We start from the raw sequence: 60,948 nt of genomic DNA, 5'->3' as shown, positions 1-60,948 counted from the left end.
GTATGTATGAGTGTGGATTGGGTGGCAGGCTGGCAATGGGCCTTATCATTTTGTTTGGGAGTAGATGGAAGTCCTTTTCATCCTTGCTTTCTGTGTTTTGTCAGCTTTTGGGGAATTTATTTCACTTTGCTTCTTGTTCCCCATCTCTTTTATGTCATGCTCATCACATTCATTCGCATCATCACATCATATCCATTCATTTGTTAAATTTATGATTTGTTTTCTTCAGTAATTTTTAACCAACTACTTTCTTTACATAAAAGGTTTTCAAAAATTTATTTGCAACGACCCAGGTCCCATCTATTATATATGTCCGTTTTGATACATAATTTTAATAGTAGGACGTGTCTAATTAGTTGTTAAATACTTTCCTGTTAACTTACTTTAGGAAGTCTAAATTGTGGTACAAGTATTAAATATAAGGTTTTCTTTGACTGAATAATAAAAATTCAAATTGTTGTATGGGTATGACAATGATATAAATACTTGTCGATAAGTTATAGAGCTTTCATTATCAGAATTGAAGTCAAATACGATACTTTTTTAATATATAAACTCGATATTCAAAAAAGAGGTAAGGTCTAAATTTGACCTCATTCAAATAAAATAAATTGGATAAGGTAGATATTCCTCTACGTAGGTTCATAGGACCACAAGTGACATAGGATAAGAAAAATTATCGTCAAATAAATTTACTTTCAATTCAATGTATTTGACTATTATCAAACTCTTACTTTCTAGAACATTGTATATGCTCTTTCTCGAGTTTCTTATTATAGATTTTCCTTCGAAGAATTATAATCTTATGATAACTAAGTATAGATGAAATTAAACGATCATTAATAAGTATTTTTGGTTGATCGAGTGAGTCGATAGAGACTTTTTAGTTTATTACTTCAGAGGTTATGAGTTTAAGTTCTCTTATCTGTTACTAATAAGGTAGTTACTGAAGCTTTTACTTAATCGGTAGTTATAGAGTTTAGAGGATTAGTTGAGGTATACGTAAATTGGTCTAGATACTCTCAGTCATTAAAAAAAAAAAAAAGGATCATTGATGAGGTTAAGATAATAATCTCGTTTGAAGAATTTATTTTATTTTTTTCATATATAATACTTACTTGTTGATTGAATATATTCTTTGTGTTAGCTTTATGGACTATGGTATATGTTAAAAATAATTAAGAGTTGAAATAATTTATATGGTGTTATGGAGATTCTGTTATGTATGTACACGGGGTATTGAAATGAGAATACGTAGGTGAAAGAAAAAGAAAAACAAGGGCACATGGGTCGAGTTGGATTTTAAAGTCTAAGGACAAAGTGGGGTTGGTGGGGCACACCGAATACCCTCTCCACCAATCAAGCTCTCCACATGCTTTCTTTCTTTGACTTTCTAACCCACCTTCTTCTGTTGATTCTCCAACGTCCACCCCCACCCTTCACCAATTACGTTTTGCCACGTTGTTATCTCCTTCTACTTTAGAGAAATGATGTACGTTACGACTAACACCGGTTACCTCCGCTGCCCCGACATTAATCATACAAAGGGTCAAATACCCAATATACAGTGAACCCTAATTAGAGATTGAGAAGAACAAATTTATAATAATTTGCATTATACTCTACAAATTATGGTTCATATTAACCCAAAGTTGGCATGATGGTCAGAGGTTGCTTTCTTTTAATTTTATAGGTTTAAATTACATTAGAGACACCAAGATATTTGTAATTGCCTGAAATATTAGGCTTGTAGGTATTTATGAGTCTCAAAGATAAGTTTATGTGAGCTCAAACTGATCAAACAACTCTAGTTATAAAAAAAGTATGGTCATATGGGTTTAGAGTTCCTAAGAATACCTCAATGTCAAAAATTGTTATTTGCTCGATTCTCAAGATTTTAGGGTTCGACGAATATTCTAGTTTCGAATTAGGTTTGTAAAGCGAGGTTAGGAGATTTTAAGTTATAAATGTTATTTTATGTTTTCATCTTAGAGTAATATATCATTTATTATTATTATATCAAGAAATAATTTAGAATAAAGAAGCACTTTAGCGTGAATGCTATTGTAATCATACAAATTATGTGATACTCTCTTTAACCATATAGATTTATTATTTTCCAATTTTGATGAACTTAGAAAGATGCAATACTCTTGATATGACACTATTTATTTTTACAAAAACGAATTACATGTTACCAAAAAGAAAAGATTATAATTTATAAAATGTTATCTATATGAGTTGAACATTTTCATCTAATTTTTGGCATTATTGTGTAATGGAACCCATCATTTCATGATTTAGGTGCTTTGATGTTCACCCGACGAAGTGGAGTAAGTGGATACTATAATACCAAACATTTTAAGCGATAAGATTATTATATAAAGTTTAACTATAAATTCATTGATAATAAATACAATTACAAATTATTCTCTTAAATGTAAAGCAAATTAGCTAACTATAAAATTATATTATATGTATATATTAATACTAGAATTAATCTAATATGTTACCTATTTTTTCATTAATAAAATTACTTCATTTTTAAAGTACCTAATTTATTAAAAAATGCCTTTAAAAAAAGATAAGAAAAAAGAACTCACTTTAAGCAATAATAAAAATAAAAATTAAAAAACTTCTTTCTTTTTCTCTAAGCACGCTTGGCATACTTTTTCATAAAAGCACTCATAAAACAATTCATCAAAGAATCCAAAATATCAAATTCTCGTAAATTACATTAAAGTTTTGTCAACCTTATCCAAGTAAGAGAGATTGTTTGCTTTGCTAGAATGGTTCACAATTTATCCCACTTAGGAGTGAATATAGCAGAGTTTGATTCCCCGATTTTTTAATATAGTGATTACGGAGAGATTTTCCAACTGTCTTTTAAGATCTTAAAATTAGTTAAGTATCACAAATTAGTTCGGGACACCCTGATCACCAAAAAAATAAAAAAAATTAAAGTTTGAGTAATTATCTAAAAGTCAATTAATTAATTAAAACCAAATATTAGTAATTATTATGGTGGAGCCAATGAAACAAATAAAAGGCAAACAAGGCCAACTGTCTGTCCACTTACTTCACCACAATCTTCTAAAATGCATCATCCATGACATCACTCCCCCGACAACTGCGGACGCTTAAAACTTAAATCACACCATCCACGCGTCCTCACATCTACCGTCCAAAATCTCTTTTACCCAACAAATCAATACCCATATTACCATATATTATTCCCCGTTTTACCACGCTTGTTCCTCTCTCTTTCTTTCTTTCCTGCTTGTGTTTCTTTCCCCTGTGACAAATTCACCAAACAGACTAACTCTCGAACGACGCCGGCGAATTAAGGAGAGATTGTTAGTGTTTAAAGTTTGGGACGCTAATTACGTTGAGTTGTTAAGTTAAGATGATTAACTTTGAAGAAACGGAGCTCGCTTGGGGTGTACCGGGAGGTGGCGGTGGCGAAAGTGAGATAGCCAGAGCTGTGGAAAGAGAGGCTTTGCGGAGACGGAGGTTGACTTGAAGCTTAATTGTGTCGACTAAAGAGTCGTCGTCGTCATCGTCGGCGACGGTCGTGATTGATGTTGAGCTGTGGAGAAGATGAAGGAGAAGCTAGTGTTTCAAAGCCACCGGCAAAGTAAGTTGTTCTACTAACTAACTATTATATCTTACCGTTAAATCGAAATCAAGAAAAAACTCATCAAATGATCCATGAATTACTTTGATGTGGATGATGAGAGAGTTTTTAGTATTATAATGATGATTTCACTTGAGTTTGGAGTTTAGGAGATTTTTAATGAAGCTTTAGAAGTCAGGACGATGTTGGTGAGCTAAGTGGTTTGTGTTGCGGCCATGAACAAACTAATTTTTTTTTAATTTAATTAAATGTTAATAAAGAAAATAGATATTTATTGATTTTAGTTATAATTTCAAGAGGCTTTGGTTCGTTGTCGGGAGAAAGAGGAAAAGAACAAAACATAAGGAATCTTTTCTTTTTCTCAACCACCAAACAAAATTTCAATGGAGGAGAAAAGTATAGCTACTGTCTACCCATAGCTTTCTACCCATATCATGTTGTACACGAAAACAAAAAATGGTACGGTTTTTCTCTCCACCAAAAAAGTAAAAGTAATGCAGAACACGGCACCATTTTGATGTGCTGTAATATTTGAAAACAGAAACAGAATCATCCTTTTTTATGAATATTTATAATGATGATGGTGATACAGGGCACAAGTGGTTGTTGGCCACCGTTGAGATCATTCAGAAAGAACACTATGGCCGTCCAAAAAGAATAGCAGTGAGGAAAGTGATAAGGCCAGCACTGCTAATGGTAGTGTTGTTGTTGGTGCTGCAGCTTTTGTTAAGTGAGCATGGATGGTGCCCCATATTTACGTAAGGTTGACCTCAATTATACAAGAGTTACCGGAATCTCTGATGCCCTTGGCAAAATGTTTAGCTCCTTCACCATTGGTAAAAAAATTAAACTCAGGGTGGTGTTAAAAATTAAATTAACTTATGTGATTAATAATATAATTTTGACAAAATGGGTTTGGGTTAATTTATGTATAGGTAACTGTGGATCACAAGAATGAAGGATTTCATGAACGAGAGCAAACTGATAGATCTTTGTGTGGTTTCTGAGTATGTACACTACTATGAAGACAAAGATGGAGACTGGATGCTTGTGGGTGATGTGCCATGGGAAGTAAGTTTGTTCATCACCATAATAACAAGTTGATATTAAAATATTAACATTTCTCTTCGAGAGTTTTAACTAATTAGTTGATGATTTAACAGGATGTTGTGTTGATTCATGCAAACGCTTAAGATAATGAAAGGATCCGAGGCCATTGGACTTGGTAAATTACTATTATTTGTATAATCTTTATAGTAATTCTCAACTTTGTTTCTGATATGAACATTTTACTTTTATTTTATTTGCAGCTCCAAGAGCAGTTGAAGTTGAAGAACAGAAGCTGAAAGCAAGTTGTATTTTGTTCCAAGAAGTTGAAAATTCAAACCCAAAGGCGAACCGGCTTGAGAGGGTTCAAGCAGGGAGTTTGAATATGTGATGATGGTCTGTATGATGATGGTTTAGTATAGATGATGATGATGATGATGATGATGTGGAATTAATATGTTAATTTTGTGAGAGATTGTTAAGGGACAAGAAGTAATAATAATATATTAAACATGTTTAAATCTTTTTCCCATCTGTGACTTTGTTTATTGCTATGGCTTTGTCTAATAATACTTTTTTTATATTATTATATTGTTATCGTTTGGTGTAGCTGTCATGACTGTTTTTGTTCCCTTTCATTTTGTATTAATAATGATAAGAATCTCTGCATTATCTGTACTGTAAACTTTCAAGTTAAAAAATATTGCGTGTTTATAAAGTATGTGAATGGTGGAGGGCAAATATAGAACAAGATCTCGCAACAATGAAATATATTTTTTCAATTATTCATATTTTTTATTTAATCTAACAATTAATTGCTAATGTCTCAATTTCATGTATCACCGACACCTCTACACAAACCTACCAATCAGATTGCACCAAATCAGCAAATTCCATGTGACTTTCATGTGTCCGCTTTATTACTTTAATGATGTCTTTTTTTCTTTTTTTTTTTTTAAATAATATTAAAGGTAAGCAAATGAATCAACAACCTAATCTTTGAATGGGCCTACAGACAGACAAGGACCCACTTCTATGGGCCTAAAAAGATGTAGATAGGGCCCATTAATCCTACCGATTTATGACACCTCATTATTACTGTCTGCCTGGGGTCTCTTCTCCAATTATGGCCAGCCAATCTGGCCCCCACACATCACAGTACGGGCCCCATCTCCAGCTATTTTAATCTTATCTACTTTTCCTTTTTTTTTTCAGAATTTGTACTGAAAACTTTATTTTCTTTCATTTGTGTCCCAACATGTTGACATGATTCTTGTTAGTCGTTACTATTATTATTGTGTTTTTTAAAGTTCACAAAATGATGACAGCTTTTTTTTTTTTTTTTTTTTAATTCATATAAAAAATTATTTGTAATTAATTTATTTTGAGAAAAATCATTAGATGAGAATTAGATTTAGGTGATGCCATGCATAAGAAAATATATATACAATATAGTGATATACTATGCCATTGTTTTTGTAACATTCCACTTAATTTTTTTTTAATTTATTAAGTTGACTTTATATAAATTTATCTCTTCATTTTACGTCACATAACTTTGAGGGGTATTTGGTTCAGGGAATGTTAGATTACCGAAAATATTAGATTACTTAAATCTTATTTTACCTTGAAGATTACTAAGAATTTTTAGAAAAATGTGTTTGGTTAATTGATGTGTATGTTATATTAATATATTTGGTTAGGGGGAATAAATTGATAGGTATGTTATTTAAATTATTAAATTGCCCTCTTTTTAAATATTAATATAATATTTTTTTTATTAATTTTTGAATAATTTCTTTTAACACCCAATATTTCAGATTTAGCTAAAACACACCTGCTTATATAAAACTTTATTTTTTGACAAAATCACCCCAACCCCCTGCCGCCACCGCAAACCACCGCCGGAAGTCTCTGAAAGTCGTCGTGAGTAGCTCACCGTGACCACAAGGCTCCGATATGGCCGTTGTTGGCCATATTGATGGCCGAAAACGGCCATATCCAGCCAAATCGATGGGTATGGGCATTAACTGCTAGAACCTTAGCCTTTATCGGCCAGATCTGCTCCTGATATGACCTTTTCGGCCATAAATATGGCTAAAAACAGCCATATTAGGGCCTCCCGGTCACGGTGGACTGCTCACGGCGACTCCAGGTGACTTCCTGCGACTTTTTGCGATGATCGACGGTGGTTTGGCTGGCGGCAAGTGGGTTGGGGGTGGCTTGGGTAAGCTGAAATTTGTTTTGATTTCAAGGGTAATTTTGTCTAAAAAAATTAATTAAATGGGGTGACATGGTAAAAGCAAGATTCATGTAAATAAATTAAATAAGGGCATTATTGTCCTAAAATTTTATTAATAAGGGATAGAATTATAAAAAATAAAAATAAAAATTACCCAATTAATCTTACAATACCTAAAAAAATAGAGATAATCATATTACTTCCAATGTTACCAACAATAGCTACTTTTGGTATTTAAAGATTATCAGAATCTTATATTATTTAACAAACTAAACATAGTAAACAAGTAATATAAGATGATTTAACCCTAGTAATCTCACATAATCCCCAACCAAACACCCGCTGAATGTATATAAATCTTCGAATATGTAATATTTTTTTTTTTTCCTTTTACTAATGTCCTATATTCTTGATAAAAATATGAGGTAAAAACTTATTTTAATTTGTTAGGATTTAGTTTTATCTGTATTTTTAAGAGTAAACGACTTTTTCCCACCCAAGGCTTGGCTTAATAACTTTTTCCACCTAAAAAGATTCAAAATTCTACTTTTCCACCCAAAGTTTATATTTAGTTATTATCCAAAGCTGATTTTAGTGGCAAAAATTCTCTCTGTCGTCATCATTTGAACCTCTGGTCTCCTGTTTATAAAATTTCTCTCATTCTTGCACGCAAAGTTAGGGTTTCCTATTCTTACGTAATTTTTATCTAATTCCAATAATGAATACTCAATCGATCACTACTATTCAATCCACCAGCCTTCACTATACAAAACCCCTCTTACCTTGGCTCCCGGTGACTTATTGAACGTTGATTGAGAAAATAAAATGTATTTTAGGTATTAACAAAATATAAACTTTGGATGAAAGAGTGATATTTTAAAAAATTTTTGCTAGGAAAGTGTCATTAAGGCAAAACGTTAGGCGGGAAAAAGTCGGGTTTACTCTATATTTAACTTTGAATAAGGTGGACGGTGTGTGTGTTAAAATCAAGTAATTCTTCGATTCATAAATGTTTAAAAAGGAAATTCAAATCACTATAGACAAAATTTGAATTATAATATTATTTGTTTTTCTAGTTAAATCACTATAGACATATTTTGATAGTAATAACAAGATGAAAGAGGGGGCTTTTGAGGAGAAGAAAAAAAGAAGATTGGATAGAAAATCTTCAAATTGATTGAAGAGAGAGATATATGAAGAGTTCATTGTACGAGTGTCATTTTCTTGTTTGGGTAGAGGGAGACAGTCCATTCGTGCCTTCAACATTGCCACGTTTACGTTTTATTTGCCAAATATTAATTATTATAATGTTTTCATTATATACATAAATTTCATCCATTTAATCTAAATCAAAATATTTTATTATATTAATTGCTTCCTAAAATCTTTGATTAGGAAAGATAAGATATGATTCAGTTGTGAGATTTAAATCAAGTATAATTTTAGCAAATTAAAGGACCTCTAATCAATTATTATGGCCTTTAGTTTCTTATGTTTAAATTATTAACACCACCAATAATTTTGAAGTGACAAACTAAAATACAAATTTTCAATCATTCATTTCACATCAAAATATATGATTTTATTTTTATATATTTTTAGACATTCTATGATCTTATCCTTTTAAAAGTTTTAAATAGTAATATTATAACTAAATTTAGGGTCCAATTACGTAAACATAAATTATTACATATTTTATATTATAGTTTCTCATGTTTACCTGATACGACTATTAGACAGGTTTTCAATATACCATAAGAGGGTTTTAGTTATTTCACAGAGATTTTTAATCAATTCTTTTATGATATTAAGCAATACCCATCAATTTGCTTAGAAAATTGAGTCTAAAATTGGTGAGTTATAACAATTGATCATTAATATGTAGGTATTTAACCCCAAACGGTCTGTTCGACGGTTAAAAAGGTTTATTCCCTTTATTGATATTTTGAGTTCGAATTTTTGAATCATTTATCATATTGTGATTTATATGATTATTTGGACTTATAAGGTATTCAAATGATTCCATTGATTAGTTAAAATATATGTAAATTGACTCAAACACTCCGATTACCAATATATATATGTGTTTAAAGAGATAAATTGATGACATATATACAAGAATTACGCTACGAACCGGGTAAAACTTTAAATTGATGCCATTCAAATGAGTGAATGTTCATAGAATAAAAATATACCAATTGTACAAATTAGTGGATATATAAGAAAAAAGAGAAGAAAAAGAAATAGTTTTAAACTTTCAAAATAGGACAGTACGGGGGAAAAAAAAAACAAAAGATGAAGCTTAGTAAAATTGACAGATGAGAAGAAGGTATTGAATGTGACACGTGCGGAGCGTGTGGATGGAAGTTGACATATGGAGAGAGTTACGGTGGGCGTACTGTACTGTGGCGGGATGGGAGTGAGGTTGCACACGTGTGGGGTAAGGTTAATTAGTACTAGTTAAGGATAGTGACAGTGGTGGTGGGTCTAAGTGGGGCCCAAATCCACACGAGGGAAAATTAATGTGCATGTATGTATGAGTGTGGATTGGGTGGCAGGCTGGCAATGGGCCTTATCATTTTGATGGCTTTTGTTTGGGAGTAGATGGGAAGTCCTTTTCAATCCTTGCTTTCTGTGTTTTGTCAGCTTTTTGGGGAAATTTATTTCACATTTGCTTCTTGTTCCCCATCTCTTTTATGTCATGCTCATCACATTCATTCCGCATCATCCATCATCACCATCATCCATCATCATATCCATTCATTTGTTAAATATTATGATTTGTTTTTCTTCAGTAATTTTTAACCAACTACTTTCTTTACATAAAAAGGTTTTCAAAAATTTATTTGCAACGACCCCAGGTCCCATCTATTATATATTGTCCGTTTTTAGTACATAATTTTAATAGTTGGACGTGTCTAATTAGTTGTTAAATACTTTCTTGTTAATTTACTTTAGGAAGCCTAAATTGTGGTATAAAGTATTAAATATAAGGTTTTCTTTGACTGAATAAATAAAAATTCAAATTGTTGTATGGGTATGACAATGATATAAATACTTGTCGATAAGTTTATAGAGCTTTCATTATCAGAATTGAAGTCAAAATACGATACTTTTATATAAGATAAAACTCGATATTCAAAAAAGAGGTAAGGTCTAAATTTGACCTCATTCAAATAAAATAAAATTGGATAAGGTAGATATATCCTCTACGTAGGTTCATAGGACCACAAGTGACATAGGATAAGAAAAATTATCGTCAAATAAATTTACTTTCAATTCAAATGTATTTGACTATTATCAAACTCTTACTTTCTAGAACATGTTATATGCTCTTTCTCGAGTTTCTTATTATAGATTTTCCTTCGAAGAATTTATAATACTTTATGATAACGTAAGTATAGATGAAATTAAACGATCATTAATAAGTACTTTTGGTTGACCAAGTGAGTCGATAGAGACTCTTTAGTTTATTACTCAAGAGGTTATGAATTCAAGTCTTTTATCTGTTACTAATAAGAGTAACCACTAAAACTTTTACTTAACCGGTAGTTATAGGGTTTGAAGGATTAGTTGAGGTGTATGTAAGTTGATCTAAACACCCTCGATCATTAAAAAAAAAAAAAAAAAGATCATTGATGAGGTTAAGATAATAACCTCGTTTGAATAATTTATTTTATTTTTTTCAATATAATACTTACATGTTGATATGGGAATAGATTCTTTGTGCTAGCTTTATGGACTATGGTATATGTTAAAAATAATTAAGAGTTGAAATAATTTATACGGTGGTATGGAGATTCTGTTATGTATGTACACGGGGTATTGAGAAATGAGAATACGTAGGTGAAAGAAAAAGAAGAAACAAGGGCACATGGGTCGAGTTGGATTTAAAAGTCTAAGGACAAGAAGTGGGGTTGGTGGGGCACACCGAATATCCTCTCCCCCAATCAAGCTCTCCACATGCTTTCTTTCTTTGACTTTCTTAACCCACCTGTCTTCTGTTGATTCCTCCCAACGTCCACACCCACCCTTCACCAATTACGTTTTGCCACGTGTTATCTCCTTCTACTTTAAGAGAAATGATGTACGTTACGACTAACACCGGTTACCTCCGCTGCCCCGACCATTAAATCATACAAAGGGTCAAAATACCCAATATTACAAGTGAACCCTAATTAGAGATTGAGAGAGAGAACAAATTTATAATAATTTTGCATTATTACTCTACAAAGTATGGTCATATTAACCCAAAAGGTTGGCATGATGGTTTAGAAGGTTTACTCTGTTTATTGATTTTATAGGTTTAAACTATATTAAGGACACCTAACATATTTGTGAATTGTCTGAAATATTGGGTTTGTAAAGTATTTAATAGGTCCCGAGAATAAGTTTAGGTGAGCACAAACTGGCCCGAGCACTCTGGTTATAAAAAAAAAGTATGATCATATGGGTTTAGAGTTCCTAATGAATACCTTATGTAAAAAATTATTATTATTATTGCTTGATTATCAAAGATTTTAGCATTCTATGAATATTCCAATTTCGAATTGGGTTTGTAAAGCGAAGTTAGGGGATTTATGAGTTATAAATACTTATTTTATATTTCTCATCTTAGAGTAATATATCATTTATTATTATTATATCAAGAAAATATAATTTAGAATAAAAGAAGCACTTTAGCGTGAATGCTATTGTAATCATACAAATTATGTGATACTCTCTTTAACCATATAGATTTTCATTTTTCCAATTTTGATGAACTTAGAAAGATGCAATAATACTTGATATGACACTATTTATTTTTTACAAAAACAGAATTACATGTTACCAAAAAGAAAAGATTATAATTTATAAAAATGTTATCTAGATGGAGTTGAACATTTTCATCTAATTTTTGGCATTATTGTGTAATGGAACCCATCATTTCATGATTTAGGTGCTTTGATGTTCACCGCACGAAGTGGAGTAAGTGGATAACTATAATACCAAACATTTATAAGCGATAAGATTATATATATAAAGTTTTAACTATAAATTTCATTGATAAATAAATACAATTACAAATTATTCTCCTTAAATGTAAAGCAAATTAGCTAACTATAAAATTATATTATATTGTATATATTAATACTAGAATTAATCTAATATGTTACCTATTTTTTCATTAATAAAATTACTTCATTTTTTAAAGTACCTAATTTATTAAAAAATGCCTTTAAAAAAAGATAAGAAAAAAGAACTCACTTTAACTCAATAATAATAAATAAAAATTAAAAAAACTTCTTTCTTTTCTTCTAAGCACGCTTGGACATACTTTTTCATAAAAGCACTCATAAAACAATATCCTCAAAGAATCCAAAATATCAAATTCTCGTAAATTAAATTAAAATTTTGTCAAACTTGTCCAAGTAAGAGAGATTGTTTGCTTTGCTAGAATGGTTCACAATTTTATCCCACTTAAGAGTGAGTATATTATGAGTTCGATTCACCCGAGTTATTAATAGTAGTGACTATAGAGAGGATTTATCCAATTGTCAATTTCAAGGTCTTGAGAGATTAGTTGAGATACGTACAAGTTGGCTCGGATACCCTGATCACCAAAAAATATAAAAAAATTAAAGTTTTGAGTAAATGATCTAAAAGTTAATTAATTAATTAAAAACCAAAATATTAGTAATTATTAATTGGTGGAGCCAATGAAACAAATAAAAGGCAAACAAGGCCAACTTGGTCTGTCCACTTACTTCACCACAATCATTCTAAAATATTACATCATCCATGACATCACTCGCCCGACAAACTACGGACGCTTAAAACTTAAATCACACCATCCACGTGTCCTTCACATCCACCGTCCAAAATCTTCCTTTTTTACCCAACAAATCAATACCATATTACCCATATATTATTCCCCCGTTATCCACGCTGTTCTCTCTCTTTCTTTCTTTCCCTGCTTGTGTTTCTTTCCCCTGTGACAAATTCACAAACAGACTAAACTCTCGAACGAGCCGGCGAATTAAGGAGAGATTGTTAGTGTTTAAAGTTGGGACGCTAATTACGTTGAGTTGTTAAGTTAAGATGATTAACTTTGAAGAAACGGAGCTGCGCTGTGGGGTTACGGGAGGTGGCGGTGGCGAAAGTGAGATAGCCAAGAGCTGGAAAGAGCGGCTTGCGGAGACGGAGGTTATTGAAGCTTTTTGTCGACTAAAGAGTCGTCGTCGTCTCGGCGACGGTCGTGATGATGTTGATGCTGTGGAGAAGATGAAGGAGAAGACTAGGGTTTCAAAGCCACCGGCAAAGTAGTTGTTCTACTAACTAACTTATTATAATTACCGTTAAATCGAAATCAAGAAAAAACTTCAAAATGATCCATGAATACTTTGATGTGGATGATGAGAGAAGTTTTTAGTATTATAATGAGATTTCACTTGAGATTTGGAGTTTAGGAGATTTAATGAAGCATTAGAAGTCAGGACGTAGTTGGTGAGCTAAGTGTTTGTGTTGCGGCCATGAACAAACTAATTTTTTTTTAATTTAATTAATGTTAATAAAGAAAATAGATATTTTATTGATTTTAGTTATAATTTCAAGAGGCTTTGGTTCGTTGTCGGAAGAAAGGGAAAAAGACAAAACATAAGGAATCTTTTACTTTTCTCAACCACAACAAAAAATTTCATAGGAGAGAAAAAGTATAGCTACTGTCTAGCCCATAGCTTTCTACCCATATCATGTTGTACACGAAAACAAAAAATGGTACGGTTTTTCTCTCCACCAAAAAAGTAAAAGTAAGCAGAACACGGCACCATTTTGATGTGCTGTAATATTTGAAAACAGAAACAGAATCATCCTTTTTTATGAAATAATTTATAATGATGATGGTGATACAGGCACAAGTGGTTGGTTGGCCACCGTGAGATCATTCAGAAAGAACATCAGGCCGTCCAAAGATAGCAGTGAGGAAAGTGATAAGGCCAGCACTGATAGGTAGTGTGTTGTTGGTGCTGCAGCTTTTGTTAAAGTGAGCATGGATGGTGCCCATATTTACGTAAGGTTGACCTCAAATTATACAAAGTTACCAGGAACTCTCTGATGCCCTTGGCAAATGTTTAGCTCCTTCACCATTGGTAAAAAAATTAAACTCAGGGTGGTGTTAAAAATTAATATAAACTTATGTGATTAATATATAATTTGACAAAATGGGTTTGGGTAATTTATGTATAAGGTAACTGTGGATCACAAGGAATGAAGGATTTCATGAACGAGAGCAAACGATAGATTTTGTGTGGTTCTGAGTATGTACTACTTATGAAGACAAAGATGGAGACTGGATGCTGTGGGGTGAGTGGCCATGGGAGTAAGTTGTTATCACCATAATAACAAGTTGATATTAATATTAACATTTCTCTCGAGAGTTTTAACTAATTAGTTGATGATTTAACAGGATGTTTGTTGATTCATGCAACGCTTAAGGATAATGAAAGGATCCGAGGCCATTGGACTTGGTAATTATCTATTATTTGTATAATCTTTATAGTAATTCTCAACTTTTGTTTCTGATATGAACATTTTACTTTTATTATATTTGCGCTCAAGAGCAGTGAGAAGTGAAGAACAGAAGCTGAAAGCAAGTGTATTTTGTTCCAAGAAGTTGAAAATTCAAACCCAAAGGCGAACCGGCTTGAGAGGGTTCAAGCAGGGAGTTTGAATATGTTGATGAGTGTGTGTATGATGATGGTTTAGTATAGATGATGATGATGATGATGATGATGTGGAATTATATGTTAATTTGTGAGAGATTGTTAAGGGACAAGAAGTAATAATAATAATAATTAGAACATGTTATAAGTCTTTTTCCATCTGTGACTTTGTTTATTGTCTATGGCTTTGTCTAATAATATTTTTTTATTATATATATTGTTATCGTTTGGTGTAGCTGTCATGACTGTTTTGTTCCCTTTCATTTTGATTAATTGATAAGAATCTGCATTATCTGTACTGTAAACTTTCAAGTTAAAAAATATTGCGTGTATAAAGTATGTGAATGGTGGAGGGGGCAAATAGAAGAACAAGATCTCTCAACAATGTGATAGATTGGAGCAAGGCATGTGCAAACTGTGTTGGCGGATATTTATTTTATTTTATTTATTCAAATCCATTATTGACTGTCATGTTTGCTGTGCCTGTGCATGGACCCCTAAATCACTGAAGGAATAAATTCTGAAAACAGAGCTTCAGAGATCATGACAGTTTTTGTGATATGTTCTACCCATTTTGGGGGAAAAAAAAAAGAGGATAAAAGATCAAGCCTTTTTTACGTCAAAAATCATGAAATTTAATTTATGGGTGTTCAGTAATTTGTATACATTTTAATTAATCTCGGATAAAAGTTTCAATGACCATTCCTGTTAAAGTTTGGGGACTTGAATTTAGGAGCTTATAATTTGTTTGTTCTTTTTATTACAGAGCCACTTAGTGATAATTATTATATGTATATTTAGTTAGTATGTTTGTGGATGTTTATATTTTTTAAACAATAGAGATAGAGTAATAAATGATTCTCACAAATTTTTTCACACATATGTGATAACTGATAATAGTTTAACTTGAACAAAAAATTTATAAAAAATCATTATTAACTATTACGCGGAATTCGTAAGTGAAAGTTATAAATTATTTTATACCTTTTAAAAAATACAAACTATTTTCACCATTCTCCTATCAAAATTCTGATAAATTTTTTGTCTCTTACTATTAGCGGCAAAAGCTAATGGCACTCTCAAAAGACGGAAATTATGGACAATGTAGATGCTGTCTTTTAAAAAAAGTTTGGTGGCATATTTTGTTGGTGTCCAAGTCAAAGAAACATCTTTATATGTGGCTTTGTTGAGATTAAAAAATCTTCAAAATTAATCCCAAGCATGGTTTTAGATTTGCATAAATGTGAGAGTTTGGTTGTAATGATTTTCTGCAAGATTTCCAACAAAAGACCAGGGATTTGCCAAAGATTTGCTCTGTCCTTTACAACAATCTTTAATCCCTCCATCATCTTCACCATTTTTTTTTATTCTCTTTGTTTTCCTTTTGCGGGAAATCAACATGAATCATATCTTATCCCTGATCTATCGTGAAAGAAAAATTTTCCCCTTCTGTTTCGGAAACACAAATATCACCCCAATCTTTTAATTAATACGTTAAATTTAATTAAGAAGGAAAATTTCTTCAAATTTGCTCTCTCTATAAAACATTATGAGACACAAAACTAACCTAACTCAAAAGACTAAATTTAGACTAAAATGCAGATAAATCATAAAACTCTGAATAATCCAAAAGCATCAAGAATAAAAAAAACTCATAATCGGATGATAAATTATCATTTTTGAAGAACTTTAAGGATTATTTATTTATTTTTTTATATTTGATGATGTTATTTTTTTTGTTTGACATATTTTTTTTTCATAGTTAATTAACTTTAAAATATTTACTCTTCCTAATAATGAAAACAAGTGTAAATTTAATTTTGATGGTCAAAGCTACTCAAATAAAAACAGAGATGGAATGACTACTTTGAGAGTAACATTGGATGTTTCAAAAACTAAAGGAGAATATGTCGTTTTAAAAAGATGGGGTCAAAATGTGATTCAGCCTATCTTGTTATTTGATCTCGATTCTCGAACAACAACTGGGGACCCTGTAAAAACTTGTCCTTTCCTTTCCAAGATTCTCAAAACCATAACTTGATGAAATACACATTATTATACTCTTTTTTAATCCCTTTATATCAAGTAATTTCTTCTGCTTAAACTAATAAATAAATAATTTTGTTAATCTCTGAAAATGATTCCTGGCTTGTCTTGTGACACCTGTGATTAAATAAATAATATAACAATTTGGGCATCAAATCAAATCTAAGAATATGTGGGTTGTTATTATAGCCCAAAAAATCATGTCTTTGTACTTCAGAAACTCAAGAGTGGGGATTTTACAGACTGTTTTGTGCCAGTTGCCATCTACTTACTACCAAATGAGGATAATTTTGGAGGATTATTTGGGACCCCAAAAAGACGAAAAGACAAAGGAGAAGGAGAAAAGGGCTTCTCATTGGCAGCATTGAAGGATTTACAGATAAACCAAAAATTGCCAATTGGTCTGACAGTAAAAGAGGTTTGCATCCTTGAGGTTTTGGGTTTATAGGGTATTAATGAACCTCAATGATTAGTTGAGGTGCACGCAAATTGGTCTCGACACCTTAGTTACCGATGAAACACGTGAGGTGCTGGTCTATAATAAGAAACGTAGGAAGGGGCAAAGTGGATTAATTGTAATAAATGGGCAACTAATGTGTGAGTGTGAAGAAAAAGTGGAATGAACAGGTGGCAGTAGGAGTATGGTGGATGGTGGAATTCTGTTAGGAGAGGGGAATTGAATAAAAAGGCCAGCAGAAGAATGAGAGGGGATAAAAGAAGAGAATATAGTGAAGGAGAGGTAGTTGGCCCTCGAAGTCTAGCAAACTAGTATTCAATTGTTATCTTGTTGTTCTTAGTGTTGGGATTGAATTATCTTGAATGAGTGTAATGTTCATCATCTCAATACAGTTATACATATGAATATTGATATTTCCTTGAGTTGTGAGTATATTCTTGTGATTACCATTTTGGGGTGTGGTTGAATGAGTGAATCTGGGTAGGTTCGCATCAAATTGGTATCAGAGCAGGTTGGTTGGGTAATTGTTGCAACGAGAATGGAATCAAGACTAGAAAGTAAGGAAAGAGAGGTGACGAAATTGGGAGTTATTATGGGAACTATTCGCGAGTGCATGGTTGAAATACAGAGTTGGATGAGGAGAAAAGACGAAGAAGAAGCTGGACGAGGTGAATAGAACTCATCAAGGAATGTGAGAAATCACAAAGGGGAGAACCAAAACAGAGCAAGTGGATCAGGTAGCTTGGGACAAAACCAGAGTGAGGTAGGAGGACGTAAACTGGAATTACCCATTTTTGTGGGTGAGGATCCTTACGGTTGGATTTTTAGAATTGAACGTTACTTTAGCCTGAACGAAATTTCTGACGAAGGGAAGATGACAACGGCGACAGTCTGTATGGAAGGGGAAGCCATTAATTGGTATCAGTGGATGGAGGTTAGAGCACCTGTGAATTCTTGGCCATCGTTCAAACTCGCATTAATCCAGCGATTCAGTGGATCTCAAGAGAGCAATCCTTACGAGACACTCATGGCTATGAAACAGACCAACACAGTCGTAGAGTACAGACACATATTTGAAGCTGTAGCTGCATTGTTGGTAGAGGAGAAGAAAAAAATCCTAAACGCAGCTTTTTTGAATGGGCTTAAAGGGGACATTCGGGCCGAGCTGAGATTAATCCAACGCAACCCCCTTATTCAAACAATTGAGAGAGCCCATAGAGTGGAAGAGCACAATTTGGCCTTAGAAGAAGTGCGGGCTGGCCCAGCAAGGGTTAATAGGTGGAGTGGGCTTGGGTATACTGCCGGGTTGAGTACAACCGGGTCCAGGAGTTTTAGCCAGAATTCGACCCAACCCGGTGATCTACAAAAATTCCCAAATTCGGGAGAAGCCCTAAAATCAATTATCAACCTAATTTCTAGATGACGAAATGCAGAGGGATTTGTTCTTGGGTCATCGGTTGGTTCTTCTCCTTGCGAATATCACTCCAACACATTCCAATCGTTCAACAGAGCTCCTCCTTTGCGACGGGACTTTTCGTTTCGAAAAATGACTGAGGCCGAGATTCAACGAAAGAGAGAAAAGGGGCTATGCTTCAAGTGCGACGGAAAATACTTTTTTGGCCATAAGTGTGGCGAAAAACAGTTCCAGATCATTCTTGTTGATGAAGAAGAAGATGATCCTGACCCGATAGAAGCGGGAGTCAGTGATGGGGTGATGGAAGAACAACCACAAGGTAACGTTGAACTTTCTCTTAGCTCAGTGGTGGGTATAAATGGGCCAAAAACGATGAAGCTCAAGGGTAGTATTAGGGGTCATGAAGTTATCATTTTGATTGACAGTGGGGATTCCTACAATTTCATTAGTAGGGAGATTGTAGAGAAGTTAGGTATTTCTGTGGAGAAAACATAGGCTTTTGGGGTGAGAGTTGGAGATGGGTATAAAGTGCGGAGTGAGGGAGAGTGTAAGGCAGTGTGTTTAGAAGTCCAGAAGGTTTAGATAATCCAAAACTTCTTTCCCTTTGACATGAGTAGTGCCGATGTAGTCCTAGGGATGGCCTGGCTGGAAACGCTAGGGGAGACTACGATGGATTGGAGGAAGCAGATAATGAAGTTTAAATTGGGTGGTGAGACTGTGACACTATTAAGGGATCCAACACTTAGTAAAACGATGGTTTCCTTAAAGGCCATGATTAGAACGTTGTAGAGTGAAGGGACATGATACATGGTTGAGTTTGGGCAGTTGCAAAAACAGTCAGGGGATGAAACAGATATCAACAGTAGGCTATCACCGATGTTAGAGAAATTTCAAAGTATGTTTGAGCCACTGCCAGGATTACCCCCAAGTAGATCCCAAGATCATGCGATTCGACTAATTTCGGAAGCCCAACCCCTCAACATTAGGCCATATAGATACCCTTATTACCAGAAGAACGAGATTGAAAAGATTATTGGTGAGATGTTAGCTTCAAGAATCATTAAGCCTAGTGTAAGCCCATTTTCCAGCCTAGTTCTATTGGTTAAGAAGAAGGATGGTGGGTGGCGATTCTGTGTGGACTATAGGGCACTCAACAAATTGACTGTTCCCGATAGATTTCCTATCCCAGCCATCGATGAGTTATTTGATGAACTCAAGGGAGCCAAGATATTCTCCAAGCTTGATTTAAAATCAGGCTAGCACCAAATCAGAGTTCGATCTGAGGACACCCACAAGACAACTTTTAGAACTCATGAAATGCACTATGAATTCTTAGTTATGCCATTCGGGTTGACAAATGCCCCATCCACATTTCAAGCCTTGATGAACGAGATCTTTAGGCCCTACCTTCGGAAATTTATCCTGGTGTTTTTCGATGATATCCTTGTGTACAGCAAATCAATGGATGAACATGCATAGCATCTTAGTCTCACATTTCAGAAGCTGTTGGAACATCAACTAGTGGCCAATCAAAAGAAATGTTTTTTTGGGCAACAACAATTAGAATATCTAGGTCACTTGATTTCAGCAAATGGAGTGGCTGTGGATCCTTAAAAAATAGAGAGTATTATCGACTGGCCTCGTCCGAAAGATGTTAGAGCACTGCGGGGATTCCTAGGATTAACCGGGTACTATAGGAGGTTCGTTAGGGGGCACGGTAAGATAACACTTCCCCTAACTAATTTGTTAAGAAAAGATTCATTCGTGTGGGGTTAGAAACCTTAGGAGGCGTTTGACGCATTGAAAAATGCCCTGACTAGTGTGTCTGTCTTAACAATGCCTGATTTTTCTAAGCAATGTGTGATTGAAACGGATGCGTCAGGGTGTGGTTTAGGAGTTATTTTAATGCAGGAAGGGAGACCTCTAGCTTTTCTGAGTAAAGGACTGTCAATTAATTCAAAGCTCAAGTCTGTTATGAAAGAGAGCTTATGGCCATTGTGATGGCAGTACATAAATGGAGACACTATTTGCTTGGTTGATGTTTTATCATCAGGACAGATCAGAGAAGCTTACATTTTCTCACTGAATAGAGGCTGTTGAATGAAGACCAACAGAAATGGGTGTTGAAGTTGCTTGGGTTACACTTTGAAATTCAGTATTGACCAAGGCCAGAAAATAAAGCTGTTGATGCATTATCCCCGCGACTTGAGAATGTTGAGAACAACGCCATTTCAATGGGCTATTTTATCGGGTTAGATGAGCTGGAAGATGCAATTCAGAAGGATGACAAACTACGCCAACTCACCCAACAGCTTATGGTTGATCCCCAATGCCACCCTCCTTTCAAATTAATGGGTAGGCATCTCATGTATCAAAACCGATTGGGGGTACCGTAACAAGGTCCTCACATTCAGAAACTCTTACACGAATTTCATTCATCCCCGATTGGAGGTCACTCTGGATTTTTCAGAACTTATAAGCGTCTTATGAATGTGTTTTATTGGGATGGCATGAAGAGAGACATCTAATCTTATTTTAACTCATGCAATGTTTGCCAACAAAGTAAATATGACGCATTGAGACCAGCGGGATTATTGCAACCCCTCCCTATTCCAGTTCAGGTTTGGGAGGACACATCAATGGATTTTATAATGGGACTTCCAAAGGTGCACAATATGGATACCATCTTGGTGGTAGTTGACCGGCTCACCAAATACAACCACTTTCTTATGCTGAGACATCTTTATACAACAAAAGAGGTGGCAGCAACATTCAGTAAAGAGGTAGTAAGGCTTTACGGGTTTCCATGGACTATTGTTTCCAATCGTGATCGAGTGTTCATGAGCCATTTCTGGGGGGAATTGTTCAAGCAATCGGGAACTAAGCTTCATATGAGTTCAGCCTACCATCCACAAACGGATGGACAAACTGAGGTCGTCAATAGATGTTTGGAAACTTACCTCCGTTGTTTTGTAGGGAATCAGCCTCGACAGTGGCCTTACTAGATTCCCTGGGCTGAATTCTGGTTTAACACTACATACAACAGCTCCACGGGTATGAGTCCTTTCAAGGCATTATATGGAAGGGATCCTCTAGCCTTATTGAAGTACACTGATCACAGTTCCCCAGTTAATGAAGTCAATTAGCAAATTCAGACCCGCAACAATATCTTACTTGAACTTAAAGACAACTTGAATAAAGCTCAAAACCGCATGAAGAGTTATGCCAATGAAAAGAGGAGGGATGTCCAATTTGAGGTGAGAGAATCCGCCTATCTTAAGCTCCAGCCATACCGTCTGAAATCCTTAGCCTCATGCTACAATGAAAAACCAAGCCCAAGGTTCTATGGCCCTTTTAGAGTCATTGAGAAAATTGGAGCTGCAGCTTATAAGTTAGAATTGCCGGACTGCACTCGTATCCATAATGTTTTCCACGTGTCACAACTAAAGAAAACTATTTTTCCACCACCAAACATTCAGCCTCTTCCGGATTCATTAAATGAGACCTGGTTTTAGTAGTCGAACCTGAGGAGGTGATTAAGACCAGAAGATTACTCAATAGTCAAAGGGAAGTCCTCATTAAGTGGAAAGGGTTGCCTCATCATGAAAACACTTGGGAAGAATATACAGCCCTTAACCTGCAGTTCCCTTCATTCCACCTTGAGGACAAGGTGGCTCTTCTTCGGGAGGGTATTGATGAAACACGTGAGGTGCTGGTCTATAATAAGAAACATAGGAAGGGGCAATAGTGGATTAATTGTGATAAATGGGCAACTAACGTGTGAGTCTGAAGAAAAAGTGGAATGAACAGGTGGCAGTAAGAGTATGGTGGATGGTGGAATTCTGTTAGGAGAGGGGAATTGAATAAAAAGGCCAGCAGAAGAATAAGAGGGGATAAAAGAAGAGAATATAGTGAAGGGGAGGTAGCTGGCCCTCGAAGTCCAGCAAACTAGTATTCAATTGTTATCTTGTTGATTAATTTCTTGTTGTTCTTAGTGTTGGGATTGAATTATCTTGAATGAGTGTAATGTTCATCATCTCAATACAGTTATATATATGAATATTGATATTTCCTTGAGTTGTGAGTATATTCTTGTGATTACCATTTTGGCGTGTGGTTGAATGAGTGAATCTGGGTAGGTTCGCATCAGTTACCCAAAAAAAAAAAAAAAAAAAAAAAGGATATTTACATATGAAAAAGAAGAATTTGTCTTGTAAGAGTAGAGAATTGGGTTTTGGGTTAGGTTTCCATAAAAGCATCTAGCAATACTCAAGGTAATTAATTATAAAAGTAAACGACTTTTTCCCGCCCAAGGTTTGCCTTAATGACAATGACATTTCCCCCCCAACAAAAAAGTTTCAAAATACTATTTTCTCACCCAAAGTTAATATTCCGTTACTACCCAAAGCCGATTATAGCAGATTCCGGTGGCAAAAATTCTCTCCATCACCACCATTTGAACATCCTGTCTCCTCTCTACAAAGCCCCTCTCTGACACCTGATTTCTCGTGAATTGTTGGTCATCGTAAAGCTAGGGTTTTTTGTTCTTAGTTGATTTTTAGCAACGAATATTCAATCGACCACTACTATTCAATCCACCAGCCTTCATTCTACAAAACCCCTCTCCCCTTGGCTCCTAGTAACTCACCGAACGTCGGATGAGAAAGTGAAGTGGATTTTTGGTGTTAACGGAATATAAACTTTGGGTGGAAAACTAGTATGTTGAAACTTGTTGGGTGAGAAAGTGTCATTAAGGCAAATTTTGGGTGGAAAAAAGTCGTTTACTCTTAATTATACATAAAACACTTAACAACTATTTTCTAGTGTCAAATTCACACCCATCTAAACACTCAATGTAATCTCCACTTCTTTTGAGATGAAGCAGTATTATTAATATTCATTTAACACACAAAAGATACTCAAAAGTTGAAAAAGTGTTGAAACCAAAAGCAAATAAGAAAGTCGGGCTGCCTTCTAGTCTAAATTTGGACCATAGAAGATCCGAAGATCTGGTAATTGGGCTAGCACTCATAATTAGGGTTACACAAAGATATGGATTGGTAACCCCTACTCAGTACTCAGAAGCCCATTTTCTTAGAAATATTGGAAGTCTGTATTATCAATTTGTTTGTTTTGTGTTTTATATATAAAATTTATTCCGTTCCATCACTGTTCGTAACATATTCATTGTTACAAGTAAACATCCCCATCCCCATTCCCATTCCCACCTTCATTTGTTCTTAAAAAGTTCATTAAGATTCCATGAATGATTTTATTTATTTATTTTTTAAAGCAAAATGTGATTATTTATAAAAACTTATAAAATACTTCATTTGTTCCTCTTGAAAAGTTTATAAAGATTTTATGAATGATTTTATCCATTTTTTGAAATGTAATAACTTTTTAGTTTAAAATTGAAATTAAATTTTAAAAAATAGTTTATAAGAAAGAGAAGAGAGAGAATACAAGAGTGTACTCTTTTAATTCTTTGCAAAGTTGGGAACCTATGTACCTTTTCGACCAAAGTAGAGAAATAGGTTTCATTTGTTTTACAAAAACAAAACCAAAAAACATTTGTCGATATGAAAAAAACTTATATGAAACAATCTTACCAAATTATCAAGTTGACATGGTGAAACCTTCCATTGATATAATGACATATAGAGTTAGTTATAATAACCATCCATTATGGTGGTGTTTATTGATGAATCATGTAGAGTAGATATTGATCAACCATGATAATAAGTGGATCAAGGAGAAATTTTTGCATATATGTGAAAGCACATCCCACTATTTTATTGAATGGTCGCACCATGTTACCTAAATGAGGTGGTAAGACCATCCTATATAAGTATTTCTCTTGCAATTATATATTGAAAAACTGAAAATAAAAACGCAAACAAATGTGCCCTAATTTTTTACTCAAGAAGACAAGAACTACTTTGTTACTCTTGATCAAAAGACAAAAAAGCTTGTACTTGTATAACATCTCATCATTGGGAATTCTCTATTAACAATAAATCTTTCTCTAACTACTAAGCTTTCTTGCATTGCATATTTCTTTCTTCATTGTTTCAGAACTACTTTTTATTTATAAAAATCTTTAAACTTGTTTCAAATCAATGAAATCACAGTTTTTATGTTCGACTACCATATCATATCATAATATCAAGAAATAAGCTGCACACCAATTAGGTATTCTATCATTGAGCAAACCCAAACCCTTCAGAATGAACAGGGTAGCTACCACACTAGTGCATGCCAAGGTTTTAAAGCAATCAACTTGAAACTCACAAAATTCTAGTACACAGCATAGCAGATTATGTCTCAACGCAAAAAAAGGGCAGAAAGCAGTTTCCGAGTTCAAGATTTATAGTCCTAGTGAACAAAACAAAGCTTGTAAGTAGAAAAAATTGGTGAAAAATTTGACCAATTCCTAGACGGATATGATATTGTTCATTGTTCACTCATTAGTGCTCGGTAGGCATGCTCTTGATGATATCCGAGTCACCTGTAGAAACATAAGATCACCACAATAAGAAAAGTTACACATTATAAGTCAAGCTAAAAAAATTTAAAAGGAAAAAGAACACAAAGTTGTCAACATACCTGCATCAATGATGCTGAGGCAGCAAACTCTGAAATATTTTCCACAAGCAGTCCCCAAGTCTACATTGTCTGACATAACAAAAGAAACAATTCTATAAGGAAAATGTATCCATAATCCAAATCAGAAACTCGAATTATACAAAAATTTAGCAATCACACCGAAGGGGAAAAAAAGGCTAGTTATCTGCTATTGGACCCGAAACAAAAAGTTTACTATCAGTAAGCTTGATAGTTACAATACAATTGGAATTCATGTATATTTTACATCTTACAAAAAGATAATGCGCAAGCAATATGGCAATACATTGCATTAACTTATGAAATCAGAAACAATTTAGCTTAGCATTTGGCAATTATCCAGTCGTAACAAAAATGGAACACAGCAATATAACCCATCAATCGTCTGAAACAAACCCAAATCTAATCCATAGAAACCGGAACAAATTATTAAATCCATCTATTCTACATAACAGTTTGTCCCCTCTAATCAAAGTTTACTAGTATTATGCATGACTTTATATGTCAAATTTAAAACTTAAATAGCCATAAATAACAGGAAAATAAAAAGAAAGCCAAAGAACAAATATACTTTGCATATGAGTAGAAGGCAATAAGAAGATTAAGAAACTTACTCCCGTTGTAGTGGTGAACCCCAACTTTAGCCAACATCGCATAGTACTCTATCTCGGACTTCCGAAGAGGAGGGCAGTTGTTGGCAATGATAACCAGCTTCGCTGCAACCCAAAAAAGGAAAAACAAAAAGGGTTCATTTAACAAATCCTCAAAAAATGAAATATTCCCATAACAAAAACTAGATCCAGTCAAAACCCAATAATTTCTAAGTTCTCATGAAAAAGAGTCACAACCTAACAACAAAAACACAGCGATTTTTCTGGGTCCACAGCTAAGAGTACAGAGATAATATAATCATCAATAAATAAAATAAAACGAAAACTCAAGTTAATAGGTTAGGTTACCTTTGGAGCTTCTTAGGGTGTCAAGTACAGTTTTGTAACCCAAAGTGTACTTGCCACTTTTCATGACAAGAGCAAGCCTGCTGTTGATGCTCTCATGGGACTTCTTCTGCAAGAGTTAGCCACAATCAACATATTTCTCTTCTTTAATTAAGATTGCAAAAGAATAAAGAAGAAAAAAGAGAGATGGAGAAGGAGATGAGTTACAGTCTTCTTGGCGGCCACCATTGTATTAAGGCACTAGGGTTCTCACAAACAGCTCCAAAGAAAAGCGAAGGGCTGTCTTCACGAGTTTCCCTATAATTTAAACAGCCCGCACCCACTAGGTTGAAATAACCACGCAATAAAATAAATAAATAAAACAAAAAACAATTGCCTAATTCATTTATAAAATTAATATATAATATTCATTTTATTCAGAATATGCAATTATAAAATATTACTAATAATATTCATTTATAATATTGAAAATAATTATGGTTTCGTTTGGTTGGATTTTGGGAATACTATTTTTAGTATTCCCAAAAAAGTTAAACAGTAAAATACCCAAAAACTCACAATATTATTCAACTTTATTCAATATTTTTTAAACCCCCTAAATTTGTTAATTCAATTAAATACCCCTAAATATTTTTAATATTTTTGTTACGGCAACTCCGGCCACCCTCCGGCGGAGGTGGCCGGCTGTCGGTATTTGAGGGTGGATTAGGGGTATTTTTGTTAACTTTTAATGTTTTATTATAAGGGGTGTTTTGTAAAAAAACAAATATAGGGGGTATTTTATTAATTTGTAAATCCTACATCGTAATACCCGCCCAATTCAACATTTTTTTAACTTTTTCAAAAAACTTTTCCCAAAAACACAAAATTGTGAACCAAACGGAGCCTATACATTAAAAATCCTAGGAAAATTCTATTGGATTTTCTTTTACAGTTGTTTTCGAATAATATCCATATATTGTGAATAACTTTTTTTTTTTTTATTTTCTTGTGTCACAAACAAGTTTTAATAATTATTTATCTTAATTTAGGAGTTTAAAGAATCAAGTAAAATAAATTTCGGGCGTTAAATGATTAATTTAATATAATATAATTTTATAATCAACTTCTTCTATAAGCATTTTTTAAAATTAATTTGTCGAACACTTTTTAGATTATAGATTAAGAAATAATTATATAGTTATAGGAGAAGCTATAACAACCCTAAATAATATTAAGCAGAGGCTGGTCATTGATTTTGTTGCAATATAATGGATATAAGATGAAAGTTGGAGATAGTTATTTTCATTACCATCGGGATTAAGAAGTTTATGTTTTATTTTAAGTACCAAACACCTTTAATAAAATAAATTGAATAAAAAACATTCATAATTTTTTTTAAAGCCAAACTTGAAAATTAAATCAAGCATATTAATTTTATTAAAAATTTATACTGTTATAATAATCTGCTGTAGATGGTTGTTATCTCAAATAGACCTATGTCAAAATTGAAAATAGGAGTGAATAGTATAGGGTGCGGTTGTTTTGTTATTTTAGATCAGATTTTGGGAATAATATTGGGTAGTTGAATAGGGTGAGTATTACGAGGTAAAATTTAAAAAATTAACAAAAAACCCCATAAGTTTGCTAATTTAACTAAATACGCTAATATATAAAAATTTTATAAATTGACAAAAACACCTCCACCCACCCACAGTGTTAGATTCTGGCCACCAGCGCCGGAATCTGGTCAGAAAATGGTGTTACGAAGCAAACCGGTTAGATCTAGCCGTTCGTGCGTCGATATGGCCTTTTCCGGCCAGATCCACCACAGATCTGGCCGGAAAAGGTCATATCTACGACCATATTTGGCCGTCGACGATCGCAAAAAGCCAAGATTTGGCATTCGCTGACAACCATATCTGGCATTTTCTGGCCAGATCCACTGTGGATCTGACCGAAAAAGGCCAAATAGGCGAATTACCGGCCAATTTTGGTCGTTTGTACGCCGTTGTGACAGATTCCAATAATCGTCGACGGTGGTTATCGGAATCTGGCAACTATGGGTGGGTGGGGTTGTTTTTGTTAATTTTTAAACTTTTTTTCAGGGGTGTTTAATTAAATTAATAAACTTAAGGGGTCTAAAATTAATTAAAAATAGAATAGTATTTCCCAAATAATTAAACAAATATGTATTTTGGGAATATGATTGGAAATAAGATAGAGAATAATAAAACAAACGCACCCATAGGTACCCGCGGGTTCATTTGTACCCGCATAGGGTAGGGTTTGGGTAAAATATTTGGGACCCGTTTAAAATCAACTTGTTTTGAGTCCATATCCGTTGGGCTCATATTCATTGGGCCCAGCCAGTACTGGGTCCACTTGGTCGTTTTACTAGGTCTACCTAAAAGCATCAAAGAATATGTTAGAGAATCTTTACAAAAGCTTCCAAAAAGTTTATTTACCAAAAATGTAGCATAATTATATTATTGGTATAATTAATTATAACCATTTATCTAATAAATAAGTATGAACCGTTAAATCTATTTGTAAACTCCTATATAAAACTAATTAGTCTTAAAGTTATTTTCACATTCTAAGTATTGTATTCGATTCAGAGTAATAAAATATAATTTTTTCTTTTCATCTTTGTTCTTTGCGTTCTTATGATTCTTGGAGAGTTTGTAAGGTATTTAAACTTAGGGTTAGATCTTCGTGACACAATGGACCGCTCATTAATAAATGAAGTGATATTTGTGCATTAAAACCCACAAATCAAGTTGGTCCAGCTCAGAGCCCCGTTAAAACCCACGAATCAACTTGGTTAAAACCCAAGCTGTCCACAATTCAAGTCGGTCAGCCCAAAGCCCCCATCTACGCATATTGCAAGGGTTTATTGTCCTAGGTTTATACAATCTGCAATTCTATAGGTATACCATCTACATAAAGTTTAATGTGACAGGGTTTATAAAATCTGCAATTATATAGAGTTTATTGTCACAGAGGTCATTTTTCAAATTTTTGTAATATTAGAATCCTATAACAGATTTTCTTATTAGTATCTATTTTTGAGATTTATTTTTTATTTTTTATTTTTTATAATGTCCGTGTTGATATTTGATTGATTAGTTCATGTGAGAAAGAAATGTAGTTTAGTTTATACATAGCTTAATCTCTTGGATTAAGAGTTGCTTTTGCTCTAATGTTTAGAATCTTGAAACCGAAAACCAAAGACGTCACAAGTAAAGTATAAAATAAAAGACGGAATACACAATTTACCCTGGTTCGTTCCTATTAAGGAACTATGTCTAGTATTCCAACGGAGAGTTTTTATTGAATATCAGAACTCTGCAGCAATTACAACGGCAGCTCACTCTCACTCTCTATTTTCATATTAGGCTTCTCACTATTAGAGCATCTCCAAAGGACTCTTTATATGACCCAAACTCTTTATTATAAAGAGTCCATCTATAAAAACAAGAGTCCAACATACTCTTTATCTATAAAATATAAATTAGAGAGTGAGTTTGACTCTCCACATTTAGAGAGTCAAATTTTATTCTCTATCCAAATTTTAATTAATAAACTACAAGTTCCTATACATTTTATTTATTAATTCTCTCTCCCATTAAGTCTATTTCTTACAAATAAAGAACATCTTCATCAAATTTAAAGAGTCTATTGGATTTAAATAAAAATTGTGTTCTTTATATTTAAAAATTAATGAAGATGCTCCTTATTTATATAAAAGATGTTCTTCAAAATAAAGAGTACTATTAGATATGCTCTTACAAAATACTTATAATAGAAAACCCTAACCCCATTTAGGTTTTACTCGAATCTAACCCGACCTAGGCCCATATATTAATAAACTAATTCTAAACCCAATTAGACATTGAGATTCTGAATAAGTCGCTATAGGCAAATAATCCGTGAAAGTTAAGAGAAGCATACCCCATATTCAACATAAAATCTATCATAACTAAGGGAGTATACACTATATTAACAGAGAACAAGGGTTTTTATTCTTACAAGCAGCAATTAAAATAGTTAAATAGCTAGAAAGACAAGGCTAAAACATTGTCTTTATTCTACTTCATTTAGTTGATGAAGAACTGGAATGCTCTGTTCATTCCTGAAAAAATTACCAGGATCAACCTTAGTCTTAATTTGCACCAATCTATCAAAATTATCCCTAAGATATTTGATGCCATAACCTCTTCCTTCCATGTAGCTCGTCTTTTCATTGTGGCTATTGATCCCCAAGTCAAGATCCCTGTAGTTCAGAAACGCCTGTCTTGGATTCTTCGACACAAAAGGAGTCATGTAATTGTAAAGTTTCCTGGTCAAATCTAAGTAGTGATTTGCTGCATCAATTCCTTCTTCATTCCAATTTGTTACATACTGAATCTTCCATAAATTTCCAGCTCTATGTGGGAATGGAATTTCTGTTGCAGGAATCTCAGCCATTTTCCCACCATAAGGGTTGAATATCAAGTATGGCTTCTCTAATTCGATCATTTTCTTCCAGATCCCCTCTAGGCCATCCTTTGAGATCGGCTCCTTCACATAGTCTGACTTTCTCTTCAGAGAAGTCAGTTTTGGAGGCTTTCGATGTAACAAAACTTCGGCAGGCGTCCCAAGAGGAAAATATGTAGACCAGTAAACTACTGACTGAATCCAACTCATTTCAATGCAATCTGATTGAGTTAACCCCAGTTCAGGAAAATTCTGATTCATGATGGAGAGGAGTCTCTCGGAATCACCGAGGAACAAGGAAACGAATGAAGCTCTTAGGGTCTTCGTCTTTTCGCCAGTTTGGGATCTGTTTATTACATCTAGAACAAGCCTGATGAAGAGATCTTCATGAAGCTTGTGTGAAACATGTTGCCAGGCATACACAATTTCAGTGGCATTTTGTTCTAGAGTTCTTTCAACCTGAAAGACAGTGACAATTTCCGGAACATGAACCAGCTTAATCTTATAAGCAAGAACAACTCCAAAGCTAGCTGCTCCCCCTCCTTTGATAGCCCAAAACAGATCTTCACCCATGGATTTTCTATCCAGAACTCTCCCTTTAGCATCAACAAATTTAGCATCGATAACGTTATCGACTGACAGTCCATATTTTCTCATCATGTTACCATACCCACCTGCAGTCAAGTGCCCACCAACACCAACTGTAGGACACACCCCAACTGGAAAGCCATGAGTTTTGCTTTTTTCAGAAATTCCATATAGTAATTCACCCAGAGTTGCTCCAGATTCAACCCAAGCGCTCTCGTTTTTAATGTCGATATCAATCGAACGAAGATTGAACATGTCTAGGAGGAAGAACGGGACGCTCGACACATAAGATGTTCCCTCATAGTCATGACCCCCACTTCTAATTTTCATCAACAGGGCATGTTTTTTACCACAAAGTATGGCAGCTTGGACATGAGACTGATGCAATGCAGCTAGTATAACGTCTGGTTTTCGAGTCGAGGATGTGTTGAAGCGAAGATTTCGAATGTAAAATTGCAATACAGAAGAATATGAGGGGTTCTGGGGATTATATATAGCTTCAGAGATTGGATGGGTGAGGTCAGAATGTTTGATAAGGCATTGGTGAAAGGTTTCAGGGAAAGTTACTTTCCAGGAAATGTATAAAATAGGAACTGAAAGCAGTGAAAGAGTTGCAGGCCTCAACATTTCAATTTAAACTAACCATATGAACAACTATCAAAATATTCAAAAATAAAAAAGTATAAATACCTTGAAAGATTCGAGACTTGAGAGAGCTTCAAAGCTTTGAGCGAGCTAAAGAAAGAAAGAGAGCTTGGAATAGAGAACATGGACAATAATTGAAGGTAGGTAACGAATTCAATAATTCAGTTTCTGTACAGTCCGGAAAATGGTCCAGTAAGGTTACTGGCAAAAAAGGACTTCGACCCTTATCAGTTATCTTATAGGGAAAGAAGTTGGCCACAGAAGGAAGAAGAGGTCCTTCTGTATCATCTTTCCTTACCCAAAAAGTATAGCACGTTATCAATAAGTCTTTGAAAGTTTTGGTTTTTGTGGCTTTTATGATGAATATAAGAGACGTTTGATATAAGGACAAAAATCCCACGTCATTAATAAATTGTTAAACTTACACTACTAAGAATTAATAAATATTTATACTTGAAATTTAATTGCAGAGAGATTTTTGTTATTTTGTAAACATTGAATGTTTGTCATTCAATCATACTTGGGGGAAAAGATGCAATTAACTCTAAGGGTGCGTTTGGTTTAGAGAATGTTGGATTACTGGCAATGTTAGATTACTGGAATATTATATTAACTTGAAGATTATTGAAAATCTTTAGAAAAATGTGTTTGGTTAGTTGGTGGGTATGTTATATTAATACGTTTGGTTAGAGAGAATAAATTGGTGGGTATGTTATTTAAATTACTAAATTACCCTTTTTTAAAATATTAATATAATATTATTTTTATTATTAATTTTTGAATAATTTTTTAACCCCCAATATTTCAGATTTAGCTAAAACACCCCTGCTTATATACAACTTTAATTAATGACAAAATCACCCCCACCCCCTGTTGCCACCACTGCAAACCACAATCGGAAGTTACCGAAAGTCGCTGTGAGTAGCTCACCGTGATCGCGAGGCTCCAATATGGCTGTTTCTGGCCATATTGATGGCTGAAAACGGCCATATCAGACCAGATATGGTCGAAAATAATCTGGCCATTTCGGGTCTGATCGATGGATCTGGCCGTTAATAGCTAGATCCTTGGCCATTATCGGCCATATCTGGGCAAAATCTGGCTGTTAACGGCCATATCTCGCTTAGATCTAGCCTGATATGGTCATTTTCGGCTGTCAATATGGCCAAAACGGCCATATCGAAGCCTCCCAATGACTCTCGGTACTTTTTAGGGACTTCGGTGACTTTTCGGCAGTGGTTAGTGGTGGTTGGCCCGCTGTCGGCGATGGTGGCTGGGTGGCGGTGGTGGTCTATCACTTGTTCTAAATATAAGGGCATTATTGTCCAAAAACTTAATTAAATAAGGATAAAATTGAAATGATATATTAATGTAAATTGATTTTAAAACAGGGGCATTATTGTCCAAATTTTTAATTAATAAGGGATATAATTATAACAAAAATAAGATTACCTTGGTAATTATTCTAAGTATTGTATTCGATTCAGAGTAATAAAATATAATTTTTTCTTTTCATCTTTGTTCTTTGCGTTCTTATGATTCTTTGAGAGTTTGTAAGGTATTTAAACTTAGGGTTAGATCTTCGTGACACAATGGACCGCTCATTAATAAATGAAGTGATATTTGTGCATTAAAGCCCACAAATCAAGTTGGTCCAGCTCAGAGCCCCGTTACAACCCACGAATCAACTTGGTTAAAACCCAAGCTGTCCACAATTCAAGTCGGTCAGCCCAAAGCCCCATCTATGCATATTGCAAAGGGTTTATTGTCCTAGGTTTATACAATCTGCAATTCTATAGGTATACCATCTACATAAAGTTTAATGTGACAGGGTTTATAAAATCTGCAATTATATAGAGTTTATTGTCACAGAGGTAATTTTTCAAATTTTTGTAATATTAGAATCCTATAACAGATTTTCTTATTAGTATCTATTTTTGAGATTTATTTTTTATTTTTTATTTTTTATAATGTCCGTGTTGATATTTGATTGATTAGTTCATGTGAGAAAGAAATGTAGTTTAGTTTATACATAGCTTAATCTCTTGGATTAAGAGTTGCTTTAGCTCTAATGTTTAGAATCTTGAAACAGAAAACCAAAGACGTCACAAGTAAAGTATAAAATAAAAGACGGAATACACGATTTACCCTGGTTCGTTCATTTTAAGGAACTATGTCCAGCATTCCAACATAGAGTTTTTATTGAATATCAGAACTCTGCAGCAATTACAATGACAGCTCACTCTCACTCTCTATTTTCATATTAGGCTTCTCACTATTAGAGCATCTCTAAATGACTCTTTATTATAAAGAGTCTATCTATAAAAACAAGAGTTCAACATACTATTTATCTTTAAAATATAAATTAGAGAGTGAGTTTGACTCTCCACATTTAGAGAGTCAAATTTCATTCTCTATCCTAATTTTAATTAATAAACTACAAGTTCCTATACATTTTATTTATTAATTCTCTCTCCCATTAAGTTTATTTCTTAAAAATAAAGAGCATTTTCATCAAATTTAAAGAGTCTATTGGATTTGAATAAAAATTGTGTTATTTATATCTAAAAATTAATGAAGATACTCTTTATTTATATGAAAGATGTTCTTCAAAATAAAGAGCACTATTGGAGATGCTCTTACAAAGTATTTATAATAGAAAACCCTAACCCCATTTGGGTTTACTCAAATCTAACCCGATCTAGGCCCAAATATTAATAAACTAATTCTAAACCCAATTAGACATTGGAACTCTGAATGAGTCGTCATAGGCAAACAATCCATCAAAGTTAAGAGAAGTATACACCATATTCAACATAAAATCTATCAAAGCTAAGACAAATATACAATATATTAACAGAGAACAAGGGTTTTTATTCTTACAAGCGGCAATTAAAATAGCTAGAAAGACAAGGCTAAAACATTGTCTTTATTCTACTTCATTTAGTTGATGAAGAACTGGAATGCTCTGTTCATTCCTGAAAAAATTACCAGGATCAACCTTAGTCTTAATTTGCACCAATCTATCAAAATTATCCCTAAGATATTTGATGCCATAACCTCTTCCTTCCATGTAGCTTGTCTTTTCATTGTGGCTATTGATCCCCAAGTCAAGATCCCTGTAGTTCAGAAACGCCTGTCTTGGATTCTTCGACACAAAAGGAGTCATGTAATTGTAAAGTTTCCTGGTCAAATCTAAGTAGTGATTTGCTGCATCAATTCCTTCTTCATTCCAATTTGTTACATACTGAATCTTCCATAAATTTCCAGCTCTATGTGGGAATGGAATTTCTGTTGCAGGAATCTCAGCCATTTTCCCACCATAAGGGTTGAATATCAAGTATGGCTTCTCTAATTCGATCATTTTCTTCCAGATCCCCTCTAGGCCATCCTTTGAGATCGGCTCCTTCACATAGTCTGACTTTCTCTTCAGAGAAGTCAGTTTTGGAGGCTTTCGATGTAACAAAACTTCGGCAGGCGTCCCAAGAGGAAAATATGTAGACCAGTAAACTACTGACTGAATCCAACTCATTTCAATGCAATCTGATTGAGTTAACCCCAGTTCAGGAAAATTCTGATTCATGATGGAGAGGAGTCTCTCGGAATCACCGAGGAACAAGGAAACGAATGAAGCTCTTAGGGTCTTCGTCTTTTCGCCAGTTTGGGATCTGTTTATTACATCTAGAACAAGCCTGATGAAGAGATCTTCATGAAGCTTGTGTGAAACATGTTGCCAGGCATACACAATTTCAGTGGCATTTTGTTCTAGAGTTCTTTCAACCTGAAAGACAGTGACAATTTCCGGAACATGAACCAGCTTAATCTTATAAGCAAGAACAACTCCAAAGCTAGCTGCTCCCCCTCCTTTGATAGCCCAAAACAGATCTTCACCCATGGATTTTCTATCCAGAACTCTCCCTTTAGCATCAACAAATTTAGCATCGATAACGTTATCGACTGACAGTCCATATTTTCTCATCATGTTACCATACCCACCTGCAGTCAAGTGCCCACCAACACCAACTGTAGGACACACCCCAACTGGAAAGCCATGAGTTTTGCTTTTTTCAGAAATTCCATATAGTAATTCACCCAGAGTTGCTCCAGATTCAACCCAAGCGCTCTCGTTTTTAATGTCGATATCAATCGAACGAAGATTGAACATGTCTAGGAGGAAGAACGGGACGCTCGACACATAAGATGTTCCCTCATAGTCATGACCCCCACTTCTAATTTTCATCAACAGGGCATGTTTTTTACCACAAAGTATGGCAGCTTGGACATGAGACTGATGCAATGCAGCTAGTATAACGTCTGGTTTTCGAGTCGAGGATGTGTTGAAGCGAAGATTTCGAATGTAAAATTGCAATACAGAAGAATATGAGGGGTTCTGGGGATTATATATAGCTTCAGAGATTGGATGGGTGAGGTCAGAATGTTTGATAAGGCATTGGTGAAAGGTTTCAGGGAAAGTTACTTTCCAGGAAATGTATAAAATAGGAACTGAAAGCAGTGAAAGAGTTGCAGGCCTCAACATTTCAATTTAAACTAACCATATGAACAACTATCAAAATATTCAAAAATAAAAAAGTATAAATACCTTGAAAGATTCGAGACTTGAGAGAGCTTCAAAGCTTTGAGCGAGCTAAAGAAAGAAAGAGAGCTTGGAATAGAGAACATGGACAATAATTGAAGGTAGGTAACGAATTCAATAATTCAGTTTCTGTACAGTCCGGAAAATGGTCCAGTAAGGTTACTGGCAAAAAAGGACTTCGACCCTTATCAGTTATCTTATAGGGAAAGAAGTTGGCCACAGAAGGAAGAAGAGGTCCCTCTGTATCATCTTTCCTTACCCAAAAAGTATAGCACGTTATCAATAAGTCTTTGAAAGTTCTGGTTTTTGTTGCTTTTATGATGAATATAAGAGACGTTTGATATAAGGACAAAAATCCCACGTCATTAATAAATTGTTAAACTTACACTATTAAGAATTAATAAATATTTATACTTGAAATTTAATTGCAGAGAGATTTTTGTTATTTTGTAAACATTGAATGTTTGTCATTCAATCATACTTGGGGGAAAAGATGCAATTAACTCTAAGGGTGCGTTTGGTTTAGAGAATGTTGGATTACTGACAATGTTAGATTACTGAAATATTATATTACCTTGAAGATTATTGAAAATCTTTAGAAAAATGTGTTTGGTTAGTTGGTGAGTATGTTATATTAATATGTTTGGTTAGAGAGAATAAATTGGTAGGTATGTTATTTAAATTATTAAATTGCCATTTTTTAAAATATTAATATAATATTATTTTTATTATTAATTTTTGAATTTTTTAACCCCCAATATTTCAGATTTAGCTAAAACACCCCCGCTTATATACAACTTTAATTAATGACAAAATCACCCCCACCCCCAGCCGCCACCACCGCAAACCACCATCGGAAGTTACCGAAAGTCGCTGTGAGTAGCTCACCGTGATCGCGAGGCTCCAATATGGCTGTTTTCGGCCATATTGATGGCTGAAAACGGCCATATCAGACCAGATATGGTCGAAAATAATCTGGCCATTTCAGGCCTGATCGATGGATCTGGCCGTTAATGGCTAGATCCTTGGCATTATCGGCCAAATCTGGGCAAAATCTGGCTGTTAACGGCCAGATCTCGCTTAGATCTAGCCTGATATGGTCGTTTTCGACCGTCAATATGGCCAAAACGGTCATATCGAAGCCTCTAGGAGCCTCCCAATGACTCTCGGTCTTTTTTAGGGACTCCGGTGACTTTCCGGCAGTGGTTAGTGGTGGTTGGCCCGCTGTCGGTGATGGTGGCTGGGTGGCGGTGACGGTCTATAACTTGTTCTAAATATAAGGGCATTATTGTCCAAAAACTTAATTAAATAAGGGTAAAATTGAAATGATATATTAATGTAAATTGATTTTAAAACAGGGGCATTATTGTCCAAATTTTTAATTAATAAGGGATATAATTATAACAAAAATAAGATTACCTTGGTAATTTTACAATACCTAAGAAAATGGAGGAAATCAGATTACCTCCAATATTATCAACAATAACAACTATTGGTAATGCAAGATTACCGGAATCTTATATTACTTGACAACCAAACATGATAATCAAGTAATATAAGATGACATAACCTTAGTAATCTTAGATTACTTCTAACCAAACGCCCCCTAAATATAATCTATAAAAATACTACGTTTTGAACCCAATCTCACAAGTCACAACTTTCTCTTACAACCCTAACGTAGCAGCAGAGTTGACACTACTATGTCAACTGATAACTTTGACTAAACACGAATGGTTATTCCTTAGAGATGAACGACCGTTCATTTATAAGGAATGATTGTTTCATTCATAAAGAATGGTTGTTCCTTTCTAAGGAACAACTGTTTAATTCATAAGAAATGATTGTTCCTTATAACTTATGAATGAACGATTGTTTCTTCATAAAGAACAATAATTCTTTATGAAGGAATGACTATTAATCCTTAAGAAATGACATTTTGTGTTTAGTCAAAGTCATTTAGTGCATTGGGTGTGTTGGGAGCTTACGTGATAGTTACCAGTCCAATTGTCATGTTGGGGTTATAAGAGAAGGTTTTGAGATTGAGTTGTGGGCGTAATATTACTTTATAATCTATCCTTTTTCATGCATTCAAATTTTGAAATGATAATGTTACTCAGCGTGATTTTGCAAGTTTATTATCAAAGTTTACAAGATTATAATGTGAATTTGTGGCAAAAAATATGTTAATAGTAATTTTTTTTCTATAAACTTATCAAATTAGTGATAAACTTGTAGTAGTAAACAATGATGTGTCAATAATTATTTTACGATTATTTATAGTATTTAACAATGACTTAAAAAAAAAAAAAATCAATGTGTGTGACGCATTATAAATGAGTTTTTCTTGAGAATTATAAAGAAAGCATGATTCTTTGTAAAATTTGTCTGACAGCAATTTTAACATTTGCTTTGTTTTTAGTACGGAAGGTCTTTTAAGCATGGGAGGATACATACGATACGACGTACTTCTAGAAAATTATTTATTTATCTAATCTTTTTATATTCTATCCATTTATGATTTTATTATTACAAATAAATATAAATTTTTTTATACTTATATGAGTTAAATTTAATCTAATATTCAACTTTCATTAGTCATATGTAGATGCGGTTTTCACTAATACAACCTTTGTATTATGAAGTTCTATTATATGAGGGTGAATCATGTAATGTAAATGAATAAGGTTTTTAAGAATCATGTTAATGGTAATATCTTTCTTTATGGTTGGATGACAAATCTTTTAATCATTAGGTTAGTTATACTTATGATTCTTGTGTTCGAGTAAAAAATATTTTACTATAATTGATTTTTGTGTAATTTCTTTAATATTTTAATATGAATTCAAATGAGTAATGAATTTTTTTTACATTTTATTATTAATAAAACAAAATTAATTAAATATATAATATCTATAATAAAAGAGGATTTTCTGACTATTTCTTAAATAAGTGATATTAATGATATTTCAAGGATGAGATCAAGATAATTAAGACCAAAACAATAATAATCGGGGTCGATATCCAGCAACTCACTGGTTTAATAATATATTTTCTACTTATCATGTCCTGATTTTCACATTTATGATAGTAGCCTGCGGCTATATTGTATAGTTCAAGCTGTAAAAATACATTTTTTGCTCTCAATTTTTATTCGTTTTATTTATATTTTCTGTTTCATTGGTGGATGTATCTTCACACCTTAAAGTTAAGAGAAGGAAAGGTCGAAAATTAAGGTAAAAATATTATGGTAAAATCAAGAATATAACTTGTAAAAATTGTCTAAATCCAATATACTAAATTATTACTCAGGATTAACATATGAAGAACAGGTTGGTTAAATGCATGACTAATTCTCTCTCCCCCCAATTAAAGGGAAATGAAGCTGAGACCAATTGAAACAAAATGATGGTAGAAATTAATCATATAAAACACCACTTATGATCCTTTGATGCTAAAATTGCAAACATTATAGCTACATAAATGAAATAGGATGAAAAATGTTTGCATTGTGAGGCGAAAAACAAACAATATTTACCTCTTCCCTTATGGTTGGATGACAAACCCTTTAATCACTAGGGTTAATTATACTCAGGGGGTCTTGTGTTTAAGTCGTAGAAGATGTACCAACCATATTATGCAATTATCTTGATTCATTAAGCTTGTAAAGTGTTCTGTGGTCTCGAGGATTAGGCATACTCTAATATAGATCTGGATACCTCAAGTATCTTAAAAAAAAAAAAAAAAAAAAAAAACAATATGATGGTGTAAATCTATAAATGTTGAAGTTATTAATGAAAATAAAATAAAATTATCATTGACCCTAATGCTTGCTCAATTAAACTATTAAACCCAGAAAGAGATTTTAATTGCATTTTTCCAAAATGTGCACTAAATGAGTCATATCATCAGAAATTTAAAGAGGTCCATTTATGACAAAGGATTCTATAAATTGAAGCTAGGAATAGGATTTTCCTTATCTCGACTTCCGAGAGGAGGGCAGTTGTTGCAATGATAACCAGCTTCGCTGCAACCCAAAAAAGGAAAAACAAAATGGGTTCATTTAACAAATCCTCAAAAAATGAAATATTCCATACAAAAACTAGATCCTCAAAACCCAATAATTTCTGAGTTCTCATGAAAAAGAGTCACAACCTAACAACAAAAACACGCGATTTTTCTGGGTCCACGCTAAGAGTCATTTTAGTTCATAAATGTAGCTAAAAATACAGAGATAATATAATCATCAATACTAAAAACACGAAAACTAAAGTTAATAGGTTAGGTTACCTTTGGAGCTTCTTAGGGTGTCAAGTACAGTTTTGTAACCCAAAGTGTACTTCACTTTCATGACAAGAGCAAGCCTGCGTGTTGATGCTCCATGGACTTCTCTCTGCAAGAGTTAGCCACAATCACATATTTCTCTTCTTTAATTAAGATTGCAAAAGATAAAGAAGAAAAAAGAGAGATGGAGAAGGAGATGAGTTACAGTCTTCTTGGCGGCCCACATTGTATTAAGGCACTAGGGTTCTCACAAACAGCTCCAAAGAAAAACGAAGGGCTGTCTTCACGAGTTTCCCTAATAATTTAACAGCCCGCACCCACTAGGTTGAAATAACCACGCAATAAAATAAATAAATAACAAAAAACAATTGCCTAATTCATTTATAAAATAATATATAATATTCATTTATTCAGAATATGCAATTATAAAATATACTGATAATATTGAAAATAATTACATTAAAAATCCTAGGAAAATTCTATTGGATTTCTTTTAAAGTTGTTTTCGAATAATATCCATATTTGTGAATAACTTTTTTTTTTTATTTTCTTGTGTCACAACAAGTTTTAATAATTATTTATCTTAATTTAGGAGTTTAAAGAATCAGGTAAAATAAATTCCGGGCGTTAAATGATTAATTAATATAAATATAATTTTATAACCAACTTCTTCTATAAGCATTTTTTTTTAAATTAATTTGTCGAACACTTTTAGATGAAGTTGGAGATGGTTATTTTCATTACCATCGGGATTAAGAAGTTTATGTTTTATTTTAAGTACCAAACACCTTTAATAAAATATTGAATAAAAAACATTCATAATTTTTTTTTTAAGAATTTATCCACAATGTTAAAGGGTGCGTTTGGTTTATTATTTTGGATAGGATTTTGGAGACAGTATTGGGTTGTGATAGAGGAGTATTACGAGATAAACTTTAAATTTATGAAAATACCCTTATTTACTAATTTTAAATACCCTAATATAAATAACAAAAACACCCTCACCACCTATAGTGCCAGATTCCGGCCACCACCGCCGGAATCTGGTCGAAAATTTCGTTACGACACAGACCGGTCGGATCTATGCCGTAACGCGTCATTATGGCCTTTTCTGGCCAGATCCACCACGGATCTGGTCAGAAAGGCCAGATCTACGAACTGCTGTGGCTGCGATGGCCGGAAAAGGTTAAACGACGGCCAAAGATATGTCGTCGTTGTCTATCAACGACGACCATTTCTTGGTCATCGTTGATGGTAGATCTAGCCATTACTGGCTATTCCGGTGGCTATGTGATATTGTGATAGATTCCGACTACCATCAGCGGTGGTTGCCGGAATCTGGTAGGTATTGGTGGGGGGGTGTTTTTGTTAGTTTTAAACTTTTTTCTGAGGGGTATTTAATGAAATTAATAAACTTAAGGGTCTCAACGTAATTAAAAAAATAGACTAATATTTTGGAAATAACGTGCCAAACAACATTGAAAAATAGGATTGGAATATGGATAAAAACAATAAGCCAAACGCACCGTAGCCAACTTGAAAATTAAATCAAGCATATTATTTTATTAAAAATTTATACTGTTATAATAATCTGCTGTAGATGGTTGTTATCTCAAATAGACCTATGTCAAATTGAAAATAGGAGTGAATAGTATAGTGTGCGTTTGTTTTGTATTTGGATAGATTTTGGGAATAATATTGGGTAGTTGAATAGGGTAGTATTGAGAGGTAAAATTTAAAAATTAACAAAAAACCCCATAAGTTTGCTAATTTAATTAATACGCTATATAAAAATTTTGTAAAATGACAAAACACCCCACCCACCCACAGTGTAGATTCTGGCCACCAGCGCCAAGACTGTTAGAAAATGGCGTTACGAAGTAGACCGTTCTGACGTCGATATGGCCTTTTCCGGCCAAATCCACCACAGATATGGCCAGAAAATGCCATATCTACGACCATATTTGGCGTCGACGGCCGCATAGGCCAAGATTTGGTCATCATAACGACCCATATCTGGCCTTTTCGGCCAGATCCACTGTGGATCGACCGAAAAAGGCCAAATCGGCGAATTACCGCTAATTTGGTCGTTTGTACGCCGTTGTGACAGATTCCGCAATCGCCGACGTGGTTACCGGAATCTGGCAACTATGGGTGGGTGGGGGTGTTTTTGTTAATTTTTAAACTTTTTTCAAGGGGTTTAATTAAATTAATAAACTTAAGGGGTCTAAAAATATTAAAAAATAGAATAGTATTTCAAATAATTAAACAATAGTATTTTGGGAATTGATTAGAAATAAGATAGGGAATAATAAAACAAAACACCCATAGTACCCGCGGGTTCATTTGTACCGGCATAGGGTAGGTTTAGATAAAATATTTGGACCCGTTTAGAATCAACTTGTGTTGAGTCCATATCCGTTGGGTTCATATTCTTGGGCCTAGCCAGTACTGGGTCCACTTGATCGTTTTACTAGGTCTACCTAAAAGCATCAAAGAATATGTTAGAGAATCTTTACAAAAGCTTCCAAAATGTTTATTCCCAAAAAGCAGCATAATTATATTATTGGTATAATTAATCTAACCATCTAATTGAATAAATAAGTATGAACCGTAATCTATTTGTAAACCCTATATAAAACTAATTAGTCTTAATTTTTTTCATATTCTAAGTATTGTATTCGATTCAGAGTAATAAAATATAATTTTTTCTTTTCATCTTTGTTCTTTGCGTTCTTATGATTCTTGAGAGTTTAAGGTATTTAAACTTAGGGTTAGATCTTCGTGCCACAATGGACCGCTCATTAATAAATGAAGTGATATTTGTGCATTAAACCCACAAATCAAGTTGGTCCAGCTCAGAGCCCCGTTACAACCCACGAATCAACTTGGTTAAAACCCAGCTGTCCCACATTCAAGTCGGTCAGCCCAAAGCCCCATCTATGCATATTGCAAAGGGTTTTGTCTAGGTTTATACAATCTGCAATTCTATAGGTATACCATCTACATAAAGTTTAATGTGACAGGGTTTATAAAATCTGCATTATATAGAGTTTATTGTCACAGAGGTATTTTTTCAAATTTTTGTAATATTAGAATCCTATAACAGATTTTCTTATTAATATCTTTTTTTTTTTTTTTTTTATAATGTCCGTGTTGATATTTGATTGATTAGTTCATGTGAGAAAGAAATGTAGTTTAGTTTATACATAGCTTAATCTCTTGGTTAAGAGTTGCTTTGCTCTAATGTTTAGAATCTTGAAACAAAACCAAGACGTCACAAGTAAAGTATAAAATAAAAGACGGAATACACAATTTACCCTGGTTCGTTCATTTTAAGGAACTATGTCAGATTCCAACATAGAGTTTTATTGAATATCAGAACTCTGCAGCAATTACAATGACAGCTCACTCTCACTCTCTATTTTCATATTAGGCTTCTCACTATTGAGCATCTCTAAATGACTCTTTATTATAAAGAGTCTATCTAAAAAACAAGAGTCAACATACTTTTATCTTAAAATATAAATTAGAGAGTAGTTTGACTCTCCACATTTAAGAGTCAAATTTATTCTCATCCAATTTTAATTAATAAACTACAAGTTCCTATACATTTATTTATTAATTCTCTCTCCCATTAAGTTATTTCTTAAATAAAAAGCATTTTCATCAAATTTAAGAGTCTATTGGATTTGAATAAAAATTGTGTTTTATATTAAAAATTAATGAAGATACTCTTATTTATATAAAGATGTTCTTCAAAATAAAGAGACTATTGAGATGCTCTTACAAATATTTATAATAGAAAACCCTAACCCCATTTGGTTTACTCAAATCTAACCCGACTAGGCCCAAATATTAATAAACTAATTCTAAACCCAATTAGACATTGGAACTCTGAATAGTCGTCATAGGCAAACAATCCATCAAAGTTAAGAGAAGATACCCATATTCAACATAAATCTATCAAAGCTAAGACAAATATACATATATTAACAGAGAACAAGGGTTTTTATTCTTACAAGCGGCAATTAAATAGCTAGAAAGACAAGGCTAAAACATTGTCTTTATTCTACTTCATTTAGTTGATGAAGAACGGAATGCTCTGTTCATTCCTGAAAAAATTACCAGGATCAACCTTAGTCTTAATTGCACCAATCTATCAAAATTATCCCTAAGTATTTGATGCCATAACCTCTTCCTTCCATGTAGCTGTCTTTTCTGTGGCTATTGATCCCCAAGTCAAGATCCCTGTAGTTCAGAAACGCCTGTCTTGGATTCTTCGACACAAAAGGAGTCATGTAATTGTAAAGTTTCCTGGTCAAATCTAAGTATGATTTTGCTGCATCAATTCCTTCTTCATTCCAATTTGTTACATACTGAATCTTCCATAAATTTCCAGCTCTATGGGGAATGGAATTTCTGTTGCAGGAATCTCAGCCATTTTCCCCACCATAAGGGTTGAATATCAAGTATGGCTTCTCTAATTCGATCATTTTCTTCCAGATCCCCTCTAGGCCATCCTTTGAGATCGGCCTCCTTCACATAGTCTGACTTTCTCTTCAGAGAAGTCAGTTTTGGAGGCTTCGATGTAACAAAACTTCGGCAGGCTCCCAAGAGGAAAATGTAGACCAGTAAACTACTGACTGAATCCAACTCATTTCAATGCATCTGATTGAGTTAACCCAGTTCAGGAAAATTCTGATTCATGATGGAGAGGGTCTCTCGGAATCACCGAGGAACGAAACGAATGAGCTCTTAGGGTCTTCGTCTTTTCGCCAGTTTGGGATCTGTTTTACTCTAGAACAGCCTGATGAAGAGATCTTCATGAAGCTTGTGTGAAACATGTTGCCAGGCATACACAATTTAGTGGCATTTTGTTCTAGAGTTCTTTCAACCTGAAAGACAGTGACAATTTCCGAACATGAACCAGCTTAATCTTATAAGCAAGAACAACTCCAAAGCTAGCTGCTCCCCTCCTTTGATAGCCCAAAACAGATCTTCACCCATGGATTTTCTATCCAGAACTCTCCCTTTAGCATCAACAATTTAGCATCGATAACGTTATCGACTGACAGTCCATATTTTCTCACATGTTACCATACCACCTGCAGTCAAGTGCCCCAACACCACGTAGGACACACCCCAACTGGAAAGCCATGAGTTTGCTTTTTTCAGAAATTCCTATAGTAATTCACCCAGAGTTGCTCCAGATTCAACCCAGCGCTCTCGTTTTTAATGTCGATATCAATCGAACGAAGATTAAACATGTCTAGGAGGAAGAACGGGACGCTCGACACATAAATGTTCCCTCATAGTCAGACCCCCACTTCTAATTTTCATCACAGGGCATGTTTTTTACCACAAAGTATGGCAGCTTGGACTGAGACTGATGCAATGCAGCTAGTATAAGTCTGGTTTTCGATCGAGGATGTGTTGAAGCGAAGATTTCGAATGTAAAATTGCAATACAGAAGAATATGAGGGTTCTGGGATTATATATAGCTTCAAGATTGGATGTGAGGTCAGAATGTTTGATAAGGCATGGGTGAAGGTTTCGGAAGTACTTTCCAGGAAATGTATAAAATAGGAACTGAAAGCATGAAAGAGTTGCAGGCCTCAACATTTCAATTTAAACTAACCATATGAACAACTATCAAAATATTCAAAATAAAAAAGTATAAATACCTGAAAAGTTCGAGACTTGAGAGAGCTTCAAAGCTTTGAGCGAGCTCAAGAAAGAAAGAGCTTGGAATAGAGAACATGGACATAATTGAAGGTAGGTAGAATTCAATAATTCGTTTCTGTACAGTCCGGAAAATGGTCCAGTAAGGTTACTGGCAAAAAAGGACTTCGACCCTTATCATTATCTTATAGGGAAAGAAGTTGCCACAGAGGAAGAAGAGGTCCTCTGTATCATCTTTCCTTACCCAAAAAGTATAGCACGTTACACTAAGTCTTTGAAAGTTTGGTTTTTGTGGCTTTTATGATGAATATAAGAGACGTTTGATATAAGACAAAAATCCCACGTCATTAATAAATTGTTAAACTTACACTATAAGAATTAATAAATATTTATACTTGAAATTTAATTGCAGAGAGATTTTTGTTATTTGTAAACATTGAATGTTTGTCATTCAATCATACTTGGGGGAAAAGATGCAATTAACTCTAAGGTGCGTTTGGTTTAGAGAATGTGGATTACTGCAATGTTAGATTACTGAAATATTATATTACTTGAAGATTTGAAAATCTTTAAAATGTGTTTGGTTAGTTGGTGGTATGTTATATTAATATGTTGGTTAGAGAGAATAATTGGTGGTATGTTATTTAAATTATTAAATTCCTTTTTTAAAATTATTATATAATATTATTTTATTATTAATTTTTGAATTTTTTAACCCCCAATATTTCAGATTTAGCTAAACAACCCCGCTTATATACAACTTAATTAATGACAAATCACCCCCACCCCCGTGCCACCACGCAAACCACATCGGAAGTTACCGAAAGTCGCTGTGAGTAGCTCCCGTGATCGCGAGGCTCCAATATGGCTGTTTTCGGCCATATTGATGGCTGAAAACGGCCATATCAGACCAGATATGGTCGAAAATAATCTGGCCATTTCGGCCTGATCGATGGATCTGGCCGTTAATGGCTAGATCCTTGGCCATTATCGGCCAATCTGGGCAAAATCTGGCTGTTAACGGCCATATCTCGCTTAGATCTAGCCTGATATGGTCTTTTCGCGGTCAATATGGCCAAAACGGCATATCGAAGCCTCTGAGCCTCCCAATGACTCTCGGTCTTTTTAGGGACTCCGGTGACTTTCGCGCAGTGGTTAGTGGTGGTTGGCCCCTGTCGGGGATGGTGGCTGGGTGGCGGTGGGTCTATAACTTGTTCTAAATATAAGGCATTATTGTCCAAAAACTTAATTAAATAAGGTAAATTGAAGATATATTAATGTAAATTGATTTTAACAGGGGCATTATTGTCCAAATTTTTAATTAATAAGGGATATAATTATAACAAAAATAAGATTACCTTGGTAATTTTACAATACCTAGAAAATGGAGGAAATCAGATACCTCCAATATTATCAACAATAAAAACTATTGGTAAGCAAAACTTTGTAAATTCAAATACATGTATTACTTCTATAAATATAATGCAATACATGACTGGTAACATACAGGAAACCAGCCTTCAATTTCCGTTTCTGACTAGAAACATGAAGGAATGTCACCACCCAAAGACGTTGACTAGTTTTGAAATTTATTTATTTAAATAGAAAATAATATTTTTATTTGTGAAATAAAATTTGTTAATATTATATCAGTTTTTAATTATACTAATTAATTCCATTTTTAAATATTTTAGAAAATATATTAAATTAGGGAATGATTTATGTTGAATCAATCTATTATAAATTTTATATTGTTATAAAATATACATATATAATCATTTAATCTTGAGGGAATTTTGTCCAAGAGTATAAAATTTATTCAGTTCCATCACTGTTCGTAACATATTCATTGTTATAAGTAAACATACCCATCCTCATCCCCACCTTCATTTGTTCTTAAAAAGTTCATTAAGATTCCATGAATGATTTTATTAATTTATTTTTTAAAGCAAAATGTGATTATTTATAAAAACTTATAAAATACTTCATTTGTTCCTCTTGAAAAGTTTATAAAGATTTTATGAATGATTTTATCCTTTTTTTTGAAATGTAATAAAATTTTTAGTTTAAAATTGAAATTAAATTTTAAAAAATAGTTTATAAGAAAGAGAAGAGAGAAAATACAAGAGAGTGTATTCTTTTAATTCTTTGCAAAGGTGGGAACCTATTTACCTTTTCGACCTTTTTCCTTTCTCTACACCTAAGTAAAGAAATAGGTTTCATTTGTTTTACAAAAACAAAACCAAAAAATATTTGTCGATATGAGAAATACTAATATGAAACAGACATGGTGAAACACTCCATTGATATAATGACATATAGAGTTAGTTATAATAACCATCCATTATGGTGGTGTTTATTGATGAATCATATAGAGCAGATACTGATCAACCATGATAATAAATGGATGAAAGAGAAATTTTTGCATATATGTGAAAGCACATCCCACTATTTTATTGAAGGGTCGCACCATGTTACCCAATCGAGGTGGTAGGACCATCCTATATAAGTATTTCTCTTGCAAATATATATTGAAAAACTGAAAATAAAAACGCAAACAAATGTGCCCTAATTTTTTACTCAAGAACTCCTTTGTTACCCTTGATCAAAAGAGAAAAAAAGCTTATACTTGTATAATATCTCATCATTGGGAATTCTCTATTAACAATAAATCTTTCTCTAACTACTAAGCTTTCTTGCATTGCATATTCTTTCTCCATTGTTTCAGAACTACTTTTTATTTATAAAAATCTTTAAACTTGTTTCAAATCAATGAAATCACAGTTTTTATGTTCGACTACCACATCATATCATAATATCAAGAAATAAGCTGCACACCAATTAGGCATTCTATCATTGAGCAAACCCAAACCCTTCAGAATGAACAGGGTAGCTACCACACTAGTGCATGCCAAGGTTTTAAAGCAATTAACTTGAAACTCACAAAATTCTAGTACACAGCATAGCAGATTATGTCTCAACGCAAAAAATGGGCAGAAAGCAGTTTCCGAGTTCAAGATTTATAGTCCTAGTGAACAAAACAAAGCTTGTAAATAGAAAAAATTGGTGAAAAATTTGACCGATTCCTAGACGGATATGATATTGTTCATTGTTCACTCATTAGTGCTCGGTAGGCATGCTCTTGATGATATCCGAGTCACCTGTAGAAACATAAGATCACCACAATAAGAAAAGTTACACATTATAAGTCAAGCTAAAAAATTTAAAAGGAAAAAGAAAACAAAGTTGTCAACATACCTGCATCAATGATGCTGAGGCAGCAAACTCTGAAATATTTTCCACAAGCAGTCCCCAAGTCTACATTGTCTGACATAACAAAAGAAACAATTCTATAAGGAAAATGTATCCAGAATCCAAATCAGAAACTCGAATTATACAAACATTTAGCAATCACACTGAAGGGGAAAAAAAGGCTAGTTATCTGCTATTGGACCCGAAACAAAAAGGTTACTATCAGTAAGCTTGATAGTTACAATACAATTGGAATTCATCTATATTTTACATCTTACAAAAAGATAATGCGCAAGCAATATGGCAATACATTGCATTAACTTATGAAATCAGAAGCAATTTAGCTTAGCATTTGGCAATTATCCATTAGTAACAAAAATGGAACACAGCAATATAACCCATCAATCGTCTGAAACAAACCCAAATCTAATCCATAGAAACCGGAACAAATTATTAAATCCATCTATTCTACATAACAGTTTGTCCCCTCTAATCAAAGTTTACTAGTATTATGCATGACTTTATATGTCAAATTTAAAACTTAAATAGCCATAAATAACAGGAAAATAAAAAGAAAGCCAAAGAACAAATATACTTTGCATATGAGTAGAAGGCAATAAGAAGATTAAGAAACTTACTCCCGTTGTAGTGGTGAACCCCAACTTTAGCCAACATCGCATAGTACTCTATCTCGGACTTCCGAAGAGGAGGGCAGTTGTTGGCAATGATAACCAGCTTCGCTGCAACCCAAAAAAGGAAAAACAAAATGGGTTCATTTAACAAATCCTCAAAAAATGAAATATTCCCATAACAAAAACTAGATCCAGTCAAAACCCAATAATTTCTGAGTTCTCATGAAAAAGAGTCACAACCTAACAACAAAAACACAGCGATTTTTCTGGGTCCACAGCTAAGAGTCATTTTAGTTCATAAATGTAGCTAAAAAATACAGAGATAATATAATCATCAATACATAAAATAAAACGAAAACTAAAGTTAATAGGTTAGGTTACCTTTGGAGCTTCTTAGGGTGTCAAGTACAGTTTTGTAACCCAAAGTGTACTTGCCACTTTTCATGACAAGAGCAAGCCTGCTGTTGATGCTCTCATGGGACTTCTTCTGCAAGAGTTAGCCACAATCAACATATTTCTCTTCTTTAATTAAGATTGCAAAAGAATAAAGAAGAAAAAAGAGAGATGGAGAAGGAGATGAGTTACAGTCTTCTTGGCGGCCACCATTGTATTAAGGCACTAGGGTTCTCACAAACAGCTCCAAAGAAAAGCGAAGGGCTGTCTTCACGAGTTTCCCTATAATTTAAACAGCCCGCACCCACTAGGTTGAAATAACCACGCAATAAAATAAATAAATAAAACAAAAAACAATTGCCTAATTCATTTATAAAATTAATATATAATATTCATTTTATTCAGAATATGCAATTATAAAATATTACTNGCGGGCATTACCCGACCCACCTGCTTTCTTTATAGGCGAGCCGGGTATGGGTAAACTTCATATAGATAATTTATACTGTTACCTGTACCCATCCGTTTGGATTGCCCGCGGGTATTGCCAGGTCTAATTGCAATGCTGGGGGGTTTTCTGTTATATTTTCGATAGCTGAGGGAGAAATAATTTAAATAAATCTTTGGGGGGAAATGTAATAAATCCTTAAAAATCATATATAATTTAGTATTTTAAGAACATCTCCAATGTTGATTTTTATTTTGAAGAGCATCTTTCATATAAATAAAGAGCATCTTCATTCATTTTAAAATATAAAGAACACAATTTTTATTCAAATCTAATAGACTTTTTAAATTTAATGAAGATGCTCTTTATTTTTAAGAAAACGACTTATTGAGAGAGAGCATTAATAAATAAAATGCGTAGGAACTTATAGTTTATTAATTAAAATTATGATAGAGAGTGAAAGTCAAACTCACTCTCTAATTTATATTTTAAAAATAAAGAGTCTGTTGGACTCTTACTTTTATGAATAGATCATATAAAGAGTTATTTAGAGATGCTCTAACATCTTATCGTTTATATACTTAATATGGTTCCTTCAATTCAAAAGTCTGCGCAATATGTTGACATATGTAAAAATGAGATATGATGCCTTGGCTAGAGCCATGATATTATTATGTTGCTTTTCCCAGGGAGATTACAGTTTATGGCAATATTATATTTCCTTACACGGTTATTGAAATTCTGTATAAATAAACTGTATATTTATATAATAACATACAACACATCAATACCAATAATTCAATTTAATTGAATACGATTATTTTCTCTTAAATATATCTTTTGAGCATACTCTGATTCTCCTTGATTGCAAATACGAATATAAGTAATAATATACTCACAACCTATTTTCATAAACTTTCTTTCACAACTCTGATGCGTCAGATCGTAATTGATCAATTACAATTTTTTTAGTGGGACTTAGGTAGGACTTATTATAAACTGACTAATTACGAGATGTGAGAGAAAATTTGTGAGAAGAAATTATGGGTGTAACATTTTCCTATAAACATTGGCATCTCAATGTTGAAGTTAGTTTAGCCAAGTAAGTACAAAGTTCATTATGTTTCATTTTTTGTGTAAAAAGAACACATCTGTCTTCATCAACTCAACAACTCATCTGGGTTTTTCTCAAAACACATTTTTGATTGTTAGATTTCTTTAATCAGCTAATCAAAATGAACAAAGTCAGTCATTGACGGTCACATGCTTGATAAACTCATGTGGGTTGTCTTTAGAATATGCTATTTCTGTTTCTAAGAATCTTAAATTGAGGAACACAGAAATAGCGGACTCAGTTCTTAGGCTTCTCAGTAGCCATGGTTTTAGTAACACCTACATCTCTAAAGTTGTGAGGGGACCTCCAGATCTCATTTCTTATGATGCTGAAAAACCCTTTGTTGGTGTGGTTAAGGAAGGGAAATGATTGGTGGTGATGGGGGTGTCCAGCACGCGGGGATCAGGGATTGGATGGGAAAGGCAAAATCGCGCGGTGAAGAAGAAGAAAAATAGGAGAAATGTAAGAGGGAGATGAATAGTCATCGCTAGATCTGGGCTTCATTACCGGAAAGTACGGAAAAATGGCCGGGCAGTGAGTTGGCAAAGATGAGAGAAGCGGAAGATGAAAAGGTGAAGGTTGGAGGTGGAGGTGAGGTGAGGTGGAGAGAAATTTGAGATTTGGAGTTTTTAAGGGTTATTATGTCTTTTTAATATCAAAATAGGGTAAAAGACTATTTTAGCCTTCTATTGTTAAAATAAAGAAAACAGAGTAGTTTAATGGGTGAAAATCTGGATAAAAGGAACTGGGGGATCTGTTTAGGATTTCGCCAAATCTGGGTGGGAAACATGTTGGTACTCTATTAATTAATTAGTATACATCAAGCACTAATAATTGGCAGGGAATATTTTCACTCATGATCATATTATCTCTATGTAACAGTTTGTTTAAAGTGTGCTAATCTTTTGGGGGGGGGGGGGGGCGGGAAGGCCTGGGCCCACTTGGTCTTGGGCTGGGCCCTCAAGGTCCAGGCCTAAAAATCAAGGACCGGTCTGGACAATTTTTTTTTTTTTTTTTGTAAATTTTTTTAACTCTACATTATTATCAATTTCATATTAAATAGGGGGTTTTGATATTTTACAAGGGTAAAGGAAATTGGGGAGGGGGGTTTGGGCCAAGGATCAATCCTAGCCCGAGCCTTGGAGGAGGGACGACCTTGGCTGGACCATCCTCCCTTGGGCATGGGCCTATCCTAGGACCCTTTTTGGCGGCTTTTTTGGGTCCGGGCTAATTCCACCTCAAGCTAATCTATCAATGATAATTGCTTGCATTCAACAATATTTTTATTTTTTTTTATTAATTGCAGGTGGATCCTGGATTGCAATTTATTGAGGATAGTGTCTGTACATTATATTGCATTTTTGCATGCTTGCTCTTAGTTGTTTGCAAATTCAGTTGGGTCACCGATAGTGGCATTCAACTAAACATTGCACATTCAATTGACGAGTCCGTATCAATTTTTGATAAGGATATTATATTTTCAAAAACCAAAATCATAAATCTTGTATATAATTAATTAGATGTTAAAAGGCAAAATTTTAATCAAATTTCTTATGTTTTAAACTTCTTAATTTCAACAGTTAACTGACAATAGTTATAGTGATTTGAACTTTAAAAAATTATATTGATAACTATTTTTTAACAGTTCACAAGAGAAACTAATGTTACTTAGATTTTAAAGAACATCATATTTGATTTAGAGAAATACGTAACATTATTAGATGAATCTAGAATAAGATTTATAGAGATAGTGTTATGCAAGAGATTTTTCTCATGTTAAATGTGTTGTGATTATTTATATAGGACCATATATGTGGAATTAATGAAACCAGTTGGCTTATCTCAATCGTCCCTTCTTTCATGAACCAAAACAAACACGTTGTGAACATTTTGTAAAAAATCATGTCCACTTTATATCTCCCTTTTTTGATGTTCACTATATATTAATATTGATTTATATCTAAGATTTACAATCTAATTCTTAATGGAAGAGGGGAAAATCACATTATTATTGCATCAATTTGTTTAAAAAATGGTTGTAAATATGTTAAAAGTAACATTATTTTGTTTTAATTTCTTCACAAACTATACATAATTTTCATGTTCATTTTTTCCTTTTTCTTTTCCTTGTAAAATCACTTACAATGACACATTGCAAAATAAGCAACAAAGTGTGGGAAAACTCTCAAATTTGAGAGAAAATGGTTGAAAGGAAAAATTGATGTGCTAAGGGGAATGGAGAAATCATGAAAATGATGTTCAGAAGTGGCTAGAAAGTGTGAATAAGATCATTGAAGAAGCTGAAAAGTTTTGGGAAGATGAAGATTAAGCAAACAAGAATGCCTCTAAAGGTGGGGTTTAAATATCTAGATCAAGTTATAAAACAGCATCGTATGAGTGCACCAGCAAAGACTTTAGAGAATTCAAGCTTCAAGAGGAGGGAAAATTATGCAAGAAGTTGCAATGAAAGGATGCTCAATAGACTTTTGTTGTTGGAACAGTTATCAGAAGCAAAAATCTTGGGTTTCTTTTAAGAAGGTTGGGATTCAAACATTGAAAATTCTGAACAAAAATAGAGATTATATGCGAAACCAAATAACAAAACACACAAATCACAACAGTTAAAACAAAAGAAGAGTACGCGCGGATTTACCCTGGTGACCAATTAAATGTATCCAGGAGAGTCAATATTATTTAATACTGTCTCAGCCTTCTGTTTGACAATGAGTCTATTGTCCTATGAGTGGTTATCACTCATTACAAGAGAAAAAATGTGTTTATATACCTAGATTTAAAAGACTAAACTTAGCATACAAAGATTGTCTAAATCAAGCCCAAAACCCAATAAAGAATTAATTAACTTAAAAAATCCATTCAGTGTATACATGGAAAAGTCCAAAACCGCAGACCCTAGGTTAAAAGACCCTAAATGTGTTTACGTGACACATTAATGTTGAAGAACGTGAAACTCAACAATCTTTTTTTTATGCATAAATCCACATTGCAGGGGAAGTCGTTTGCAAAGGTGGGGCTTACCAACGCAACTGGTGACAGTAGGAAGAAGCAATGAGAATTAATGGACACTATAACCTTATGGAATTATTATTAATTAATGAAATGAGATGTGGGTGTAAGTTACAGGAGTGAGAAAAAATGAAAGGTTATGATGATTAAGTGAGGAGGTTTTGGAGTTTAAGTGAAATAAGGTAGTCGAATTCATGTTTGTCCACACCGTGAGTAAGTCTAAAAAAAGTGTTCTTCTATTCATACACCAAAAAATGAGACGCTCTTTCAAGCTGTATTTTCTCTTCAGGTTTTTTTTAAGTTTTCTTTTGGGGAGTTAAGGTAATTCGTAGTTGGTTAGAATAGACGAATGGTGTTCTCTTGTATTCATCATGTATGTATCTTGGGAAACAGTCGCTGCTCAATTCCTTGTGCATCCGTGCGAAGAGACAGAATCTATTTAGGAAAAACCGTGCTGTTAACAGGTCTTGACATTAGCCTAAGGTTGTATTTTGATCCATTTTGTCATTTTGAAGGATTTCTTAACATGATCACGTGGTTGGTAGTGTTAATTTTATTGTCATTGATCATTTTATTCGATTGAACATTTAAATTCGCATTGTTTTTATATTCATAGATTTTTATTTGGGTTACTAATATAATAGTTGATTATTTTGTGAATAATCTTAAAAACAGAATAGTTGATTATTTTATAACAATCTTAAAAAGAACTTGATTTTATTAGTAAACCGTATGTGGTTTTTGATATTCCCCAAGTTGGTTGCCGGTCTTGTGCATAAAGTGTGGTGGCGAAGTTGAAGTATGATTGTAGAGGAAATTCTGTCTAGGAGACTGAAGTTAAGAGGACAGTCTGTGACCACCGTTTGTGTTGATGGGAATTATGGATGACTACTATTCAAAAATTCCATAGGTAATTTTTTGGTGTGGATTGTTCAAAAAGAGACACCTGAAATCAACCTCGGTGATTGTGTCCACCCAAGTTTGTGGCGCCACTCCCAACCTCATGTGCATCGGTACTCTAATTCCTATGAACCATGTGGAGAAAAATTCTGTAGAATGCATTGTCAAGGAGGTGGAATAAAAGATGTGTTTTCATTGATCACCTTGAATCTTGCGAGATTCTTGATACAGATGCTCCTACGCTCAAAGAAGATGAGCATGAGGTTTAAGTTATCAGTGTTGTGATGCTTGGAAAATTCTGATTTTGTGCCGAAAATTATGTATGAATCTAATTGATTTACATGACATTCATCTGATAGGGATGGGTGCTAGTAAAACTTTCCAAGTAGCTGCTATTTGAGAAGCTACCTTCGCATGTGAAAGATTTCTAAGAACTTCTTAGCAACAAAGCGAGGACGAAGATGAACATTGAAGAACTCATTGCTTAGACTTGGATTTGAAGAAGACAAAAAAGTTCTGAAAAAAGAGGGTTATTCCTAAGAAGAACAAAAACAAATGTTGTGGGCCTGGTAGAAGTTCTAATTTAAGAACATGTGTGGAAAGGCCAGTTTGGTTGAAGGAGGCATCTCTAAGAAGCAAAAAAAGTTCCAAGGCAATATCTTGGAGTATTCCAAGGTGAACAAAGGCCTATGCTAGCATCTGCATCATTGTGCTAAACAATATGAATTGGAAGGGCATACAAGCAATATGGATAATGGTAAGTCTAGACATATACCGTTTGTTGACAAATACCATTAGGACAACTTTCTCACGGGAATGATCTTATGATTATGTTGAAGTAAAAGATAATTTAGTGATTGCCCACCAAAGGGTTAATAGAGAGATTGTTAGAAAATCATTGAGAGGAATGGGACTAAACGCCATGAAAAATAGTCGATATAATGAAAACTCAACCTAATGTGACATGGAGACCTGACAGATTAGGTTCAAAGAGACAAACTTAATATAAAGACTTAGATACGATCACTGGAGAGTTACTCTCAGTTAGTTCCTTGATTAAATGAAACAGGATGCCCGTAAGGAAAAAGTTAAGCAAAAAGCTTTAATAACTTATTGCGTCGGCGTTTCTGAGCAAAAAATGCAGGTTAATCTTAAAGAAGATAACACCATTGAAGAAAGAAATAGGTCCGCCGCTGCTAAAGGGCATTGTATCAAGGGTCAATATCAAGAACTTCTGGGTTAGAACCATGGTCGTTCATGGCAAAACGAACATAATAAGGAGAAAACCTAAATAATGCAGGGAGATTTTTGTCTGTGACTTGTCATCATTTACAATAAATGACAAAATGAGTTTCAAGGACATCATGTCTATAATCGTCAGTTAAAGGTAAATATACTTTCACAAAGGAACGGTTAAAGGGTAACACCCTATTATCCTAGGCAAGTCCAACCGTTTAAACTCATCATTGCTCTTGTGTCTGGATCTGTCTGTTCATTCATGTGCGGATGTTGGATTTATATTAAATTGAATGAAAGAGATGTGGTGAGTAAGTTAAGGAGGTGACAGATGAAAGGTTAGTGGATTAATGGAGAAGGTTTTAGAGAGTTGGAAGTGAAAAGGGGTGGAATCAATGTTTGGTCGCGCCTTGAGAGTATAAAAAATGTTTTTTTTCTCATTTCAAACCACACCAAAAAGTTGAGGAGAGTCTGTCAATCTTTATTTTCTCTCGTTTAAGGTTTGATTTTGTTGGAAGTTAAGGCTTATTCAATTCTTAGAATAGAGAGTGATCTTCTTTGCTATTCATCTATCGGTAATACTAGGACATAGGAGTACTCAAATCCTTGTGCCCCCGAGTAAAGGAGCGAATCTGTTTTAAGGAAACTGTGTTACACACGGCCTCGACATTAATCCTAAGGTTGTAGTTCGGATCTCGTCCTATCATTCTGCGGATTTATTACACGTGATCACGTTGTTATTATGTTAATTTTATTGTATTGTAATTTTATTTTATTGAATGAATTATATTATTGTATATTCATATATTTATTATTTACGGTTACTAATAGAGGTTGGAAAAAATGGCCGGGTTAGGCGGGTCAACCTAACCCTGCCCATAATGAGAGGGTTCAACCCGACAGCAACACTAGGGAGGGCCGGGTTGCAAAAATGGCAACCCGGCGGCACGCGGGTTGTATTTGTCCTCTTGCAAGAGACGCCAACTCGGCGGGTTGCATGCGGGTTGGCTGTTGAAAACCGCGGGTTGCCAACAAAATATTAAAAAAAAATCTAAAATATTTATTTTTTTAAATTACTTAACCTTGAAGTAAGCCGTTGGAGGGGTCTTTTCTGTCATTTCTTTCCCATTTTTTGTTCTATAAATTGGCCCTAAATCTCATATTTTCTACAACTCAAATTCTCTCATTATTCTCTAATCCTATTCTTCAATTATTCAATTTCTTTATTAATCTTTGTTATCAATTGTCTTCTTTTAATTTTTATTAGTTTTTTGCAATTTGCATCATATTTCCAATTTCCAAAATTCCAAATTCAAATTCAATATTCCATTTCTTTCTTAATTTTTATTCTCTAATCAATTTTTTTTCAAACTACAAGGTCTAACTCAATGGATAGATATTTCTTCCATCAATTCATGATGAAGAAAGAAAAACTATTATCCTATCTATGGTCTCGTGATTTTTACTATGAGGCCAGGAAGATTCAAATAGCCGCGTCCAATCCCGTCTCAGAATCCAATAACCTCAAAATATTGCCGTTCGATTCAAAGTCCCATGGTTCTAGAATGTGTGCCCGTAATCGTTGTCCTGTCCAATTCATCTCAAGCTGAGGTGGGATCCCCACTGGGGATTCATCAAGTAAGTCGAAAGCCGAAGCAACACACATCAGACGTTTGGATGCATTCGACAAAGTTTTACGAACAGAAAATGACGTTTCAAGCAAGAAACAAGAAGCAAGATGCAAATATTTTGCAATGTTATATAGCGATTCAGTCATGGATAGTACTTTAAAAAGGCATGATAATAAACCATAGTAATCAACATGGACAATAGAGAAAGCAATCAAACTCCCATAATAATATGGGTACTACTTGGTTATAATTAGGAGGTATTAGGGACGGTTAGCTTTATATTTTGCTGCATCTGATGCAACCTATTATATGCAGAAGATAATATTTTGAAAGATTGTTCAAAAATTCAGTTTTTTCCAGGATTTAAAAGTTATTCTAAAACTGCAACTAGAAATGATTTATAAAATGTTTAAAAAATGAGATTAGAATTAAAAAATAAATTTCATACTTGTTATATTAGGGTGACTCTAACTACCGAATATTGGCGTGGCCTAGAGCTAACAAGATATTTTGTGTGATAGTCATTATTTTGATAATGAAGTTAAATTAAATAAATCTTTATTAGATTTAGATTCCTGGAGTGGATCATAGTGGTTTTAGAAAATCTATAATAAATTGTGAAGTTTAGAAGATTATGATATTATTGATAAAGTGATTAAGTTTAAATTTCGATAATGCAACTTCTAATAGTAAAGCTACTAGAATTTTTTCCAAAAAATTATTCTTTATATAACAATTTGAAATTTTTCACCCAACGTTTGCATGTCATGTTATTACCATTTAATGTGAAAAGTGGTTATGAAAACAATAAACAAAATAGGTAGAATTAGGAATTTTTAGCTTGGATTATGGTAGTAATAAAAAGAAAATGCTGATTTCAAGAAGTTGTCTAAAAGCAATATGTCTCCTAGAACTTTTGCATTAGATATGCCTGTTAGATGGAATACACGTCTGTAATGCTTGATTCAATGGTACCTTCTGCTATATAATTAGTATTTGTAGCAATAATAGGGCGTTCCTCATTATTTGGAGAATAGAAAATGATTGGAAGATAGTTAAAGTAATTTTCAAGTCTTTTCTCAAATGTTTTTACCATCCACTTTACACTTTCTGGTGTGTATTATCCTACTAGTCCATTGGTAATACAGACAATTATAAAAATCTGAGTTATTTACAAAAAAACAGGATAAGGAAATTTTAAATGCACTAATAAAGGCAATGGAATTTTTTTTTTAAATAGTGGGAACCATTCATTTTCTTTATTGGTTAGTGCTTATTTGATCATAGAATATTAGCACGTTTAGATAAACTGTTTTGACAATGTAAGTGAAAATTTACAAATCGAATCATAGTCAATCAAATAGGAGAGAGTAAAAAAGTCTTTTCGACGTATATTTCCAAGATGAAAAACAGGTATGGGAACCCGCGTCGCAAAGAGGCCGAAATATCCAGAGAAGCTGCTAGAAAAAGAAAAAAACAACAAATGAAGACTTATCCTTTGGAATGCAATGAATAGGCCGAAAGAGAGGACCGAATCCGCAGCACAGCCTCCTCTTGAGAAGCACCCACACCAACAACAACAAATAACTAATATACTGTCCTCCATGGAGTCGCAGAGTAATGAACTTTCAACAATAATTGGCAACCCTCGAAATGTTTTCAACAGGTCACTTGATATCTTAGAGTATGGAGAGACAGAAAGGAAGGAGAAAATGTATTTTTCGGTATTATCAAGAATTGCTGGTGTTTTCGATGTCCTGTCTCAACTGTTCCTACGAAACAAACCTTGAGTGCAAGTGGAAGGATTTTAAATGAAAGGAGGGCCTAAGTTGCTCCAAAAATGATGAAGTCCTCCATGTCTTCGAGATGGGAACGATCACGCCAATCAAGATCAATGACGAGGTTTACGACAATACTTAGTAGAATCATTTCAAT

At 33.8% G+C, this 60,948-nt stretch overlaps 4 protein-coding genes and 2 pseudogenes across 4 annotated transcripts; 1 reads left to right on the top strand and 5 right to left on the bottom strand.

Annotated features, from left to right (window-relative positions):
- Window positions 1-4,217: 4,217 nt before the first annotated feature.
- LOC116127230 lies at window positions 4,218-5,075 on the top strand (annotated as a pseudogene).
- Window positions 5,076-24,798: 19,723 nt separating this feature from the next.
- LOC116127392 (60S ribosomal protein L30-like) lies at window positions 24,799-26,458 on the bottom strand. Its single transcript, XM_031413037.1, has 5 exons — window positions 26,334-26,458; window positions 26,130-26,235; window positions 25,785-25,886; window positions 25,153-25,221; window positions 24,799-25,054 (listed from the first exon to the last, which is right to left on the bottom strand). Exons 1-5 carry the CDS (start codon window positions 26,352-26,354, stop codon window positions 25,014-25,016), a joined length of 339 nt encoding a protein of 112 aa, XP_031268897.1. The 5' UTR covers window positions 26,355-26,458; the 3' UTR covers window positions 24,799-25,013.
- A 3,708-nt stretch (window positions 26,459-30,166) lies between these two features.
- LOC116127216 (berberine bridge enzyme-like 8) lies at window positions 30,167-32,090 on the bottom strand. Its single transcript, XM_031412870.1, has one exon. The coding sequence runs from the start codon at window positions 31,800-31,802 to the stop codon at window positions 30,195-30,197; it is 1,608 nt and encodes a 535-aa protein (XP_031268730.1). The 5' UTR covers window positions 31,803-32,090; the 3' UTR covers window positions 30,167-30,194.
- Window positions 32,091-34,558: 2,468 nt separating this feature from the next.
- LOC116127427 (berberine bridge enzyme-like 8) lies at window positions 34,559-36,695 on the bottom strand. Its single transcript, XM_031413079.1, has one exon. It carries the CDS (start codon window positions 36,355-36,357, stop codon window positions 34,750-34,752), a length of 1,608 nt encoding a protein of 535 aa, XP_031268939.1. The 5' UTR covers window positions 36,358-36,695; the 3' UTR covers window positions 34,559-34,749.
- An 8,084-nt stretch (window positions 36,696-44,779) lies between these two features.
- On the bottom strand, window positions 44,780-47,322 carry LOC116127229 (annotated as a pseudogene).
- A 1,970-nt stretch (window positions 47,323-49,292) lies between these two features.
- LOC116127390 (60S ribosomal protein L30-like) lies at window positions 49,293-50,977 on the bottom strand. Its single transcript, XM_031413035.1, has 5 exons — window positions 50,853-50,977; window positions 50,649-50,754; window positions 50,274-50,375; window positions 49,642-49,710; window positions 49,293-49,544 (listed from the first exon to the last, which is right to left on the bottom strand). The coding sequence occupies exons 1-5, from the start codon at window positions 50,871-50,873 to the stop codon at window positions 49,504-49,506; spliced, it is 339 nt and encodes a 112-aa protein (XP_031268895.1). The 5' UTR covers window positions 50,874-50,977; the 3' UTR covers window positions 49,293-49,503.
- Window positions 50,978-60,948: the final 9,971 nt, after the last annotated feature.

The sequence above is a fragment of the Pistacia vera genome, unplaced genomic scaffold, assembly GCF_008641045.1.
Source record: "Pistacia vera cultivar Batoury unplaced genomic scaffold, PisVer_v2 Contig190, whole genome shotgun sequence".
NCBI classification, from domain to species: Eukaryota; Viridiplantae; Streptophyta; class Magnoliopsida; order Sapindales; family Anacardiaceae; genus Pistacia; species Pistacia vera.
This window is presented reverse-complemented; position numbering and strand designations above follow the sequence as displayed.

What these genes read in the sequence shown, in the direction of transcription:
- LOC116127392 (XM_031413037.1), bottom strand. Translation starts at nt 26,354, where the DNA reads ATGGTGGCCGCCAAGAAGACT. An exon ending in CACCCTAAGAAGCTCCAAAG is followed by an intron (nt 25,887 to 26,129) that starts GTAACCTAACCT and finishes TTTGGGTTGCAG; the next exon opens with CGAAGCTGGTTATCATTGCC. An exon ending in CCTCAGCATCATTGATGCAG is followed by an intron (nt 25,055 to 25,152) that starts GTATGTTGACAA and finishes ATGTTTCTACAG; the next exon opens with GTGACTCGGATATCATCAAG.
- LOC116127216 (XM_031412870.1), bottom strand. Translation starts at nt 31,802, where the DNA reads ATGTTGAGGCCTGCAACTCTTTCACTGCTTTCAGTTCCTATTTTATAC.
- LOC116127427 (XM_031413079.1), bottom strand. Translation starts at nt 36,357, where the DNA reads ATGTTGAGGCCTGCAACTCTTTCACTGCTTTCAGTTCCTATTTTATAC.
- LOC116127390 (XM_031413035.1), bottom strand. Translation starts at nt 50,873, where the DNA reads ATGGTGGCCGCCAAGAAGACT. An exon ending in TGGTGGCCGCCAAGAAGACT is followed by an intron (nt 50,755 to 50,852) that starts GTAACTCATCTC and finishes TAACTCTTGCAG; the next exon opens with AAGAAGTCCCATGAGAGCAT. An exon ending in GGTTCACCACTACAACGGGA is followed by an intron (nt 49,711 to 50,273) that starts GTAAGTTTCTTA and finishes TTGTTATGTCAG; the next exon opens with ACAATGTAGACTTGGGGACT.